Source organism: Anastrepha obliqua, chromosome 5, assembly GCF_027943255.1.
Source record: "Anastrepha obliqua isolate idAnaObli1 chromosome 5, idAnaObli1_1.0, whole genome shotgun sequence".
Taxonomy (NCBI): Eukaryota; Metazoa; Arthropoda; class Insecta; order Diptera; family Tephritidae; genus Anastrepha; species Anastrepha obliqua.
Genome location: NC_072896.1, coordinates 122,525,211 through 122,586,158, shown reverse-complemented (window position 1 = coordinate 122,586,158; position 60,948 = coordinate 122,525,211). Strand labels below are relative to the sequence as shown.

At 36.4% G+C, this 60,948-nt stretch overlaps 2 protein-coding genes and 5 non-coding genes across 7 annotated transcripts; 3 read left to right on the top strand and 4 right to left on the bottom strand.

Annotated features, from left to right (window-relative positions):
- The first annotated feature begins 445 nt into the window (after nt 1-445).
- On the top strand, nt 446-2,980 carry LOC129249153 (uncharacterized). The gene is made up of 4 exons (XM_054888815.1): nt 446-724; nt 1,538-1,782; nt 1,887-2,060; nt 2,705-2,980. Exons 1-4 carry the CDS (start codon nt 527-529, stop codon nt 2,928-2,930), a joined length of 843 nt encoding a protein of 280 aa, XP_054744790.1. The 5' UTR covers nt 446-526; the 3' UTR covers nt 2,931-2,980.
- A 5,503-nt stretch (nt 2,981-8,483) lies between these two features.
- On the bottom strand, nt 8,484-8,554 carry Trnag-gcc (transfer RNA glycine (anticodon GCC)). Its single transcript has one exon. It is a non-coding gene; the product is annotated as a tRNA-Gly (tRNA).
- Nucleotides 8,555-9,868: 1,314 nt separating this feature from the next.
- Nucleotides 9,869-9,939, bottom strand: Trnag-gcc (transfer RNA glycine (anticodon GCC)). The gene has a single exon. It is a non-coding gene; the product is annotated as a tRNA-Gly (tRNA).
- Nucleotides 9,940-11,083: 1,144 nt separating this feature from the next.
- Nucleotides 11,084-11,154, bottom strand: Trnag-gcc (transfer RNA glycine (anticodon GCC)). Its single transcript has one exon. It is a non-coding gene; the product is annotated as a tRNA-Gly (tRNA).
- Nucleotides 11,155-16,011: 4,857 nt separating this feature from the next.
- Nucleotides 16,012-16,082, top strand: Trnag-gcc (transfer RNA glycine (anticodon GCC)). The gene has a single exon. It is a non-coding gene; the product is annotated as a tRNA-Gly (tRNA).
- A 684-nt stretch (nt 16,083-16,766) lies between these two features.
- On the top strand, nt 16,767-16,837 carry Trnag-ccc (transfer RNA glycine (anticodon CCC)). The gene has a single exon. It is a non-coding gene; the product is annotated as a tRNA-Gly (tRNA).
- An 18,966-nt stretch (nt 16,838-35,803) lies between these two features.
- Nucleotides 35,804-37,163, bottom strand: LOC129248961 (uncharacterized). The gene is made up of 4 exons (XM_054888569.1): nt 36,933-37,163; nt 36,599-36,843; nt 36,334-36,510; nt 35,804-36,242 (listed from the first exon to the last, which is right to left on the bottom strand). Exons 1-4 carry the CDS (start codon nt 37,161-37,163, stop codon nt 35,957-35,959), a joined length of 939 nt encoding a protein of 312 aa, XP_054744544.1. The 3' UTR covers nt 35,804-35,956.
- Nucleotides 37,164-60,948: the final 23,785 nt, after the last annotated feature.

The window sequence follows — 60,948 nt, the reverse complement described above, 5'->3', positions numbered from 1 at the left end:
GGTTTTTTTGTAACCGGAGTATTTTTGTAACATTCTCAATATTTTTGCAACAGAAAGTTCATTAAAAAATTGTCGGAATTTATTTGCTTAACAAAGTCAGTATTTGCTAAAATTTATAAATTTACTTTTTAGTGAATCACAAAACACTTTCCCTATTTTTAATTTATGAGCAGAGTACCTACTATTGAAACACAAGGTTTTCATTCCTTTTTAATACTGGGTCTAGTTCAGCCTTCTAAAAATCATTGCCTTTAACGTTACCTCAATTACATGGTTTTTTTATTGGTATACTTTTGCTTTAATTCTTGCATTCAAAATATACTGCACAGTCATTGAAAGGGTTGGGGGAGAGTCTCACTTCCTCCGAGTGATAAGAAATATTTGCATGCCTCAATAAAAACACCTATTGCAAATTTTGCATAGTTAAGTAGTTTGCTCATTGCGCTCTTTATTCAGTTGGGCGACGCTGTTGGCGCACTCTACACGGCATACTCTCCACTATACAGTCGCTTTGAGCACTCAGAAAATGCGGCATTCTTTAGCGCCTATTCCTCAATCTCAATGGCCCGAACTGCGAGATCTCTATGAGGAACAAAAAAGATTATCCAGCTGCTATAACACAATTCAATGTTTCATAGACTGGAAGGAGCAAAATAAGGATGTCGAAATTAATATTTTTTCGCTGGATGGAGAATGGGCACAGGATGGTACCTACGTGGGGATTGTGAGTTGATAAGCCATGTGAATACTTCTAAACAAATACTTACAGGTATTTTGACGAGTAATAGCGCATATTTGAGAGTATAAGGTGTAACAGGTACAGAATTCAGAGAAGGAGCTACTCAATATCTCGATACTCAATTGTTCATTTTACAACAACTGCTCAATTTGATTGAATGTGATGGCAATATTTTAATATGGGCATTGCTTTGTTGTGTTATTGTCATTGTAAAAATGCCGTTAAGTAAGTCAGTACTTTGTGTGCGCGCTCTCGATTGTTTGAAAGCATTGACGCACAGATTCTGAGTGAATCCTTCTTGCAAAGAAGGGAAATGTAGAGGCTCGAAAACTAAATTTTGCCAACGATGCTGCCAATGTGAGCGTCACAAAATATACCAATTCGTTTTCAAACAAGCAGAATGACAGCTTATTAAAATATTTCATGACATGAACTGTTAAATTCATTCAATTTGCTGCCTCTATTGGCAATTTCATTGCTTGTGGAAAGCAATAAAAAGATTAGTGTTGAGATGCTTAGAAATCAAAGTAGTAAGCATAGGTATTAATAAAAAATATATATGTAAGTAACTGCGCTTAGAAGCATTTAACCAAATCGTTTAGCTTTACTTTGCGCTAACATCGATTTTCATTTATAATTTCTTCCCTTTCTTTTGAAATCTAAGATTTAGTTAGATTCATTTGGCTAATAAGAATAAATTCACAAAGACAGAAGTCCCTAGGTTTGGCCGACGTGAGACATGTCCTGTATATCTATTTTTCGAAACTCACTTATAAAAAATGTTTCCCCAATTTCCAGATTAATGCACCGAGAATCAATTACGTATTCATCAATACGCTCAGCGAGAACCCCGCACGTTTACTTGTTGCACTCAATACGCTCAAATGCAATAAACCATATATGATCTTAGGCTATCATGAGCGCCTGATGCCCACTGTGGAACAACACTATGTAGATATGGATTTTAAGAGAGAGAATTTCAAGCCAAGTGGCCTTGCTTGGCATCACATAGAAAGAGAAAAAGCGGAACAATTTGTGGTGGAGTGAGAACTACATACAAATACATTTGAATATGTGCCAGTGTGTGAATGATTTGATTAAATTTGTTGTTTTTTTTTTTGTTATTTTTTGTAATACATATAATCAGTGTACCGCAAGGTTACACATTGCAGCGTTTGGAGACGAAACATGCCGAACTGGTGAATAGCCTTTGGCCACACCGTGAACCTGGTTCGATAGCTTTAGTGGAACTTTTAATCACCTACAATGACAGCGTTGGAGTGTTTGATGGCACAGGAAATTTGGTTGCTTGGTGTTTGATGTGCGTAACAAAAAAAAATAATAATTAAACAAAATAAAAAAAATTAAAGAAAATTTAAAATAAAAAAAAAATAAAAAATAGAAAAAACATTAAAAAATACAAAAATTAAAAAAAAGAAAAAAATAGAAAAAAAATTAAAACAATAGAAAGAAAAACTTTAAGAATAATGCAAAAAATTTGCAAAAAAATAGAAAAAACATTTAAAAACTAAAAAAAATATAAACCAAAAATATAAAAAAATAGAAACCAAAAATGTATAAAAATTTGAAGAAAAAAAAAAAAATAAAACAAACAGAAAAAGAATTATAAAAAAACAATACAAAAATTAAATAGAAAGAAAAACATTAAAAAAAATGCAAAAAACTATCAAAAGAAATATTAAAAAAATAGAAAACCAAATTTTTTAAAATAAAAAAAAAAATAAAAATAGAAAATTAAAACAAAAACGAAAAATATAAAAAATAGAAACCAAAAATGTATAAAAATTTGAAGAAAAAAAAATAAAACAAACAGAAAAGGAATTATAAAAAAAAATAAAAAAATAAAAAATAAATTAAAAGAATTACAAACAAAAATGAAAAACATTAAATTTCAAAATATCCAAAAAATGCCCAGGAGTATTAATGTTTTTATATTTTTTTCAGTTTACCAATGGGCTGCTTGGGACTCTTGCAAGTGTTGGACACTCACAAACGTATGGGTTTTGGTAATCTTGCCATTCGTCATATGTCCAAATTAATTGCCGCAAGGGGCCTTGAAGTTACTGCTCCAGTTGTATTCCAGAATGTGGCGTCACGCTCGCTCTTCAAAAAATTGGGTTTCAAGCCAGTTGGTAATGCTTACTTTGTAGTTGTACCAATAGAGTGTTAAAACTTAAAGTAAAGTTTACAGTGTATGACATAAATAAAAAGTTAATGTGGCTTCACTCACAGAAAAAAAAATTAAAAAAAAAACAAGTAAACAAATTTTTATTTGTGTTAAAATAAAATAATTTTTGTTTTTATATTTTTTATTTTTATTTTTTTATTCTAAGTTGAAGAGTTCCAGTGAGAATTCAGTGCGCCTAACGACAAGTCTAAATTGTGAGTGCCTGCATCACTAAAGTGCAAGCCATTGTTTGTGTAATGTTGAATTATTACATCCATTTATATGTATGTGAATAAAAAGTTTAGTATAAGTTTATTTTTTGCTTGATAAGGCAGTGAAGTGTAAACATTTGCGTTAACGTGGGAAGGCGTTTCACTCTTATCACTAATACATATCGATAAACAATTTTTTAGATAAGCCTCTTCTTTTATGCTGGGTAAAGAAGAAGAAATGCGTGGCTATATCTGTTACAAGTACCTGATTAGATGAAAATATCTTGTTGTTGTTGTTGTTGTTGTTGTTGTAGCAGCTTACTAAATGAAAATATGCATTTACTTTTCCTTAGGAAGGCATAGTAAATTGAAAACTTTGAAGCCGTTTTTCTCCCCATTAGGTTTTTTGAGTTCTGACACTATTGAAGTAAATGAGCAATAAATGATAGGCTTTTATGAGTATAATCACACATCACAAAATAGTCCATGTATTCCACTAATGATACTCAAAAATATAAAAAAATAGAAACCAAAAATGTATAAAAATTTGAAGAAAAAAAAAAAAAAATAAAACAAACAGAAAAAGAATTATAAAAAAACAATACAAAAATTAAATAGAAAGAAAAACATTAAGAAAAATGCAAAAAACTATGAAAAGAAATATTAAAAAAATAGAAAAACAAATTTTTTAAAATAAAAAAAAAATAAAAATAGAAAATTAAAACAAAAACGAAAAATATAAAAAAATAGAAACCAAAAATGTATAAAAATTTGAAGAAAAAAAAAATAAAACAAACAGAAAAGGAATTATAAAAAAAAATAAAAAATTAAAAAATAAATTAAAAGAATTACAAACAAAAATGAAAAACATTAAATTTCAAAATATCCAAAAAATGCCCAGGAGTATTAATGTTTTTATATTTTTTTCAGTTTACCAATGGGCTGCTTGGGACTCTTGCAAGTGTTGGACACTCACAAACGTATGGGTTTTGATAATCTTGCCATTCGTCATATGTCCAAATTAATTGCCGCAAGGGGCCTTGAAGTTACTGCTCCAGTTGTATTCCAGAATGTGGCGTCACGCTCGCTCTTCAAAAAATTGGGTTTCAAGCCAGTTGGTAATGCTTACTTTGTAGTTGTACCAATAGAGTGTTAAAACTTAAAGTAAAGTTTACAGTGTATGACATAAATAAAAAGTTAATGTGGCTTCACTCACAGAAAAAAAAATTAAAAAAAAAAACAAGTAAATAAATTTTTATTTGTGTTAAAATAAAATAATTTTTGTTTTTATATTTTTTATTTTCATTTTTTTATTCTAAGTTGAAGAGTTCCAGTGAGAATTCAGTGCGCCTAACGACAAGTCTAAATTGTGAGTGCCTGCATCACTAAAGTGCAAGCCATTGTTTGTGTAATGTTGAATTATTACATCCATTTATATGTATGTGAATAAAAAGTTTAGTATAGGTTTATTTATTTGCTTGATAAGGCAGTGAAGTGTAAACATTTGCGTTAACGTGGGAAGGCGTTTCACTCTTATCACTAATACATATCGATAAACAATTTTTTAGATAAGCCTCTTCTTTTATGCTGGGTAAAGAAGAAGAAATGCGTGGCTATATCTGTTTCAAGTACCTGATTAGATGAAAATATCTTGTTGTTGTTGTTGTTGTAGCAGCTTACTAAATGAAAATATGCATTTACTTTTCCTTAGAAAGGCATAGTAAATTGAAAACTTTGAAGCCGTTTTTCTCGCCATTTGATTTTTTGAGTTCTGACACTATTGAAATAAATGAGCGATAAATGATAGGCTTTTATGAGTATAATCACACATCACAAAATAGTCCATGTATTCCACTAATGATACTCATATGATTTGGAAATAAAATGCATTTGCTTGTTTGAACAGCGATTTTTATTTTATTTACATTTCTTTTACTATATCCCATAAAGAAAATACAAAAGATGAAACTAATTAACTCAAGTGGCCAATCATTTACTAGAATCTAAAGCAGAAATAAAGGGTGATGAAATTGGAGGTACTTTTTCCAACAGGGTTTTTTCGACAGCATGGAAAGACTTACCCCTCCTTAACGTTTGCAAACCGCATTTGTTGTAATTGTATTACGAAAATCTACGCTCTGGGAAAGTGTTCAGGCCAATTTATGGTTCCCCACAAACGTCCTACTGTACACACTATTCGGAAATCATCGACAACATTGAGAGTAATTTCACATTATTGGATGATACTCGAACAATTAGACCACGTTTCGCCCGTTCACACGATTCGGCTTCGATTTTTACAACATGGCCTACTTTATGGTATTACTTGGGCGATTTTACAGAAATATCTGGGTTTAAAAGCGTATAAAATACAGTTAGTCCAAGATTTGAAGACGGCTAATCTTCCAAAGTGTCATAACTTCAGTAGTTGGACTCTTTAAAAACTCGCCGAAAATACGCATTTTGGAACTCGAATTTTGTTCAGCAAAGAAGCTCCTTTTTGGCTTAGTTGAATAAACAAAATTGCCATATTTGGGCTGAAGAGCTACCCAAAGCCATTCAAGAACAGTCATTACCACCATTGAAAACAACCGTTTAGTGCGGCCCATGGGCTGGAGGAGTCATAGACCCCTATTTATTCAAAAGCGAGGCTGGCGCCAATCTAACAGTGCATGGCGAACTCTATCGCGCCTTGTTAGGCAACTTTTTGAAGCCGGAAATTGAAGCCCATGATCTCCACAACATTTTTGTTTCTCAACAAGACGGCGTTACTTGCCATACAGCACGTGAAACAATGGATGTACTGCGTCGCTGTTTCGGTGAGCAATTTCTCGCTCGTCTCGGACCAGCGAAATGTCCACAAAGATGCCAATAATAATAAATATAATTCGCGATGAAAATTGATTAGTTTAATTACACTGCAAAATACAAAGTGACACAAAATTATTCACTCTATCGGAAGATTTATAATTTTTGTAAACAGTAAACGGCACGACAATCGGTTCTAGATTACCGGAGCTACATGGATTTATATCCGGTTAAGAAGCGTCACTTCATTACCATTCCTCGCCTATGTATGGGAAATGTTTAAGCTGCTACAATAACAACAATCATTCCACTTAATCATGCATATTTAACATGATTTGCCATTTAATCATGCATGGCACAAAAAAATATTATCGAACCGCAACTGTAAATAAGGAGTATTTTTTTGAAGAGGAACAAAAATATTATCGGAATGAATTTTTTTAATTATTATGGTGGTGGAACAAAGTCCGAATAGCCTTTCCACCTTGAGCGAAAGCCATAATGTTACCTTAATCTGGGTCCCAGGTCATCGGAATATTAAAGGTAACAAAAAAGCAGAATTACTGGCAAGAGGGAGATCTGCCATGAATAACGCTCTTGCAGGATCGGTATTCACACCATTAGGTGCAGTCAAGAGTACAATTTCCCTAAAATACCTCCGAATCGCAGATTTTAGATGGAGAGATCAGACGAAACGCAAAATCAGCAGAACGTTATGGCCCACCTACAACCTCAAACAGTCGTCAACATTGATAAAAATGAAACGACAGGACGCCTGGAGACTTATGGCTGTCATAACTGGCAATTGGAAAACAAGCAGCCAAGAATGTTAACCCTGGACAAACCGCAGTTCGAGAGTCTCGAACAACTGTCTGGCTCAGATTTCAACAACCTAATAAGGTTCTTAAACCGCACTGACTGCATATAGTCATGTCGTAAATAACTAGTAAACAAGTTGGTAACGAGGATGTGGCGCGAAAATGGTGCTAGTTGGATTCTAGATGAATCATCACTCTACCCAACCAACCAAACCCAATGCAGGTATCTCCTCGCAGCGTGGACAGGTTTTTGAGCAGACTCCTTTAGATTTCTTTTCATTATTATTTAAATTAGGGAATGAAGATCTACAAAATGTCTGAGTATTCCGCTTTTTTTCTTTTTTCATATTTAAACTGTGCCTTTTAGACCTTAAGCTACCAACCATACGGAGATTGGTGCGAAGAAAACACAGCTGCTGGAGCGACCAGTATTGAAAATTCGGCACGGCTGTGCACATCGTCAATGCGTCAATTCGGCTTATTTTGCGGTTGGATATGGACCTACCTCCGCATAGGATTGTGCTGACGCGCGAATTCTTTTATTTTTCTTTAATCTATACGCCTGCCGTTCGCTTTTGGTCTCCCTATATACAGCCTGTGTCAAAAGAAAATAACCGGTTTTTTTTCTTATAACATCAAGATATATTTCGCTCTGCTTTTTGTTGCGTAATAGTTTCACTCAAGGGCTACGACGCCAGTGCTAACTCAGTTTGGTGTCTTCGAAACTTTTCCGTAAACGCAACCAAACAAATATGAGGGAGAAGTGCACGAAGCGTTTCGAGGCGATATTTTTATGCACACATTCGAAAGGGCCGAAATTATCTTACGCCGCGGCTGCAAAAGTGATTAAAAATCAAAAAAGTTTTTTGTGATGTGGAATCAGCGGTATGAGGTGGACAAAAAAGTTGATAACTTTTCCGAGCACAACTTGAAGCGAGAGATGAGAAAAAAGCAGGATAAAGTGATTTTCCATCTTTAAGTGGGTCCCTTCTTTGCGACTACGCCAAGCTCGCACATTTCCCGTTAAAAAGGGTATAGATGAGAGAATCAATACCATCGAACGACAACTGAGGAAGCGAACGTATCCTACCATCCCACATCATCAAAACCACTGCGCTCAGAAAAACACATTGAAAAACAACAAAACAAAAAAATGGCGTCAAAGTATTGGACTGGCCTTCCCACTCCCCAGACGTCAAACCCATTGAAAATGTGTGGAGAACTGTGAAAATGCATCTTACCGGAAGGCCAGTCCATGATTTAAAGCAACTCGTTTGTCAAGTTCGCAAAATCTAGTCCTGTTTGTCGACGAGCTACGCTGAAAAGCTGGTTCAAAGCATGAAGAATATGTTAGGCTATGCTCGACAACGAAGAGCTCTACACGGCTTATTGAGTAATTGCAACTCATAGTTTTGTATATACTTTCGTGTAAAAAAATTTTTAAATATTTATCTTTTATACTTCTTGAATAATCGCGGTTTTTTCTGACACATACTGTAATATGACGTATTGTTACTTGGACGCGGATTGTATTGAGAAAATATTTGCATGTGGAACGGATTTGTTAACGGTCGTGTCTCAGGCGTTAAATGTTTTCAAGGGGTTAATAAAAGTAATTCAATACAACAAATTTGTAAAAATATTTTATGACAAGCCGCCTATTTTCCTCAAAACTTTATTTTCTCTTTGATAAGAAAATGTGGAGGAAAATATTATTATGCATCGGCCGGGAATCGAACCCGGGCCGCCCGCGTGGCAGGCGAGCATTCTACCACTGAACCACCGATGCTGTTGGCAACTCTGTTTCAATATATGTACAAATTTTAATGTTTTTATAATTTTTTTAACTTTGTCAGACAAATTGAAATGTTTTTTTTATTTTCTATATACAAAAGAAATCAGATGTTGTTGTATTGCCAAATCAGAACCCACTACACACATTTTGTAGTCGGGTATTTATAAACTTTTAACTGCAGGTTATGTGCTGGTCTTAGCGAAATTAGCTTTACAGATTAACCGACTGTTGCTTTATCGTTGCCACGAAAGTCGGTGCTATGTAACCGGAACGACCCGGATTTGTAGCCGGCCAAGGACCGTCACTTCAGCAGCATTCCCCATACGCAAGTGGTATCTTTATGCTGATACAACAACAACAACTATTGCCTTATTTAGGCCTATATAACTTACAGCAGCTTTCATCTTTATACTCGTAGGTTCGAGAAGTTGTTAAAACCCACTTGACATAGAATGGAGGAGAGAGGGCTTGTAAATCATTGCAAACAAGACTGCCATTTCTTCAGATTATTTAGCTATCTTAACAAACTCGATATAATCATTGCTGTAAATAAATATGAAAATCATGGTAACCTAAGGGAGTTGCAATATTAAAAACAAAATTCAGCTGAAAGCCTCCGTTGTTAGCGCTGCGTTTCTTTTTGTCTATTTAACAATTTTATTGTTATTTAAGTTTTTGAAAATACAAAAATAAATGTTTATATCTCGATAATCTACTATATTTGCCGCATCACTTCTATACTTGCTAAAGAATTTCGCTGCTCGTCAAACGAAAATTTTTTACGTGAAAGCTACAACAATTTAGCGATGATCAAGCGGCTTTGTTGTCAGTCCTTTAACTCACAGGCGGCATGCTTAGACCAGTGCTTCGAAGCATAAGTAGGAATATTTTTTTTTTTAACATAGTTTGCATACTTTCAGGCGGTAGGCTTTGAAGAAGAATGGGCTAGCGTAACAGTTTGTCAAAGTAAAAATAATGCAGTGATACCAAATCATATGCAACGTTAGATGAAGGATGAGGAGAATTTGTTTATTTTATTCTCTGATGGTTGGTAGAACGCAAGCAGGCAAATTTTAATAAAACAAACAACTAGCTGCAAAAAAGAAAATATATTTATACTCTTTATTTCGGTACAAAGTTTCATATAAAATCTTTCATAAATGCATTTGTATCAGCAGATGTGATTCACCAGGCCTTTGCATGGAGGACAAAATATTAGTGCCCCGATTTATTTATAATAACAATCACGCAAATAAAGTAGATGATTTGTTGGAAAAATCTATAGCTGATGTGAGAAAAAAACTGATTTGCATCGGCCGGGAATCGAACCCGGGCCGCCCGCGTGGCAGGCGAGCATTCTACCACTGAACCACCGATGCTGTTGGCAACCCTACACCAAACCGAAAATTAATATTTTCAGCTGCGCAACGAATAAAGATTAGTTTATGAAAAAAAGCGTTTTAAATCGAAGCAGATTATATGGAATAAATTAATCTTAAACAAACTTTTTGTACATTTTTTATGCATACTTTGGAAATGGGAAAGTTAATGACATTAGAAGTTTCTATATTGAAGTAAAGGTCAAGAGAAATGTAAAGGTCTGGCTGCATTACTACTAAGCACCAATAGGTCCATGTGATGGCTTTCAGCCAGCCAGGTCAACCTAACTTAACCTCTGTAAATTGAAGTAGAGAAAATAAAAACACAAAAAAAGTCTTTCAAAAGAGGCGCCTAGATGTCAGTAGAGAATAGTCCCTAGACGGTACCTTCTTTTTATGCAATCTTTGGTGATTGTTCTGTGGTCAGGAGTACAATTTAAGAACAACATTTGGCAAAATTCGATATTTTTTCTGAATACAATCGTCCGAATTAGTCGACAATTCAAGGGCTGGTGAACAAATTTCAAGCAACTGGTTCCTTCGAGGATAGAAAAAGTACTGTCGGAACAAAAGCTGGACGTTCTGTCGAGAATATTGCTGCTGTAGCCAAAGTGGTGCTGAACAATCTTCATCATCGATATCCGATATCTGGACGCGGTTATTGTGAAATATAACCTTACAGTGCGCTCAAAAAAATTGAGATCAATGTGTAAAGCAGAATGAATTACTATAAATATACATATTTTTGTATTAAATAATAATATATAGCCATTGGTAAGTAATTTTTTCCTGTTCTTCTAGAAAGTATTCAAGAAAAAGAAGTGTGAGAGTGTGAATTGAGAAAATTTCTGGTTGGTGAAACAGTTTTGGGCCATCTTTACCCAACATAGACCCAGTTTTTGCTGAAAAATTGCATGAGGATAAACAATCGATTTAAATAGGCGAATTAAAAGTATTTATACATATTATATTAATTTTCTTGCTTTGAAATATAAAAATATTTATTTCCTTCCTATGGTTTAACTATAGAGGAAATTCTGCGCCTTGTAACATCTTAATCTTATAAAACACTACTTTTTTTATTTCATAAAACTTTAGGATATATTTTTTGCTTTTTTAGAAGCAATTATAAACAAAATACAATTGCATCGGCCGGGAATCGAACCCGGGCCGCCCGCGTGGCAGGCGAGCATTCTACCACTGAACCACCGATGCTGTTGCTTAAACTTTAGTCAGCAGTTAACTCGATTGTTTTTGTTTGTGTGTTCGTCAATTTTAAAACAGAGCTGACGATCGCAACACTTATTGCTAACAGCGAGCAGAATTTAACAGCTGCTATGTAAGCCCTTAACAGTAATGCAACTGTTGATAACATATCGCCGGTTAAGGTTCACTAGCGGCCCGTTAAAATGGTGGAGCCAATATTTTTGTGTGGAGTGCACGAAAAAAATATCACGACAAAAATTTAAAACTTTTAAATAGCCAAGAATTATGTGTTCGCGTATGGAATTGGAGCGCATAGTAGCATTACTGGGTGATGGTTTGCTGTTTTATTGGCAAAGTTCACATGAATTGAGTTTTTAATACAATATTTAACTTTTTTTTGTCAACTTTTCGTCCCTTTTCTACCTCGTCTATAGCAGTTTGAAGTTTAGATGCCATTTCTTCGGTGGTTTTTTCTATTGCGAGGATTGCTGTGCCGTCAGCAAAAGTGGCGATCATAGCGCTTGGAGGAATGGTACAACATTCGTGTACAGAAGGCAAAACAAAAAAAACGGCTCCAAGGTTGCATTCTTGGTTAATGGTTGTAAAGGGTTAAGGAGTAGCCCTTTAGCACTGCGACCATGTTGATCTATTGTGCACCCTATGCTGTCTATTGACTGTGAAGTATGCTTATGAATTGTACCAGCTCCTTCTGAGGGAGTGATTGAAGGTCTTCATCTGTAAGCATGAACTTGTTTAAAAACCTTTTCCTTCTATGCGTCAACCCCGGACATTCGATAATGAGATGTTCCATAGACTCCTCATCTTCGCAGCAGAATCTGCAGGTGCTGGTGTTAGTTATGCCTAATTTATGTAAGTGTTTGTTGCAGGTGAAGTGACCCGTGAGGGCGCCTGTGAGAGTGCGAATGCTCTTTTTGTTTAACGTGAGGGCCATGTTGGCTCTTTTAGCGTTGAAACTTAGGAACTTTTTGGAGTGTCTAAGACCCTCTACATTGTTCCAATGCTGATTTAATAGAGTTTTGGCCCAGTATTTTATTTTTTGTTTTAGGTTGTTTTTGTTGAATCCGAACATAGGGCTAGGTCCGATGAAGTTTTCATCTGCCCCTTTTTTGGCTTGAGCGTCTGCCTTTTCGTTGCCGTCGTATCCCTCATGTCCCGGTACCCAAATTAATGAAACATTATTTTTGGATGCCAGATTATTGAGTGCCTTGTGGCATTCTAAGAGGGTTTTAGAGTTGTATGTATAGCTATCTAGAGCTTTTAGGACTGATTGGCTGTCCGAGAGTATTTTAATCCTTACTCTCTTGTGGTTCCTGCGTTGCATGATGTTTACTGCTTCCATTATTGCGTATAGTTCCGCTTGGAATATAGTGGTGTCCCTGGTGAGAGTGTATGATTTGTGGATTCTGGGTCCCACTACACCTGCTCCTACACCGTAAGGTGTTTTTGATCCATCAGTGTACCATTTTTGTGAATCATCATTCATCCATTTCGGGTTTGTTTTCCACTCTATCCTCTCTGGAAAGGTAACTGAGTATCCTTTTGTGAAACAGAGGGTTGGGTCAATGTGGTCTGAAACTTGAGCCATGCTTATGGTGTTTTTGATTTTGTTTAGGATATTTAGGTGACCGGTGAGGTTGCCCAATTTGAAATTTACTTTCATGTGTAGCATGAGTGCTTGCGTAGCTGCTTCCTCTTGGATTGCTATATGAAGTGGTGGGAGATTAAGGAGTGCTTCCATGCCAGCTGTTGGGGTAGTTTTCATAGCCCCTGTGATGCATAGGCAAGCAAGCCTTTGTACTTTTCCCAGTTTGGTTATCGCTGTTTGTTGGATAGATTTGCCCCACCATACTAGTGCCCCATACAGTATGATTGGTCTAACCATTTGGGTGTATATCCAGAGGGCCATACTAGGGCTGAGGCCCCAGGATCTCCCTAGTAATTGTTTGGTTGTCCACAAGGATTTCGTGGCTTTTTTTGTTATGTTATTTATATGTGATTCCCAAGTGAGTTTTTTATCTAAGGTTAAACCTAGATATTTGACCTCTTCCTTTAGTTCTATCACTGTTTCATTTAGTTTCAATGCAGGAAACTTTATCTTTCTTTTTCTTGTGAAGGGGATTATTGTGGTTTTGTTAGGGTTGATCGACAGCCCCTCCTTTTTACACCATTCCCATGTTGCATTCAAGGCATTTTGCATTAAGTCCGTTAGTGTCCTTTCATGGTTGCCTTTTATTATAACAGATATATCATCTGCATAACCAATGGTTATGAATCCCTTGTTGTTTAGGTGCTGCACCAAGTCATCAACTAGTAGGGACCATAGCAGTGGAGAGAGAACTCCTCCTTGCGGACATCCCTTTACTGTTGTGACATTGAGTTCAGCTTGGCCTAACGAGGCTTTAATAATCCTCTGATTAAGCATTTGGCTTATCCAGTGTGTTAATATTGGGTTTGCACCTCTTTTTTCGAGTGCTGTTTCCATGGATTTGTAATTTGCGTTGTCGAAGGCTCCCTCTATGTCCATAAAGGAACATAGGGCTATTTCTTTTTGATTTAGGGCCTTTTCTATATTGACAACGAGTGTGTGCAGTGCTGTGACTGTGGATTTCCCTTTTTGGTAAGCAAATTGCAGCTTATGAAGGGGTTTTTTGAAGATTACTTCTTCTCTTAGATGGTATTCGAGTAGTTTTTCCATTGTCTTTAGCATGAACGATGATAGACTGATTGGCCTGTAAGATTTTGGAGAGTCAGGGGGTTTGTTACCTCCCTTAGGAATAAATATTACCTTCACTTTCCTCCATATCTTTGGAATGTATTCCAATATTAGGCTAGCTCTGAAGATTTTCACCATGACTCGGATCAGTTCCACAGTGCCTTTGGATAAAAGTGCTGGGAATATACCATCCGGCCCTGGTGATTTAAAGGGTTTAAAGGAGTTAATTGCCCACTCTACCCTTTCGAAATTTATGATTTTGTTGACAAATGAGACCGTAGATCTCCGTTGATGGTGAGTTACCATGTCTAGACTATTGTCGATTGATGAGTCATGACTTTTACAATCTGGGAAGTGAGTCTTTAGAAGAAGCTCTAGTGTTTCTGCGAATGTGTTGGTAATAGTTCCGTTTGGACCTTTTAGTGTTCCTATGGGACTTGAGTCGCCTTTGGAAAGTGATTTTTGGATTCTAGCTGTTGCTGGAGTATCTTTTAGATCCTCGCAGAAGTTTTTCCAAGAGTTTCGTTTGGATTTCCTTAGTTCTTTGTTATAGTTAGTTAGGGATTTCCTATATTCGTCCCATTTGTTTGTTTTCTTTGCAGTGTTGAATAGTTTTCTCGTTGTTTTCCGAAGTTTGTCAAGTTCGTTGTTCCACCAGGGGACCCTCTTCGTGGAGGATTTGATTTTTAGTGGGCAACAGTCTTGATATGAGGCCATGATTGAGTCAGTCATTTCTGTTACTGCCTCTTCTAGTTCCTCTGTTGATGTTATTTTGCTTACGCTGTTATTAAGCTTAGCTGAAAGACATTCATTGTATCTTTTCCAGTTTGCTGTTTTTGGGCTCCTGTAAAGTGTGGAGAACTTTACCACCCCATTTAGGTCAAAGAGTATGTGTTTGTGGTCAGACATTGAGTCCTCATCCGAGACTCTCCAGTTACTGATCATATTCAAAGATTTGTTAGTGATTAGAGTTAAGTCGAGTACCTCTTGTCGTATTGCGTTTACAAAAGTGGGTTTATTACCCCTGTTTACTATTGTTATATTACTAAGTAATAAAAATTCAAGGAGTGACTCACCTCTGTTGTTTGTATTCGTGCTTCCCCATGCCACATTGTGGGAGTTGGCGTCGCATCCAATGCATTCTTGCGTAACTGCAGCGTTTATTTTCTCTAATTTGGAATACTCATTGCCTTGTTTGATGCAAAAATAGTGTTCAGTGATAAATGATTTTAAAAAGGCACTGCATTGAAGTGGAAGACGTGAGTTCAATTTGTTGATAAGGCCTTCATGCCAAATCTTGTCGAACGCTTGCTCGACGTCCAGGAAGACTGCTGCGCATTTTTTTATTCGCTTCGCACGATTTTTCTATTTCATCTGTTATTCTGTGCACCTGGTCTATGGTGGAGTGCTTGCAATCAAATCCAAACTGGTGTGAAAGTATCAGATTACGAGATTCAATTATTCATTTTAAGCGATTTAAAATAAACTTTTTCAGTGGTTTTGAAATTTGTAGCAACAAGGAGTTTGGCTGGTGTGAAGAAACAATATGTGGACCCTTCTTGGTTGGCAATCATAATCAACTCCGCAACTCTCCACAGGCTTGGAGCATATTAAAAATATAAGGGCTCATGTATCATACTTTTTTTGGAGTTCCGGTAATGAAACAAAAAGTGTAAGTGAACAAAAAAAAATCTCATATCTGCGAATCCACTACTTGTTTTGTTCGCCCGCAACAACAACCAACTCTCATTTATATGTATAAGTATGTATATATGTATATATTATATATAAATGTATTCGATATGCTTTGTTTTATTTTCAACTAATTCGCGGTAGTGCTGCTTATTTTCTTACAAAGAGAGGCAGAGAGCCAGATTGAGCATGAAATTGTGTAGTAGCAAAAGTAATTCTAGTACATGTACAACATTATACATATTTGTTGGTTTATTTATTTGAGATGTTGGTTTATTTATTTGATGAGACTTACAACTACAATTCAGTGCTGGTGATGAAGCTAAGCAAAGCAAATAGAAAAATTTACTGAAATTAAAGATCATGAGAGACAACAACACATATGCACATAGAGAAGAGCACTCGGCGAAAACTTGAATTGGAGCTTTATACAAATAACAGCATCGGTGGTTCAGTGGTAGAATGCTCGCCTGCCACGCGGGCGGCCCGGGTTCGATTCCCGGCCGATGCAAATTTCTTTTTTATAAATAAATATTTAGTCTTTAGTTTATGTAAACACCTTTAATCACTTGCTCTTAGAAGTTGTGTAAATATAATAAAAGATGCATTAAAATTGGATTAAAGAAGTAAGTGTTCATTAATTATTATTTTTAGTCTTTATTTATTTAAATTTTACACGGAAACTTTGGATTCTAGGAAGTCTTACTTAAACATCTGTGGCTCGGTGGGAGAATGGTTGCCTGTTACGAGAGTGACCGCGTTCGACTCCTGGTTGTTGTAAATACGAGTATTTTGTTTGAAAAATTAAACAAGTACACTGATCTATACAAGTAAAGTACCGTAGACCAACCACTTAGTTTAACATCTTACAGATTGATGCGCCGCCGCACGGTGCACAGTGAAAAATGAGGATTAAAAACAAATAATTACTAACTTTTTAATCTCCCGCGAGAAAAAATTTACATTTATGTGATCAACACTCTTAGAGAAGTTTGTTGAAATGAAATTTCGCTTTTAATCGACTAACTACTTATTATAATTTCATGTAAGTATTATATATATTAGCTTCCAGCAAGAGAAGAGAGCTTAGTTGCTCAGTGCCTCGTAATATTTTGAAAGTTTAGCAACTTCAGCTTTTTTCTTCATAGATTGGTGATATAAATTTTTGTAATTTTTTAAAAACACTTTCTAACAAGCATCGATGGTTCAATGGTAGAATGTTCGCCTCCCACGCGTACGACCCGGGTTCGATTCCCGGTCGATGCAATCAAATTTCTTAATTTATGATGTTCATATTTCATTTTAGTAAGTAATTCACATTTATTCAAAGGAAAGGGTTCTGCTATAAATATGAACTGAACTATATTTTTATAACATAAGCCCACATTCCACTATCAGTTGCTTGTAATGCTGAAAGAAATATATGACCAAATAACGTTTGAAAAAAAAGCAAGACTGATCGGCAAAAAACAGCTTTTAAATTATTATTAATCCTCGGCAAAACACTCGCAGGTAGATAAGACAGAATTGTAGCGAACAGCGGGTAACGGTTTGTCAGGTGGTGAACAGCTGATCTGTTCTCGTCGTTGAAATTGCCGAAAAGATCAATGGTGGTCAATGCACTTGCGCAGCTTGGTCTTATCAACTCAAGTATGTATATTTAGATCAAAGTTGCTGGATTCACCGTTTTATTACTTTATTTTATTAAATTACTCTATTTTAGACAATCTTGCAGTTTTTTACACAGTCTCATAGCACAAATTACAGTTCTTCTGAAATTTCAGATTTAAACGAATAAATTAAAATATTTTGCAGTTTTTTTTTAACTTTATTAAACATATTTTTTAGCTTTAAACAATTTTTTTTTTTTACTTTTTAATTCCAATACATTATCTAAATTTTCAAATCTTACGGCAACTCTGTTATTGTAACGCAGCGCTTCTCTCAATACGTTAGTTTACATGTCGTTCATTTGTGTGCATTCCAGTCAGCAAATGGGGAAAGAGTATTTTCCCCAATTCAATTTGAATAAGGCAAGAATAAGCAGGAAATTAGAAATTCCAGCATTCTTTGTTATTTTATGAACAAAAGATTAAAAAAAAATATTTCAGATTCTGCTAAATTTGAACCTCCGTTTTTCATTAAAAAAATTATTTTAAATATTTCGGTTTTTAAAGCCTGTTTTTGTTTAGTTAAGTAACGTAGAGGACAAATGAGGCACTAAGGAAACGAAGCGGAATCTGATGAAATTGATGGAGAAAAGTTTGAAAAAGACACCAAGTTATCTGAGTAGAAGAAAACTGGAGGGTGCTACGCCAAGAGAGGTAGTGTTCCGAGAGCAGACCCTACGGAAGCTAACGAAATGGAAGTTACCACCGATGAAATGAAATCAGAAGAGTCTAAAGAAAGCAGGATAATGAAATGAAAATGGATAAAAATGAGTCTGAAGGATATGGAAAGAATAATGAGATGGCGCCTATCATGGTGCCGTTACTTTGCTCTCAGCAAATTTGACAATGAGTGACGTCGTTTTAGCTCCAGTATGACCAGATTACCACTTTCGTAACTTGATTTAGCATTTTTTTGTTATTAGTCTCGGATTTTCAGTCCTTTCTTCATGACATTTTTCTAGCCTAACCGTAATAATTAAACCGTAAAGTTTATAATTTTCTAAAATGTACATTTCTAAAAAATTAGTTCAATAATTCACTCAGTTTTATTTAGCTTTACTTTTTTCAATATCTGGTCGCATTGCCGCGATTGCAGGTGTTGTTCGTGTTCTTCTGTTTTCAGCAGTCAAATCTCTTTCTCGCTACTGCAGTGTTGCCTAGTTTTGAATATAAAAACGCACTAAAATGTCCATTTAAAGAGAATAAAATACCAAATTTCCATTGAACTACTTAAAGAACTTTGTATGCGTGACATGTAACTAGATTGGGTACTCTTTTTGTAAAAATGCTATGGTTTCTTCAGCATTTTCTGGTATTTTGTTGCTTATTTGTACTATGAATAAACCTCTTGGTGCCCCATGCCCCACTAAGGATTAAGGACCGGAAGAAACGATTACACCTTTATGGTTTTAATTCGCATTCAGTAAATTCAAACGCTCTTTAAAATGTGTAAAAAGGTGTTCAATGTTAAGAAGAGTTGAGAGAAGAATATAAAAAAAGGAACAAAAAATTAAATTTTTACTTTCAAAACATCAAATTTTGTAAGAACCAACAAATCTTCATTAACTCTAAAATCTTCTCAGAGTGACTTTTTTAACATTCTTTTGTTTAATACTACAGTTTTTTTTTAACTTACAGTTTCGGTAAATAAAATCACTAAATTTGTAACGAAGAGCAAATGGTTGGCAACACTGCACAACTTAGCTAATGCGACGTCACGCACTCTCTGATGGGCGCAATCTTGTTTCTATCGTTCTTGAGTTTGAAGTTGCTAAATCTTAATTACAATTTGACAACTCGGATAATGTAGCATTTGTGAAGTGGTTGATGCAGTTGATGAGCCAGAGAATGATATTGATGTCGATAAGGCAGAGGGTAGCAGCCCCATTAAGTAAGTGAGTTAAGATCGCACGGCTGGTGAAGAAAAAAAATCTGTGCCACCTGTCAAACGCATTCCACTAGCTGTTCAAGTCGATGACAGTCTGAAGGCCGAACAGAAAGAAGAACGACCCAGCTGAGGTGGACCGCTAACTACCTGAGTGGTCGCCATTCGTCGGTGATATTTGAGACCAAATCTCTAAACAGAGGAAAATAAAGCAAGGAGTTCCACAGGGTGGTGTCCTTTCCCTCTTGGTTTTTAACTTCTATATCTCGCAACTTCTCCAGCCACCAGTGGGAGTCTTCCTGGTCTCCTACGCTGACGACTGCATGATAATGGCGTCGAGCAATGACACTGAAGGCCTGTGCATCAAAGTAAACTACTACCGCGCCTGCCTTTCTCGCTTCTTTACTGTGAAGAACCGACAACTTTCCCTCATAAAGTCCACGGTTCACCACCTGGGCAAAGGAGGTTAAACTGCAACTTAAGGTTAAAGTCCACGCCACACCAATACCGACGAAGCTACAGACTTGTCGAAACACTGCCATTAGGACAGCGACAGAGGACTGCGGACGAGACCCAGGACAAAACAGACCGACAATTAACGACATTAATCGGGAGACTCTTACCACTTTCTTAACCCCCCGAATACCGTCATCGGAGTCCAACCACCACCCATTGCAGACGAAGAGCTCCAACTACCCGACACTGACCACCTTTTCACATGCCCATCAAGCCCACTCATCTAACACCCCTCTCCCTCTGGACCCAACCTGTCAAAACAGCAAGTTTCCTGGGCCTACTGTTAAATGAGTTAGAGGAAGACGACCAGTGGTTTACACTAAACTGACAGGGCAAAGTTAACTGCTACAATAACAATAACAACAATTACAACGACCCAGCTAACCCACGACGAACTCAGGTGGTGGAAGGAGGTTGTGGGAATGTTCAACGTCAAAGTGGTTCATCTGGAGAGATCGGCTCTATTTGGATCACACGATTTGGTGTCTAATCGGGACGATCAGACTTAATTGTAGGGCAGTGTTGCGATTGAGAAACTTCTGGCAACAATAGCGACTGAATGAGATACCAAAACAAAACTTGAATTCGCCTTGATGGCGACAGTAGCTGGCGATACAGAACGCGCCAGAAGATACGCGCTGCTCAATTTGTTTTTGAATTTTGACAATTCTTTAATCACGTTTTTTAATTCTCCATTGCTAAAGGAAAGGTGGCAAATAAGCTACTGCTTTAGGCGAACAAGAGTTTACGTTTAAACAAATATTTTTTTAAATCTTATTTTTATTTCTCTTGTTGAAGTAACTATTTCATTTCTTATCTTCTGAATGCGAAAAAAGAATGAAAGAGCGCATAAGTCGACTTTCAAGTTTTGTGTAACTTCAAATTATTTGAAAGTTTCTTGTAGACAGTTGTTTTGAGCTGCTGCAGCAGTTTTCTTTATTTCCATGTCTTTTTGTTTTATCAATAAGCTTACACACACACACACATTTCCTTTCTGTAGTTCCAATTGAATTTAAATCGACTTCATTTGTTTCCCTCTCAAAGAAAAAATAAAAGAAACTAACAAAAGGGCAGCCAATGGAGCCAAGTTTGCTTGAAAGAGTATCGAGTATCGCGTATGCCGGCTATTAGCTGAATGCCCTGAGTTTCACCGCTGCTACAGAAGTAATAATAAAACTGTGTAAAGGTTTTTCATTTACGATCTACCCTAGGTATACATTTTCCGGGTGCATTTCTGTCATGGAAAAGTTTCATATACATACGTAAAAAGCAACTGTAGTTCGACGGCGACATAAAACTGTGACACAATTGACTCAAGTATTTTAGACATGGCTTATTTGTAGGATTGAGTAGAATAAGTAAACTGAAAAAATTATTACGAAAATTTAATAATTTTAAGATGTTTACAGTCAAATATTTTCGATTTCTCTTGAAATTAATATAAAAAAAAGTTCTTTTTGAAAAAATATATTAACAAAAATGTATGAGAAAAATTAAAATTTAGTAAGAAAAAAACATTTATTAATTTTTGAGATCTTTTCTTTGGAAAAAATGTATTAAAAAAAATTTCTTCGAAAAATTAAAAAAAAAAAATTTCAAAAAATGGATAAGAAGTAAATTGAAAAAAATTGAGTTATTTTGAGATCTTTAAAGTCAAATATTATCGGTTCTTTTTAATATCACAACAAAAAAATTGTTTTTCTTTTAAATATATTAAAAAAAAAATATTAAAAAAAAAATCAGTTTTTTTTCCAAATTTTTGGGAAAAAGAATAAGAACTAAACTGAAAAAAATTGTACAGAAATTAAATAATATTGAAATTTTTAAAGCCAAATATTTTCGGTTCTTTTTAACATAAATTTATTTTTTTTTGATAAAATATTTAAAAAGAAACTTAAAAAAAAATGTGTTCAAACAAATAACTTTTTGTTTCTAATTTAAGGGAAAAAGAAGAGGAAGAAGTGAACTGAATTTTATAAAAATTGGATAATTTGGAGATCTTTAAGGCCAAATATTTTCGGTTCTTTTTAATATTAAAAAAATTTTTTTTGAGAAAAATAGATTAAAAAAGAATGAGAAGTAAACTGAAAAAAAATTTACAAAAATTTAATAATTTTGAGATCTTTAAAACCAAATATTTTCGGTTCTTTTTAGCACACAATTTTTTGATAAAATATATTAAAAAGAAATGTTCAAAAAATGTTTTCAAACATATAATTTTTTTTTTTAAATTTAAGGGAAAAAGAAAAAGAAGTAAACTGAGAACGATTTTATAAAAATTGAATAATTTAGAGATCCTTAAGCGAAATATTTTCGGTTCCTTTTAATATTAAGAAAAAAATATTGTTAAAAAAATATATTAAAAAAAAAATGGTTGACAAAAATTAAAAAAATGAAAAGGAATAAGAAGTTAAGTGAAATTTATAAAACTTTAATAATTTTGAGATCTTTCAGTTCTTTTTAATAATAATTATTTTTTTTATTTAAAATTCGGGCAACTTTTTTTAAATTTACTTGCTATTCTTTTTCCCAAAACTTCTGAAAAAAAAATTTTAAGTTTTTCGAAACTTTTTTTTAATTTTTAATATTTTAATATTTAACAAATTGGAGCTCAGGTTGCACAGACTACATGACTCCGTACTTTAATTGGGAGAGAAGGTTTCGCACTACAATTGAAGAGGAATGATGGGACAAAGGCATGAAGCCTGACCATAGGACTTTTCACATCAATACAGACGGCTCTAAAATTTTAAACGGAGTGGGAGCGGGCCTTTACTACTCAAAACTAGGGATAAGGCAGCCTGTCAAGCTGCCAGACCGCAGCAGTATTTTCCAAGCGGAAGCCTTTGCTGTGGGGAAAGCCGCAGAGCTAGCCTACACTAGAACAAGAAAGAACTCAATAATTAATATATACGTGGACAGTCAAACAGCAATAAAAGCAATAAGCTCATAGTCCAAAAATCTTCGACGGAGCAGGGAGGCCATAGAAAGGCTAGCCGGAAACAGTAGGCTGCATATCTACTGGGAACCTGGTCACAAAGGCGTTATGAGGAACGAAATAGTAGATGAGATAGCAAAAAATGCTGTTAGACTACTAGACTTGAACAAGAGAACGACGTACCAAAACCGCTAAATACAACATTCAATGAAATGGACGACTACATGAAAAGGCGAGTGGAAGCCAGGTGGATTAATCTAACCGCATGCAAAACAGCAAAAGTCATGTATAGAACAAAGTGCAAAACAACTGGCTCAATTCGTACCTATACTCTCACGAAAGGACTGCAGAGCTATTATAGGTATGCTAACAAGTCATAATCTATTGGCCGCACATGCTCACAAAATAGGGATTGCTAGCACAGACAAATGCAGGAAATGCAGAGAGGATGTTGAGGAAACTTTAGAACACCTTCTGTGCGTTTGCCCTATTGTTTGAGGGTCTGAAGGATGTCTCAAAAGCGAATCTCTCAGCTCTGCTTAAATTCGTATTCATAGAGGTTGGTCTCCATCTGGTATCGCTAATTTTTATAATTCCATGATAAAGGTCTCGATTTCTTGCTGTCTCCAATAAAGTTTCTACATTGCCGATTCCAGTCCAATGCCTTATATTTCTCAGCCAGGATAGTTGTTTTCTGTCTATGCCTTGTTTGCCTCCTATTTTTCCATGCAGGATTAGTTGAAGTACGTGATATTTGTCGTTTCTCATAATATGACCCAAATACGCAGCTTTTCTTCTTTTTATGGTGGTTAGTAATTGTCGATCATGCTGAATTTTATGCAATACTTCAGCATTTGTTACTCTATCTGTCCAGGGTATTCTTAGAATTCGTCTATATATCCACATTTCAAATGCTTCTATTTTATTCATTTCAGTGGTTTTAATGGTACATATCTCCATAGCATACGTAACACGTAACATTTAACGAATCGAAATTTTAATTTAATATTGAAGTCATGATTATTCAGAACCTTTTTGTACTTATGGAATGCAGCCCTAGAAATTTCAATTCGAGCTTTTATTTCTTTTGAAGAATTCCAATTTTCGTTAATCCAGCAACCTAAGTGTTTGAAATTTTTTAATCTTTCTATGAAATTTTTTAATCTTTCATTAATTGTTAAGCTTGAGTCAACATAGGTGTTTTTTCTGCTGACAATCATTTATTTAGTTTTATTAATATTGATTTTTAAACCGAAGTTTTTACCGCAACGCGTTACAACATTCACTAGCTCCTGTAGTCCACTTAGACTGTCTGATAAGAGAGTTTTGTCGTCAGCATATCTGATGTGGTTAATGTTTGTCCCATTTACTTTAATGCCAGTTTCTAATCCTTGGAGTGCTTCTTGAAAGATTATTTCGGAGTAGATGTTAAATAGTAATAGTGAGAGAATACATCCTTCTCTAACCCCTCTTAGTATAGGTATAGCGTCTGTAGTTTCGTTGTTTATGTTAACTTCTGCAGTTTGCTGCCAATAAAGATTGCGTATACATTGAATTTCTTTTGTATCGATATCATTGTTTTGAAGAATCTCAATGAGCTTATCGTGTTGAACAGTGTCAAACGTTTTTTCATAATCTATGAAATACATAAACACATCTTTTTGGACGTCTCTGCAATTTTCAACTACTACTTGAATACAAAATAGGGCTTCACGTGTGCCCATGCCTTCTTTAAATCCGAATTGTGTTTCCCCCATTGCTGATTCGCACTTCTTGTAAATTCTTTTGTGAATAATTTTCAAAAATTTTTTTAATGAATGACTCATCAAGCTTATAAATATATAAAAAAATTTTTTTCAAAAAAATTAAAATGTCTTTTTTTCACAATTTTTGAAAAAAAATAAGAAGAAAATTTAAAAAAAATTTTATCCAAAATTAATCATTTTTAGATCTTGTTTGTAAGAAATTTAAAAAGAAATGTTCCTTTGTCATATGTGAAAATACACAGCAAGTTTTTATTTTTTATATTTTCAATAATAACTGAAGCTAATACGTCCGCGGTATGTATTCGAATTCCGCCAAGAAACTTTCAAGGGTTTCTAAGCATAGTTAGAGCTATTAACAAATGAAATAAAAACATAATTTATTCACATCTTCTGTGTTTCACATGCTCTTTTTTTACATGTCCACATGTTAAAAAAAATATTTTTTCTCAAAAATTTTTAACAAAAATTTTAATTTTGTGCCAATTTCAAATCGTTTTAAAACATATTTTCTCAAAAAAAAAAATAAATCCTAAAAAGATGCTAAAAATACATGAAATCGTTCTATATGAAAATTTTTGCCAAAAGTTCGGCCTAAACCTGACAAAGCTGCAAGCGCTGCACTTTCCTCAGAATATTGTAATTTCAAATGCCCTCTATGAACTTTTGCAAATACTTACTGCAGTTGCAAATATAACTTTTGTCTCCTGCAGTGTGGCATGCACCGATCAAAGCAAAGATACATGCATGAATATATCAAAGCGCTTTGGCGAGTCGATGGAAAAATGTTTTCCCTTCCATTTGCATAAAATAAAAGCGGCTTAGATGCTCGAGTGTATTGGAAAGGAAGTTCAAAAAAAGTTTGGAAAGAATAGAATAAGAAAAAGAAGGAGAATAGATTGTAGAAGAAAAATATTTAAAGTAGCTGTGACAAGTGTAATGCTGATAAGAAATGCAGGCGGGCATGGAGGAATGGGAGGTAGGGTTTAAAGAGAAAAACGAAACTTTTATTTATATTGAGTAAAACTAATATGAATAAAAGTGGCTCTTATCATTTTAAAAATTTCGAATTATGACTACAGAAAAAAAAAATTAGATTTAACAGCCGTCGGCATATTTACTTTTTGGAGCAATAAATGCTTTTATTTTCCTTATTCAACAAATTATACTACGCAACAAATTGGAAACGAACTGACATTTTTATTTTTTTATTTTTTTCTTACGCAGATCTGCGAATCACGAAAATCAATGAAATTTTAATGGTGAAATTATTTTTGTAAAATTTAAAAAAATTAAAATTAATTTATTGTTATAATAATTTAAATATTTAAGTCATTGCTTTGCAATTACCCCCATCCATAGCGATGTTTTGGTAATGTTAATGTTTGTACGGGTTAGGCTAAGGCCTTAATGCACTGCGACCAGATTGATCTATTGTACGCCCCTAATTACTTAATTATAATTATTTGGTACACCAGGAAATCTAACCAGCTCCTTAAGAGGGAATAATTCTAGGTCTTCCTCCTCCAGTAGGTGTGAGCCCAGGATTCTGTGTTTCCTGAGGCTTAATGCCTCACAGTTGCTGATTAAGTGTTCCATAGACTCCTCTTCATCACAGCAGAACCTGCATTGCGAGGGTTTAGTAATTCAAATGCGATTTTCAATCAAAAAAATATATTTTCAATTGGTAATTAAATAATTTTTACTATAAAAAATCCTTGACTTCAAAAGAAGCAGAATTATACATTTTTTAAAATAAGTCTGCAAGCCAAAAATAAGGAAATTTTCAAAATTTTGATACTTTCTACTCTTAAAATGTCAATAATCTTTACATATCTGCATTTAAAGTGCAGAGATCGCGCCGCTCGGAGGATGGTTCCATGTGTAGAAGTCCACGCAAGTGGGGAAAGTTACTGATCGCCATTCACTTGGGAGTGGCCAGGACGATTCTTCTACATATGGTTCAAGCAGCTCACAACGTCCGGGATTAGCCCACGTAAAGGAGCGCAAATTCGGTGTCGGATTTGTTGTGGGAGAGAGACTTCGTCGCCAAGTACTGTCGTTCACTCCGGTGGACGAGCGTCTCGCAATAATCCGCATCAAAGCACGTTTTTTTAACATATCGCTAATTTGCGCCCACGCCCCGACGGAAGAGAAGGACGATGCGACCAAAGATTCCTTCTATGAGCGCTTGGAGCGTTCGTATGAGCACTGCCCCCGCCACGACATAAAAATCGTGATTGGCGACTTCAACGCCAGGGTGGGCAAGGAAGGAATTTTTGGTCCCACAGCCGGAAAATTCAGCCTGCACAACGAAACATCCGGTAACGGACAGAGGCTGATCGACTTCGCCGGGGCCCGAAACATGGTAGTCTGCAGCACCAGATTCCAGCATAAAAAGATACACCAAGCTACCTGGCTGTCTCCTGATCGAAAAACGCGAAACCAGATCGATCATGTTGTGATAGATGGAAGACACGCTTCTAGTGTATTAGATGTACGTACGATCCGAGGACCCAACATTGACTCGGATCATTACCTTGTTGCAGCCAAACTGCGCACACGCCTCTGTGCAGCAAAAAACGTACATCTACCTACGCAAAGAATGTTCGACATCGAAAAGCTGCAATCACAACAGACAGCCAGAAGATTCGCCACTCGACTCTCACTCCTGCTCTCAGAGAGCACTTTCCAACAAACCGGCATGCACGAGCAATGGAGCAACATTTCTCGTTCCCTACGTACCGCCGCCGAAGAAGAAATCGGATTCCGGCGAGCCCGAAAAAACAATTGGTACGACGAGGAATGTCATGCTGCCGCAGAAAGAAAGTATGCCGCCTATAGAGCTACGCTGCGATCGGGCGCAACGCGAGCCATGTGGGATCGCTACAGAGAGCTGAAAAAGGAAGAGAGACGTATTATCCGACAGAAGAAACGAGAGGCCGAAATACGTGAGTGCGAAGAGCTTGAGATGCTGGCCAACAGGAACAACGCCCGAAAATTCTACCAGAAAGTTCGGCGGCTTACAGAAGGTTTTAAGACCGGGGCGTTTTCCTGTAAGAACAAAGACGGCGATCTGGTGACTGACGTACAGAGCAAATTTAAATTATGGAGGGAACACTTCTCGAACCTGTTAAACAGTGACAGCTGCGCATGTCGTAGAGAATGTGAAGATCCCGATACCCCAATCGATGACGACGGAATTGTAGTTCCGTTACCCGACCATGACGAGGTGAGAATAGCAATATCACGGCTAAAGAACAACAAAGCCGCGGGCGCCGACGGACTGCCGGCTGAGCTATTCAAACATGGAGGCGAGGAGCTGGTAAGGTGCATGCATCAGCTCCTATGCAAAATATGGTCGGATGAAAGCATGCCTGCCGATTGGAATTTAAGTGTGCTCTGCCCAATCCATAAGAAGGGCGATCCTGCAATTTGTGCCAATTACCGCGGGATAAGTCTTCTAAATATCGCCTATAAGGTTCTAGCGAGCGTATTGTGTGAAAGGCTGAAGCCCACCGTCAACCAACTGATTGGACCTTATCAGTGTGGCTTCAGACCTGGAAAGTCTACCATCGACCAAATATTCTCAATACGCCAAATCTTGGAAAAGACCCATGAAAGGAGAATCGACACACACCACCTTTTCGTCGACTTCAAAGCTGCATTCGACAGTACGGAAAGGAGTTACCTGTATGCCGCGATGTCTGAATTTGGTATCCCCGCAAAACTAATACGGCTATGTAAGATGACGTTGCTCAACACCAGCAGCGCCGTCAGAATTGGGAAGGACCTCTCCGAGCCGTTTGATACCAAACGAGGTTTCAGACAGGGTGACTCGCTGTCGTGTGACTTCTTTAACCTGATGTTGGAGAGCATCGTACGAGCCGCAGAACTTAATCGCTCAGGCACAATTTTTTATAAGAGCGTACAATTGTTGGCGTATGCCGATGATATTGACATCATCGGCCTTAACAACCGCGCTGTTAGTTCTGCCTTCTCCAAACTGGATAAAGAGGCAAAGCGAATGGGTTTGGTGGTGAACGAGGACAAAACGAAGTACCTCCTGTCTTCAAACAAACAGTCGGCGCACTCGCGTATCGGCTCCCACGTCACTGTAGACAGTTATAATTTCGAGGTTGTAAAAGACTTCGTTTATTTAGGAACCAGCATTAACACCGATAACAATGTCAGCCTTGAAATCCAACGCAGAATCTCTCTTGCCAACAAGTGCTACTTCGGACTAAGTAGGCAACTGAGCAGTAAAGTCCTCTCTCGACGAACAAAACTAACACTCTACAAGACTCTCATCATGCCCGTCCTGACGTATGGCGCAGAAGCTTGGACGATGACAACATCCGATGAAGCGACGCTTGGAGTGTTCGAGAGAAAGATTCTGCGTAAGATTTTTGGACCTTTGCACGTTGGCAACGGCGAATATCGCAGACGATGGAACGATGAGCTGTATGAGCTTTACGACGACATAGACATAGCGCAGCGAATAAAGATCCAGCGGCTACGTTGGCTGGGTCATGTCGTCCGAATGGATACAAACGCTCCGGCTTTGAAAGTATTCGATGCGGTACCAGCTGGTGGTAGTAGAGGAAGAGGAAGGCCTCCTCTGCGTTGGAAAGATCAGGTGGAGAAGGACTTGGCTTCACTTGGTGTGTCCAATTGGCGCCGGTTAGCACGAGAAAGAAACGACTGGCGCGCTTTGTTAAACTCGGCCAAAATCGCGTAAGCGGTTATCGCGCCAATTAAGAAGAGAAGAAGAAGATCGCGCCGCTTTAGATGGAAATGCGTAGATCTAAAAGAGCCCACTCAGCAGCCCAACCAACAGTTAAATCCTATTAAGCTTTAAAAACTTACTGTTAAGCTTAAATTCACTCATAAACGCTTCTGTAAATAAAGCCATGAATTTATAAAAATTAAACAAAAAAAAAAAATACATCTCTTTCGATGCAGTACCTGAAAAACAGCCGGCCAAAGTATTCATAAGTGCAAACACTGTAAAACAACTCTTGGTTGAGTGTTTGTTAAACAAATAAATAAATGAACAAATAAATAAATGAATAAAAAAATAAATAATAAAAATAAACAAATAAATAAAATAAAAGATATGAATGATATGAATGATATTTCTCTTGTCTCTTATCTTAACTTCAAAGGGCTCACTCAGAGAGACCACACAGACTGAACATTTATCAGCTCTTATAATCTATGCAATTATGTAGTACATTACCGTTAGATATACAATATTTATGTAAGGGTTACTTAGATAAGGAACACTTGACTTTGTGGCTATATTTACATAGCTTAAATACAAATTTAAAATTACAGAAGGCAAAAAAATGAAGAAAAAAATTTTAATGCCTGGGGTCTCATGGAATTTTTCCGATAGGTTATGAGAAATAAGAAGTCACGTATTTTACCAAATATTTGTAGCAGTAATTTTTTTATTTCATGCCATCTCAAGGTTTACAGTTTTTATTTCATTTGAAACTCTGAGGTATGACGGCGAAACCCGTATCTGAAGTCATCGAAATTATTTTAGGTATTTATAAATTTTGGTTTGAAATGTGGCTGCCATAAATTTTAGCTAAAAATCCGACTAATAATTTTTATTTTATCAGCAAAACGGTAAAATGTTACTGTTGTTATAAAAAAAAATAATCAAAAAATTTAAAATTTGAAAATAATACAAAAATTGAGTCATTTGCAGGCTTGAGTATAATAACTGAATTGATAGAATTTTCCAGAACTTTTTTAAGTAACTTTTTAACATTTTAAAATAATCTATAGTTTTTAAATAATTTATTGGGGAACATTTTTTTTTGTTCAAAATTTTTTCTTCATATGTGAATTGAATGTTTTTAATAGGTTTTGTTTTATAAGCGAAACAGTCAAAATGTTGCAATTTTTATGGGGAAAAATACTCATTTACAGAGGCGAGCAGAACTTGATAAGCAAACTGATAAAATAAAAAAACTTAGTAATTTAAGGAATCGCTAGTAAAGGGTATTTCAAAAGGAACACATAGATGCCAGTGGGGAATACTTCCTAGCCGGTACCTTTTTATGTCACCTTTGACACTTCACAAGTAAGCGGATGCACAATTTTTCACGTGAGAAAAACGCATTAAGAGTATTGAAACTTATTAAAGAAATAGTCGAGATGACTTCACCAGCCCCAAAAGCTTTAGTCTTATCAGTATGATCTCTTCCATGCTGAAAAGTCTCGAACGGCTAGTAGAGTTGCATATGCGTCAGAGGTCGTTGAAGGTTCACCCACTCTCTCCATTTCAGCATGCCTATCGAAGCGGAAAATCCTGCAAGTCGGCACTGCAAAACCTTGTTGCTAGGATAGAGCAGGTCATCGACAGGAGGGACTACGCTATGGGCATATTTTTGGATATAGAGGGAGCTTTTAATAATGCCACTTTCAACAGTATCTGCAACTCTGCCAGTAGACGTGGTATACACCGGGTGCTGGTGAATTGGATTCGTTCAATGCTAGCCCAAAGAATCTTCACTGTGCGGGCGGAGGATGATCCTCTGGTGTCGTCCGGGGTAAATAGAGGCTGCCCTCAAAGGTGATGGGCTGTCTCCATTGCTCCGGTGCATGGTGATCGATCCTCTACTTACCATCTTAAATGATGCTTCAGTATACACCTAAGCATTTTCGGCCGACGTTGTCTGTTTGACAACGGATCCTCCGCTTAGAAAAGTGCAGAAAACTCTGAATATGATTGACACTTGGTGCTGTGCGAATGGGCTATCGGCAAACCCCACCAAAATTGGTATTGTCTTCTTTACCAGAAGGAGGAAACTTGATGGACTCGTTCTGCCGCCTAAGCTGAAAGGAGTCACAATCCAGCTATCCAAAGAAATCAAAAATCTTGGAGTAATCCTCGATAGTAAACTTCTTTTGAAGTCACACGTTGAAACAAAGACATCCAAAGCACTGACAGCTTTCTGGCAATGCGAAGGTGTCTTTGGGAAAAAAATAAAATAAATAATTGGCGCCTACACTTCTGTTAGGTGTTTGGCCGAGCTCCTCCTCCTATTTGTGGTGTGCGTCTTGATGTTGTTCCACAAATGGAGGGACCTACAGTTTCAAGCCGACTCCGAACGGCAGATATTTTTATGAGGAGCTTTTTCATGGCAGAAATACACTCGGAGGTTTGCCATTGCCTGCCGAGGGGCGACCGCTATTAGAAAAATGTTTTTATTAATTTTGCTCTCACCGAGATTGGAATCAACGACCTCTCTGTGAATTCCGAATGGTAATCACGCACCAACCCATGGGGCTACGGCGGCCGTCTTTGGGAAAACGTGGGTCTTTTTTCCTAGCAAGGTCCTATGGATCTAACCGGTTATGATAAGGCCTATTATCACCTATGTATCAGGAGCACCTTATCGAGACTACAACGCACTGTGGCCATCTGTTGCACCGGAGCTTTTCCGACTACTTCAGGTCCGGCATTAGGTGGTGTGTGCTGTTCAAGAAGCGATGAACTTTGTTGTGGAAAATAGATGGAGAGGCAGATCTATATGTGTCTGCAGCGACAGCCAAGCTGCTCTCATGGCCTTAGACAGCTCCCCAACCACTCCAAGGGTAGTCGAGTCCTGTAAATCCAGGCTGAACTATGTCGGAAGACATAATAGCCTGATGCTAACATGGGTCGCGGGGCACGTGGGTATCGTGGGTAACAAGACCTCTGAATCCTTAGCTAGGATGGGATAGGGCCAAAGAAGTTGGTCTCAGAGCCCGTTTTGCCACTCCCTTCTGCAGCCATCAAAGCTGCGGTTAGCAAACGGGTTACTTCAATCCACAATCGAGCTTGGCAGGCTGAGAGAGGCTGCAGATGGACTAAACTGATCTTACCTGTCATGTCCGATCGAGTGTCACAAATCCTCTTGTGGTTAAGCAGAAGGGAGTGTAGGAAGTTGGTTGGACTGATGACGGGCCACTTTCTGTGGGCGAAGCACATGGAAAAGGTAGACATCTCAGACAATGTACTTTGTCCAGCATGTGGAGAAGAGGATGAGACTGCGGAACACTTTCTATGCGTCTGCCCCGCTTTCGCTTGAATCAGGCTTGAGTGCTTTGGTACTGATGTGTTAAGAAGCGATCACCCTGGCTCCTTGGCACCACAAGATCTACTCGGATTTCTTCGAAGATGGGCTAGATTTAAAGAAAATTAAAAGGGAGTTTAAGTGTAGTAAAATGGACTTAATTAGTTGTCCCGACAAAAAAAAAAGAAAAACAAAAAGGTATATCGATCTTCGAAAAGAAGATATCGATCCTCGAAAAGAACAAACTTCGTGATTTTTTTGCTGGAAATAATCGCCCGAATGAGTCGACAATTCAAAGGTTGGTGAAACAATTTGAAGAAACTCGTACTGCCGCTACAGAAAAAGAACTGTCAGACCAAAAACTGAATGTTTTTTTGAGAATATTGCTGCTGTAGAGCAAAGTGTTGCTTAAAAAGTATACTAAGAAGTAAACTAACAAAATTAAAAAAAAACTTAGTAATTTTGAGATTTATTCAAGTGGGAAATTTTTGAAGTGAAACAGATTTCATTTTTTTAACATTGAAGCAATTGGATAAACTTTTTAGGATAAAATATAATTAAAAAAATATTTTCCAAAAAAAAAAAATTTCCAAAAATAAATTTTTCAAAAACAAATTTTTGGCATAAACATAATTAAAAAGAATTAAAAAAAAATGGAAACATTTTTTTCTATTATGTTTAGACTTAAAAAAAGAAATAATTTTGAGATTTATTCAATGCTGAAAACTTTTTGAAGTGAAAAAATTTTCCAAAAAACAATTTGGAATAAACATAATTAAAAAGAATTAAGAAAAAATTAGAAAATTGGAAATTTTTTTCTTTTAATTATGGTTATTCCAAAAATTTTTTTTGGAAAATTTTTTTTCTTCAAAATTTTTGGGAAATTGTTTTTTTTTTTGCATACGGGAAGATAATGTTTTTCAGATGTTGGTTGTTATTTTTTTGAGATATTATCAATTTTTCGAGTTATATTCAAATATTCAATATCAAGTCCCGTATTTTGAATAGAACTAGTGAAACCTGTGTGTGTCCTTGAAAGGCAATATTTTGAAAAAAAAAATTTTTTTTGAAGTGAAATATAAATTATTTTTTTAACATTTTGTTTTAGTTTTTTAGGAAAAAATATAATTTTTCTTTTGTTTTTTGTTCCCCTTTACTTTATACATCTGTCCATTGACATTAAGTACGTTGTTTAACAATTTGGCCAGGATTTACATACATCGCTTAATGACCAGTGCCAAAGCGATAAAAATTAAAATAAACGAAATAATATACAATTAAATAATATTCAATACAAGTTTTACTCTACATAATTACAATTGTACAACAATATAATAGCAATTTAACCCCTTTGTACATTTATTATTTTCTAGCATTAATTAAGTCGCTTGGTCGAGTTCTCTTTAAGCGCCTTTCAGTGTTTTTCCCCTTTCCAGAAGTTTGTTGATTTCTGCATTATTGTGTTCCTGTATTTTTTCAAAGTGGCTTCTTGCTATTTTTTGGTCTCTTCGTCTACTGTTGCTATATTAAAAGTCCTGTCAGACATGGTCAAAATTCGAAGAATCTTCGATTGTTGTCGTGGAATTTTTACTATATGAGACTTTTTAGCCGTTCCACACACCTGTAGTCCATATAGCCAGATTGGTTTAATCATGGCTTTGTACATTAATAGCTTGTTCTGTATAGTAAGTCTGGATTTTGTGCTGACTAATCAATGAAGCTGTCGAGGTTTTTCTTTTATTTGTTTGATATTTTGTTTTATGCGGCGATTCCAATTTAGTTTCGAATCCAAATGTATTCCAAGGTATATAGTAGTTGGTTTAATTGTAATTGCTGTGCCATTTATTTTAATTGGAATTTCAATAAATTTTGTTTTGGTAGTAAATATGTATAACCTGCACGGTTTTGTCTTCATTTATTTTTAGGCACCAATTATAGAACCATTCCTTAACTGCGTTTGTGTATCGCTGCAGTTTTTCAGTAGCGATAGTTAAGCTTTTGTCCGATACCAATAGTATTGTATCGAAAATATAATTTAAAAAAAAAATTTTTTTTGCAAATTTTTATTTGGAAAATGTTTTTTGGAAATTTTTTTTTGGAAAATTGTTTTTGGAAATCTTTTTTTGTAAAATTTGTTTTCTTCAGAAGTTTTCGGAAATTTTTTTTTTGAAGAGGATGTTTTTCAGATTTTGTTTGCTAGTGTTTGAGATATCATCGATTTCTCGAGTTATATTCAAATATTCAATATTAACTCCCGTATTTTGAATAAAAATTGTGAAACTTGTGTGTGTCATTGAAAGACCCTTTATGTATTTGTATGTATAATACAGGCCCTTTCAAATCGATCAAAGCGTCGCTGTGCTCATTAATAATAAGATATACGGCAGTTTTCCACTGATTTCCTAACCGAGAACTTTTGTGAAATTATTTCAAACAGTTAAACTTTGATGCTTACACTAAATTGCAAGTAGTTATTTAAATATCTGTATTAGGCGTTTTAAGCCTCCTAATTCGCAAAACAAAAAGTAGGAGACTTGTTTATTGAAATACATACACAATTTTTAAATTTTTCTTCTCAGTGTTACTTTTTCCGGAAAATTTTTTAACGGCTGTTTGTTTTATGGAGCATCACAAGTAGTTTTTCTTCACTAATTTTGATTTATTTTTGTTCTTTTGAACAGTGATTTTTTGGTACTTAGTGTGCGTTATTTTTACTGTATTTATGTATTTTCATGTATGTCTGAATGTTACGTCAGCTCGCTTGGGATCACTCCGTATTCGGGTGCTATATCGAAGTGTTGAGACATATTTATTGTCGTAGGCACAGCTTTTCTAGCGTTTGAATTGGATTTAAAAAATAATGTTAAAAAAAAAAATATTAAAAAAAAAATGTAACAAACAAAAAATTAAAAAGAAAATTAAAAAAATATATATATTTAATAAAAAAAAAAAAATTAAAAATAATTATAATTGTCAGCTCAAGGTAGCTACCTGCAAGGTGGATAGCGAAAGCTAACATCCGACTTTCGCACTCATTCAGTGAAGTTATCGGATCTAATTACCTGAATTTCACCCCACTTACAAGAGGACTTGAAGAGTTTAATCAGCTTCCTAGAAGTCTTGATCTTGACTTTGTGATGGCAAGGTCTCTGTTAACTTATTAACTATCTATTTAATTTAGGTCTTAAGTTCTTGTTAAGTAACGTTGTAAATCAACTCAGGACAGCTTGCCACCAATGACTCAAATAAATAAAAAAATAGAGTATAAAAAAAATAAATAAATATAAAAAAAATATAATAAAAAATAAAACACAACGTCTCATTTATAAAAAATAAATTTCTTATGGAACATTGGAAAATTGTTTTTTATTTTATGCCTTCCTCCGCCATAATAATTCGCAGTTTTTTGTGCTTTTAATGTATATTTCTCATTTGTCTCTTTTTGAACTAAAACTTAATTGTCTAATATTGCTTTTCTAAGAACGTAGATGTTACTTTACTTATTTTACCCTTTCCATGATATTCCCCTTACTTGTCAGCCATGTTTCATAGCCTGTTCAGGCAAACGTTCCACAAGCTCGCCGCCCTTCTTTATGCTTACGAAATCCGCTTTTATAAACCAATAGTTGAACTCAACTGTTTGAAAACCCAACTTTGTAAAGAGTCTTCTCGATGCATTATTTGTGTCCTCAATATGAGCGGTAGCATCACAATTTTTTGCGGTCAGCATGCGACATATTTGCTTCACTAAATCCTCAGCGAGGCCGCGTCGCCGATACTCACTTTTCACATACAAACAGGCTATGGTGCCGAATTCGCTGCTGTTGTACAAAACGAAAACGAAAACAATAAAAAAAAATTGAAAGTGAAATTAAAATATTTGGGGCACTGAATTGTATATTTAATACTTACTACAAGACCCAAGCGCACAGTGCACCGCTTTCGGGATGATAGGCACCTAAGGAGGCGTTGTATTTTATATTGCGTTCCACGATGTAGCGCGAGCCGGGTGCTTTGTACGCCCAAAAGTCATCTACTTCTGTGGCGTCTGTCAACGCGAGTGGTTTAATAATGAAGTCCGAGCGAGCTCTAAGTAGAATTAAGTGTTTTAAGTGGTGAATTAGAGTGAAGAAAATAAGGGAATTACAAAATAAAAATAATTTTTTTGTGTTGTTACCTCACTTCAAATTTTAGACAATCTTCCTTGCGCAGATGATACAGCCTTGCTGGGTAGCATTGCGCTAGCGGCGGTTCATAGCCTAATTGTGCGATATACTTTTTAACAGCTAAGGATGTTTTTTCACGAAAAATAAGTTCAGTATACGGAATGGACTTCAAGTGGCTCAACGCTGACTCATAACGCGCGATATGCTCCAGAGCGCAGGCGTCTACTCTGACGACGTGTGATATAAACGTTTTATCCTAAAAGCGTAGTTTTTTTTTTGATAATATTAAGTGATTTCATTTAAAAATTCTAAGCTCTAAGCGATAATCCAATATATTCAACTCACTTCCAAAATATAGATTCCATGCTCCCGCCACTTTTCATCAATACTCCATATACGAAATTCCCTTTCACACAATTCTGGGTCTTTGCGTGACCAGTTGATATAATTTTCCAAAGCGTAGTAGCTATAGGCATTTTGTGGCCAATTCTGGCGGTAAACATCGCGCAGTGCAGTCCACTGCTCGGGAGGTATCCGCACAAGCTTTTCACAGCTGCTCGCCGCACTCGTTGCCATGCTTAAGGTCTGACGGTAAAATTTCGACTGGCAGGTGTTGCAATTGTAAATGTTTATTTTGTACTTAATTTTTGGTAAACTAATACAGATACAAAGTTGTTGAAGTAATCGTGTTTTTTCTCATTATCGCGCTGCATTACGGCCGCTGCTGCTTAGAGTGGTTGTGCGCGGCGTATTGGTCGAATAAGTCGATGCACTTGAGTTCGATTGAAACTAAGTTGGATGAAAAATTGCCCTTATCAATGGGAGGGACAGGCGTGTATCGGTCATCAAACTAAACAGTGTGGACTACGACTCCTATGGGTTGAATTGATAATAATTTGGAAGCTTTTTTGAAGTGAAGTATGGACGAACATGCTTACCTAACCTAACCATGGGCGAACATTTTTGTTTTTATGCTAAAAGTTCAGCCGGCACCAAGTGACGCCTCCCCATTTTCAGACTATGCCACATATTTGTATATATAATTTATTTCTTACCATGATGAGAGGGATTAAAAAAATTATTAGTAGCCAGACTAAAAGCCTCTTGATTATTATAAGCACCACCAGTATTAGGCAGTGGAAATTTTATTAAATTTGTCACTTTGACTTGTGTAAGTGTTCCGAGTGCTACTCTGCTGGAGCACCTAAGCAAGGAGCGTACTTAAGAGAGAGATTCAATGCAAATATGCATACAAGGCCTTTCAAGTTCAAGTTTCTTTTGCAGCGGTGCTATTTTTGACTGCAGTCAATGTTACAATTTAGAAGTCTAAAGCCTGCTATTTGCTAAAACGACTTCTATTTCTGCTATGAAAATTCCTAAATTTGCTAAATTGCGGGTATTTCTGGTCGCTTTGTCAAGCAGCGTTCGAAATAAAGAGGTTTGTAGAGAAGTTGGAATCGAATATTTAGCTGAAAGATATATATCCACTTCATCCGTCTTGCTGTTAAATGTTTATTCCATAATATGAATATTCTTGAATATTCGCGCCAGAGCTCTTCGTGCTTCGGAGTTTTTATATGCATGTCGGTCCCTCAAAATCATTTTATACTCGAAAGACACCTATTTGAAGCAACTTTTGTCACTTTTTTTTCAAATCTCTTTTGCAATTTCCTTAAACTGCAAATAATATGATTCGAAATGAATAAAAAAAATTTAATTTTTTCCGATCGTTTCTTCTACCCTAATTTTTCTTGAAAATTCCTGCCTTTTTGCGAGCTGCTTGAGCCACCTTAGAGAGTTGATCAATCGTCAAAACAGCTGACTTTAGGCCCATTGTTGTGCTGTTGATACTTGTCCACAAAATACTCGTATCTTGCTAAACTTTGAGTGAAATCACGAAATTTTTCAAAAAATTATGCGCATTATTTTAATGAAATCTATGCCAATTTTTAATATTAATACTGTTATTTTCACATTTTCAAAAAAAAAAAACTGGAAACAAGCATCGGGTTCCATCGGCTTCCATAAATTGAGTTCGCAAATACAGGCTTTAGCTGATCATGAGGTGCGTATAAAACTTTAATTATAAGTATCTCAGCAATAGTACCTCACAAAAATCATTGACGTTGGCACTCCGCGTATTTTCCTTAAGCAAACAATAATAATAACGGTATTAGCAAGAGACACTCTGCATAGCCATCGCTTGTTAGGTTTGAACAAAAGCGCCTGCAGTTCTCTTACAAAAATTTTAACAGTTTCTAAAATGCACAAAAGAGGAACACCAAAGCTTAAACATTAATTGACAAAAATAAAAGCACCAAAAAAAAAAACAATAGCACCTCCACAGATATAGCAAAATATGTTGATCTTTGGTCACATTAAAAAAACACAAAAAATATTTTTAATTCCTTAATCTAAACAAATTAGCTGAAGTCAAGCAAAATTATCAGAAGTTGAAGGCATCATTGAATATTTTTGGCAATCACTCAGTTCTTTCCATAAACATTCACTCAGATTAAGAAAAAAAAATGAAAATAGGGTTGGAAATAGGAAAAAAAGGTTGAATTTGATAGCTGATAATTTATGCATTATAGTAGTTAAAATAAAGGGCTTTCCAATAACAGGTGGTATGAATGAATGGACTGCGCTATTGAGAGATGATTAAAGATTTTGTGTGGCCAGAATTGGATGGTATTGATCTGAACAACGTTTATTTTCAACAAGATGGCACTACCTGCCACACAAGCAACGAAACCATTGATATTTTGCGGGGAAAAGTTTCCGGACCGTGTTATCTCTCGAAGAGGTGATCACAATTGTCCACCGAGATCTTGTGATTTAACACCTTGTGACTTTTTTCTTTTTTTCTTTAGGGGCCACGTGAAAGAAAAGGTCTACACCCACGGCCCAGGGTCGATTCAAGACCTCAAAGATGGAATTCGTGAGGCTATCGAGGGCAGCCACTTTGCGGTTATGGAAAATTTCATGAAAAGGATATTGTCCTGTAAGCGTGATCGTGATGGTCATTAGCCTGATGTTATTTTCCACTATTAATAGCACTCCTTCCTCTTTATAATGAAATAAACATACGATAATTTATTTTTCTTTGAATATCAAAATGACTCCTCTTATTGGAAAATTATTCTAAAATATTTTTTGTGATGCAGAAATTTGACGTCTTTATGCTGGTGTAAAAGAATTTGTTTCATTTTCTTTTTTTTTAATTTCAAGCATAATTTCAGCACCAATTACTTCAGTGTGGATCGGCAACGTCAATAAAGCGGATGGTTTTATTATAAAGAAAAATGAATACTTTCTCAAACGAAGCTCAATATTGAATGGGTGTCTCTTCTAGATATCACGAAAGGGTACTGATATGCAACTTGACGTTGGTGGTGCTGTTAACCTTTACTCGAGACTGGGTAGGCCATCATCGCATGGAACAAATAAAGCAAGGGGAACACCGCCCGGAGACGGACTATGGCGTCCGACTAGAGATCCGACAACCTCCTACCCGAAACTAATTGTCGCGAAAACGCAACAACAGCCTCGGATTGTTAATCGAACTCAATCATGCAGACCAACGCAAAAGGGTGTGGTACGGTATACTAGACAGGGCTAGTTTACTGCGACGGCAGCCCTTGGTTGGGAAAATCCAGAGTCATTCCGGTAACGTTGAACCGGCTGCCATGGGAATGGAGCTCCCTGTGAAGGAGCATAATAAACTGTTCAGCAAGCAGTTCCTGTTAGGGTGGTCCCACCCATGCAGACACCTGCTTGAGTCTGAGCCACCTCCCAGGTATGTCAGGTGACACCTCCTTAACTACGCGGACGAGATCCACCACAAAACAGACCGACAATTACTGGTTCGGACAGTGTTCCGCCCACCTTCTTAAGCTCCCGACCCCCGAATGCTGTCATCGGAGTCCAACCACCACCCATTGCAGACGAAGAGCTTCAACTACCCCGAGAGTCCCACGTAACCTTGGCCCAATTACGTTCTGAATATTGTAGCAGGTTAAATTCCCTACCCGGAATGAACCTCGACATACTAAATATATGCCCGGCATGTAAAGGCACCCCGCTCGACACTAACCACCTTTTCACATGCCCCATCAAGCCCACTCATCTAACACCCCTCTCCCTCTGGACCCAACCTGTCGAAACAGCAAGTTTCCTGGGCCTACCGCTAGACGAAGACGACCGGTGATTACACTACACTGACAGGTCAAAGTTACTGCAACAACAACAACCAACGCAAAAGTTAAAGTTTTTGTGGAAACAGTAGCCCACCCAGGACTGTCGTGCTAAGAAAGAAGAAGTCTCTTATACTTCTATGCTGCCAATGCAAACTAAGTAACTGTAGATATGTTGGAAAAATCATAGTTTTTTTAATATTTTCTAATTTTTGATGATTGGGTGCAATATCTTTTGAAGATATTGAGAGTCTTCAAAAGAGTTGTTTTTGGAATTGCATAATCCAGACGTATGGGATCCAGCATGCGACATCTTTATATCGAAAGGTTTCTAAAAATTATTAAATTCAGTGAAACGGCCATGTTATGGTTTAACACTTTTTTCACCTACAGACCGAAATATCATAACTTGATGCCGTTCTCATTTTTCGACATAGTCTCTCCTGCTGTTCTAGTTTGTTGATTCCTTCCTAATAAAAGAATTTTTCCAAGTCTGAAAAATAGTCATTCCTTTCAGCAATCACCTCCTCGTTTGAATAAAACCTTTTTCACGCTTGCCTTTTCTTTAAATAGCGGAAAAAATAGTAGCCCGTAAGATCCGAGGGAGCCAAGTCTGATAAATAGAGGCAAGGTGAAACGAGTTGGAACTCTATTTCCGTTAATTTTGCGACCACAATTGCTAAGGTGTGAGCTGCTGCTTTCTCCTGATGAAAAAGGGAAATCACAATATACCCCGATCTTGCTGAAACTTGGTGTGTATTCTTCCAGAAGGTGCTGCTAATAGTAGTAGGTAATAGTAGGTAGTGTCATCTCTCTGACTTTGCACGGACTTTTCAAACGACCCTCGTCTCTGGGGTATCTAAATAACGAAATAGACCAATATGGGTAATGTAGTGTTCAAGAGTGTATCTTACAATTTCTTATATTCCTCTCAGGTTACTGTTTCCTGACTTTTGTGACATTAAAAAATATTTGCATACAGTGCTGAATTTCTAGTTTCTGATTTTGTTATCGATTTTGTAAATCAACGTGTTGACTTCCTCTAAAGCGTTTCGCGGTTGTTTCTCTTTAAATGTTTTGGCTTAATTCTGTCAAGTCCAGAGATTTTTTTAAGCACCGAGGTATGGAATAATATCGCGTGTTTTTTGCTGCATGAGAACTCTCCATATCGGTAACTCTGTTTTGACAGCTGAAAACGGCAAAATGTGTTGATATTTCTATTCAGTTAGGCTTGTCAAGTCATCACGAATCGTTGAATGCTAGAACAACACTTCCAAATTGCAGAAATTTACTTAAAAAAAATCTGTTCGCGCAGTTCATAGTGTACTGGCGGCATTTCTTTCGATATGAAAAAAGAGCTGCCGTTTCGGTGAATGGCAAGCGCTATCGAGCCATGTTGCCTGAATTTTTGTTTCCAAAATATTTCTATTTTGCATTATCATTTTAAGTTCTCAAGCCCTTAAAAAACTCTCGATATAAAGTACGTGTTCCTTATCTCTGCCTTCATATAAACATAATTCAGTTTCTTATTTTCTAACGGCTAAGACCCCTAATGTCACGATCGTATATTGCCACTTCCACGGCTTTATTAAGCCATAAAATACAACAGGTGTTTCAATTTTTCATGAACAAAATGTTTGGTAAAAAGTTCCCTTTCATTGATACTTTCGTTATCAACTATTTTATTTATCACCTGCGTCGTTTTTTATATTGTTTGTGCTTGTCGGCTGCACGTTTTATGATATTCATATTCACTTCCTGTTTTTCAAGTTTGTTTGTTAAGATGATTTATGAACCTCTCATATTGAGTTAATGTTTTTTCGTTGTTCTTGTTGTGTTTGCATGGAGAATTCTGGTGGAGTGACAGTCCTGGGCCAGATATAAATTCGGGTGGTTCTGGTAACGCATGATTCAATAATAAAAGGTTTGCTCAGTAAACAGTTTTCTCATTACCTCTTGACAAATCGGCTCCCTTAGGAATGCACTGGGTTGCTGGCTCTAGAAATTTTGAGCAAAAGTGGAGGAAAAGTAACATTTGTAGAAAAAACATTTCATTCATTCTCAAAATCTAACTGCTCGCAGTTTGTTTCTAAAGGGTGGTTAAATCTCAGAGCCGATGTTGAATGTGAACCACACTTATTCGTTAAGTTTTTTTTGCATTTCATTTAACATTTTTCAATTTCATACTAACTCAATTTGAACCATGGAAAGATACACAGTCGAGCAACGCGTTAAAGTTACTCAGGCTTATTATGAAAACGGGCGTTCAAATCAAAATGCATATCGCGCACTTAGTGATTTTTTCGGTCAATTTAATCGTCCAAATGTGCGTACAATCGGAAAAATTGTGCAAAAGTTTGAGCAAACCAGGTCTGTAGGAGATGTGAAAACACCAGTGCATGCTCGTACAGCTCGTACCTCAGAAAATATTGCTGATGTTCGTGATAATGTGGTTGAAGAGCCGTCCACCTCAACTCGCCGTCGTGCCCAACAATTCCAACTCTCACGCTCGTCGTTGATGAACATTATGCATAAAGACTTGCATTTTCAGATACACGCTTACAAGGTGCAATTGACACAAGAACTAAAGCCTCTTGACCATTTCAAGCGTCGTCAATGGTCAGAACGGTGGTAGGAAATGGCAACAGTGAATGACCAATTTTCGAAGAAAATCATGTCGAGTGATGAGGCACATTTTCACCTCAGTAGATTCGTCAATAAGCAGAATTGCCGCATTTGGGCGAATGATAATCTAAGAGTGATTGCCGAAAAACCAATGCACTCACAAAGAGTGACTGTTTGGTGCGGTTTATGGGCCAGCGGCATCATTGGGTCATATTTTTTCCAACCTGTCGAAACAGCAAGTTTCCTGGGCCTACCGCTAGACGAAGACGACCGGTGATTACACTACACTGACAGGTCAAAGTTACTGCAACAACAACAACCAACGCAAAAGTTAAAGTTTTTGTGGAAACAGTAGCCCACCCAGGACTGTCGTGCTAAGAAAGAAGAAGTCTCTTATACTTCTATGCTGCCAATGCAAACTAAGTAACTGTAGATATGTTGGAAAAATCATAGTTTTTTTAATATTTTCTAATTTTTGATGATTGGGTGCAATATCTTTTGAAGATATTGAGAGTCTTCAAAAGAGTTGTTTTTGGAATTGCATAATCCAGACGTATGGGATCCAGCATGCGACATCTTTATATCGAAAGGTTTCTAAAAATTATTAAATTCAGTGAAACGGCCATGTTATGGTTTAACACTTTTTTCACCTACAGACCGAAATATCATAACTTGATGCCGTTCTCATTTTTCGACATAGTCTCTCCTGCTGTTCTAGTTTGTTGATTCCTTCCTAATAAAATAATTTTTCCAAGTCTGAAAAATAGTCATTCCTTTCAGCAATCACCTCCTCGTTTGAATAAAACCTTTTTCACGCTTGCCTTTTCTTTAAATAGCGGAACAAATAGTAGCCCGTAAGATCCGAGGGAGCCAAGTCTGATAAATAGAGGCAAGGTGAAACGAGTTGGAACTCTATTTCCGTTAATTTTGCGACCACAATTGCTAAGGTGTGAGCTGCTGCTTTCTCCTGATGAAAAAGGGAAATCACAATATACCCCGATCTTGCTGAAACTTGGTGTGTATTCTTCCAGAAGGTGCTGCTAATAGTAGTAGGTAATAGTAGGTAGTGTCATCTCTCTGACTTTGCACGGACTTTTCAAACGACCCTCGTCTCTGGGGTATCTAAATAACGAAATAAGCAGAATTGCCGCATTTGGGCGAATGATAATCTAAGAGTGATTGCCGAAAAACCAATGCACTCACAAAGAGTGACTGTTTGGTGCGGTTTATGGGCCGGCGGCATCATTGGGTCATATTTTTTCCAAAATGAGGCCGGTCAGGCAGTTATTGTGAATAGTGTTCACTATCGTGAGATGATAACGAACTTTTTATGGCCCGAATTGGAAGATATGGATGAGGACGATATGTGGTTTCAGCAGGACGGTGCCACTTGTGACACAGCTAACGAAACAATGGCTCTTTTGCGCGAAAAATTTGATGGCAGAATAATCTCACGTCACGGCGGTGTCAATGGGCTGCCAAGATCATGTGATTCGACACCGTTGGACTTCTTTCTTTGGGGTTATTTGAAAGAAAAGGTGTATGTCGATAAGCCAGCAACAATTCAAGAGCTAAAGGATGAGATAATTCGGCACATTAATAGCATAGAACCTTAACTATGCCTCAGCGTCATCGAAAATTTGGACCATCGGAAGGAAGTGTGCCGCCGAGGCAGCGGCGGCCATTTGACCGATATTTTGTTCCATACGTAATTGAGCCATACCAACAATATTATCATAATAAAAAGAAGTGGCAATAATTTCCTAAAAACTATGCATTTTATTCAAAATCAGCACCGGCCCTTGAAACTTAACCACCCTTTATTTAAGTAAACATTTTTGGCTACTATTTTTACCAAAAGGGATCTAATTTTTTCTTCTCGAATATAACCCTTTGCAAGGAGGTATCAAAAATCGAATGTCACTAGTGAGCAAACCTTTAATGTAGAATCAACTATCGTGGGAACGACATGGCTTCTGATTTAGTTCTCTCATACAACTCCCAGATAGCAAACGATTTTCCCACTTGATTTTATTTGTTTTGAATTTAATAAGAGAAATCTCAAAGAAGCACCTAAAATTAATCACACCACGTATTCTGAGTGCCAAATATTACTGACATACGATGCAACTTGATGAATTTACATGCATATTTGCCCATCACTCACATTCATTTAATGCTTTCAGCAAAAGTAAATAACTTTCATCTACTAAATTTAACATATTTTATGAAATTGCCGCCTTTTTTACAATATTTTCTGCGTAAAAATTTTATCACAATTTGTTTTTGGAATGGCATTTTTATAAATGTAATTAAATTCCACGACTGCAAAAGAAATATGTAGGTCATTTGCAAATATGTAATACACTTTTTTTATATTTATTGAAAATTTTATTTTATTTATACCCACACCTACACACACTTCTCCTACAATTCAGTTCTTTTTGGTTTTATGCAAACCACTTTTAGTTATGTGTGTCACCGTTAGACAATTCACTGAACCAATGTTGCGAAAAATGTGTGTTTACAACAAATTGAATCAAATATGAGAAAGTGAAGCAACATAAATAACTACCAAAGTGCAAAGCTGAAGTGCACAAAATCAAATAAATTGCGGGAGAAGAATTGCTATTTTCCGCTCGTGCAGAATTTGTATGTAAGTAAGGTTAGTGCGGTGCCGAATTTAAACAGAAAACCAACAAAAAGTGCACAAGGATCAAATATATGATATGGATATATGGTACTTTAGTACAGTGGCTCACAATATTTTTCAAAATTTAAATTGTTATGAATATTATAATTATAAATATTATAATGATATTATATTATTCTCTCAGTGAATAAGAAACTTCGACAGCAGACTTGTGGTGTTCTGTGCTCGAAGTTGCCGGTTTTGCTATTTCAAAGGCATTTACTGTACATTAATTTCCTTCAGTGCACTAGAGTCGTGAGTGTTAAATTTTTTGGCTTTCGGTTATGAAGTGCAGCTGCAACTCCTTTTAAATATAGGACAATAAAAGAGAGGTTGAAGATTAAAACACACGGGACAGGGTTAGGCCACACCTAACTTTAAGAATTTTTTACGGCGAAAATATTGAAAAATAAAAACATGTTTGTAACTCTTTACTATCTGTAATTTGAAGAGTAATACATTAGTTTATAAGATTAAGTAAAAAAAGTTAGTATTTTAATAAAAATGTTAATAATAATGCTTACATTACAGTTCCGTGACAAGAGGACTTTCTAAGGAGAAGTACTCCGCCGCCGGGGAACTTTCTTTTACTTTCTTTTTGTTGAAATAATATTTATACAATTTTAAATTTAATAAATTTATTCTTATTTAAAAAAAATGTATTAAAAAAATATTTAAGAAACGAAAACAAAAACGTTTTCAGTTAAAAAAATTTTCATTATTAATTTTTTTTTTTAATTTTATTTACGAATAATTTGATAACTTTATAAATATTTTTATTTAAAAAAATTGTGGAAGTTTTAATAAAAAATTTTTTTAACTGAAAACATAAATACCTTCTATTAATTTTTTATTTTTTTCTTAATACAATTTGTTTCAATAATTTAAAAATGGAAAAAGATCCTTTATTTGAAAAACTCAATAAATGTAAAAAATTGTTTCCACGTAAGTTTTTAACTACTATGAGAAATTTGTAAAAAAACGTGAAATTTTTGGTAAAAAAAAGTTTAGCCAAAAGACAAATTTTATATGAAAATATTTTTCATTGAGTGTTTAGAAATATTTGTAAAAAAATATTTTATTTAAAAAAAAAATTTTATTTGAAACAAAATTTTGAGAAATTTTTAAAAAACGTAAAATTTTTGGTAAAAAAAGTTTAGCTAAAAAAGAGATTTAATATCAAAATATTTTCCATTGAAAATATAGAAATATTTAGAAATATTTTCAAATAAATCATTTATTTAAAAAAAATCTTTTATGTGAAAAAATCGTTTATTTGAAAAACTAAAAAATTTTTAGATTTTAGTTGCAAATAATTAGTTTTAGTTTAAATAACAAAATGGAAATTTTTAGTAAAGAAAACTGTTTGAGTAAAAAAAATTTTTTATTAAAATTGTTTCATTTGAAAATATAAAAGTGTTTAACTTTTTATTAAGTATTCAAATATTTATTAGAAAAGTAGTTTTACAAAAGAAATAAATAAATTAAAACTATTGAAAAAAGCATAGTTTTAATTTGCATGAAGTTCTAGGGATAAAATTTTTAATAAAATTTTCTTTTTATTTAAAGTATAAAAGGTCTAGGCTTTTCTTCTTCCCTTTAGCAATGCTGACACCACTGCCATAGAGGTTGAAGCAGTCCACGGCCCGATTTGGATCGTGTCGGCTTACATGCCTTACGACGCAGCGGAGGCGCCTCCTCCTGAAGCAGTGAGAAGGCTCGTCAATACGGCGCATCTGATCCAGAATCGCGTCATTATCGGAGCAGACGCTAATGCACATAATACTGTTTGGGGCAGTACAAACCACAACACACGAGGTGAGCAACTTTTTGATTATATTCTAGCGAATAAGCTTGATATATGTAATAGAGGTGATGTTCCTACGTTTCTTAACTCGTCTAGAAGAGAGGTACTCGATATTACTCTTGCTAGCGAATCATGTACACAACTGGTGCAGGACTGGAGCGTTGATAAACAGCACTCTTTTTCCGACCACCAATATATAACATTCACTTTAAAAGCCGAAACGGCAAAACCCATGAAGTACCTTAACAAAAAACGTATGAATTGGATCAAATATAAAGAACATCTTGCCAATGGACTTCCTGATATCAGGCAGTTTGAAATGGCAAATAAAAACGATATCGAAAACGCTGTCAACATGATAACGAAGACGTGTCAAAGCGCAGCACGACAATCTTGTCCCCTGACAAAAACAGGAGGTAAGCATAAACCTTTTTGGTGGACTCCAGAAATCTCAGAACTTCGCAATCGAACTCGGAAACTCTTTAACCAATCTAAAATAACAGACGAATGGGAAGAATATCGACACTGTCTCAAAGACTTTAAGAAAGCTGTCAGAAGTGCAAAACGCACATCCTGGCGATCATACACTCAAGAATTAGAGAACACCTCAGAAGTAAGCAGACTACGCAAGATTCTTGCATCAAACCCAGTCTCTCCCAGTTTTATCATGACTCAAGATGGAACTTGGACTACTTGAACTGACCACACTCTTAGAATACTTCTAGAATCTCACTTTCCAGGCTGTGTTGCCAACTTACCTGCACTTCCCAGCACTCTTCAGAGTAATTATGGGAATAGATCAGATCTTATCAGCTCTAATAGCATCTCTACAGCAATACTAAGCTTTACAAAATTTAAATCACCAGGTCCTGATAACATCATTCCAGCAGAACTTCAAGAAGGACTGATTATTAATTACTCCATCCGAAAGATGATCGAACAAATGCTCCAAAATAGAATAATCACTTCAGAGCTTGGGTTAAGCCGCATGAGAATGTACGCCGTCAAAGGCACTCCTCAAGGCGGAGTACTTTCACCCCTTCTCTGGAATCTCGCTGTAAACAGTTTGCTTCGAAATTTCGAAAAAGCAGGCTGCAAGGTTGTAGCCTATGCAGATGATATTGCACTCTGCGTGTCAGGCAAACACCTGAATACCCTCACTGAGCTCATGCAACGCTCAATCAATATTCTGTCAAAATGGTGCACCGAATGCGGACTAAATGCGAATCCAGCAAAGACAGATCTTGTTCTCTTCAATAGGAAACAACAATCTCCTCCACTGCAAACAATAACCTTAAAAGGGGAATCATTACTCCTATCTGATTCAGCTAAATATCTAGGAGTTATTCTAGATAGGAAGTTGAGTTGGAAATTGAACATCGAAAACAGATGTAAAAAAGCTTTCATAGCTCTTTATACTTGTAAGAAAGCTATAGGCAAAACCTGGGGTTTTTCACCTCGGATCATTTATTGGATATATACCTCGATCATCTAACCGATACTCTTCTACGGTGTGGTTGTATGGTGGACAGCACTCGAAAAACGGTGTAGAGTAGCCACAATTGATCGAGTTCAAAGAACAGCCTGCCTCCTGATAACAGGATGCTTAAGTACAACACCTACTAAGGCTCTAAATACCTTGCTTCACTTGTTCCCTATCGATCTGGCTGGCAAAGCGATTGCAGCGAAAGCAGCGACACGCATGAATGCTATATCGAAATGGAATAAGTATCTTGGCCATTCGGCCATACTGAACAGGAACACTGTTATCTCTTCCGACATAGACTATCATGTAAGTCTTCCATCACCACCCTTGCTATTCTCCTGTTCACTCCCAACTAGGGAAGAATGGAAGACAAATCTAACCGAAATCAATGGCCTTCTGACTATATATACAGATGGTTCAAAACAAGTGGGATTTGGAATCTTTTCCAATTCCCCTCACATCAATCTATCATTTAGTTTACCCGACTACTGTAGCGTATTCCAAGCGGAATCTGGTATGCTGCGAAAACTCTCTTAGAAAATAGAATATCACTAGAGGATATCCGCTTTTTCACCGACAGTCAAGCGGCCGTTCGAGCACTCAGCTCCTCTTATACCCACTCAGATGTGGTTCGATCCTGTCTCTTATCTCTTAACGAGATAAGTGTTCAGAATTCTGTCCAAGTTATCTGGATACCGGGTCACAGTGGATTCGAAGGTAACTACAAAGCTGATGAGCTCGCAAGAGCTGGAGCTGCGCAATCAAATGTTAGTAACTTACCCACAATCCACATTCCGCTCTCAACATGTAAATTACTCATTGATCGAGAATTTCACAGCATTGCTGATCGGAGGTGGCGAGTGGAAACTACTTGCGTTACGACCAGACAAATCTGGCCATCCTACAATCTGAAACAGACAAAAACCCTTATAAGTCTTTCGAAACACGAACTAAGGCATATAATATCTCTTATTACCGGCCACTGCCTGTTGGGCACTCACGCACGTCGGCTCGGGGTTCCTCAAAACGACCTGTGCAGATACTGCGAGGACGAAAATGAGGAAGTATCGAGCAGACATTTGCTGTGCAGTTGTCCCGGTCTAGCCAGAAGTCGCCTCGCTCTTCTTGGCTCTCCAACAATTGACAATCTTTCAGTACTCTCGAACCTGAAAATCGAATCTCTCATCAAATTCTCGAAACGAATTAATATCTTTGACCAAAATCCACAATAAAAATCTCGGTTAGGTGGGGAAATCATATAACATAATGAGCTCTAGGGCAACACAACGGACCCAACTTGCGGTCTATGTGGCACTCCGATGCGGGGTCACCCTTAAACCAACCAACCAACCATAAAAGGCCTAACTAAACAAATGTTTAACATTTTTAAATTTAATTTTTTTGTCTATTTAAATCCAAGCTTATTTATTGGTTTTACTTTTTTATGAAACATTTTTATTGTCCTAATTTTTTTGATTAAAAAAAAAATACTTTACTAAAAATATAAAAAAATTATGTAAATATGAATACAAATATTCTCTCTCGGGGCTAATTTGTCAAATTTATAACAAAAATTATAAATGCAGTTTGAGGGAGGAAAAAAATTTGTTGTGTTCTCCCCACAAATTTCGAAGTAGTGTTTCAATTTTTCTTTGTTTGAAAGTGTTTCTGACCTCATAAATATGTTAAATTTCCAGTGTCAGGCTGTTTACTTTTGTGAGTCACTATCGACACTAGTGAATGGGAATTTCAAAATAAATATTATAAAAGGCTGCACTGCCAAGTTGATCGACTGCGATTCAATGCTATGTTTCCTTGCAAGAAAATGCTCATCACACGTCTTTTCACGTATCGGCAGACAAAAAATCGCAAGCTCTTCATACCCACTTCATAATTTCATGCTGCCTCTCGCGATAAATTACACTTTCTACACTTGCAACTGCTTTTAAACTCCTCCAAAGTTATTGTTGGAGCAAACAGTATGTAAATAAAGCTGATTAAAGCGAAATTCGGCGAAAAGCAGAAAAAAAAACAAAATGAAAGCTACTCCAGTAAAGATGCTTGCCTGTAGATACATATACATTTATGTATGTGTGTGTGCGTATTTTATTTCATTGTGGTAACGAATGCGCTTCCCAATTCCTTTTGAAATGCCACTGCAGCCCAAAGCGCTCGATGCTGGAGGTTAAAATTTTACTGGAAATTGCAACATGCTAATGAGGAGGAGGCTGCCGAAAGGAATGTGGCACAAAGAGCAAAGGGCATTACAAATATATTAATGTTGTTTTCTTTCTTTGCAGGTGAAGTGGAAAAGCTTCTTGTGTACGCAAATAAAAACGACACGCGTGTGCAAGAAATTCGATTTAAATAATTTACATACATATTTTAAGAGATAAGCCATGATACCTGGTTGCGACGACATGCCAGCTACGTAGTTGTCTGAAGGTTGTGGAAATATTTCGATTTTATACAGGGTTTGCCGAAAAGTCGTCCGAGATGCTTAAGGACATTACTATTTATGTAATTTCTGATTCATTTGCTTAACTGAAAAAAAAACTTAGAAAAAAAATTGTGTGGTTTATAGGTCCATTTTTTTAAATACCTCTGCAAGGCAGATTCTTTTCGGTCACTCCTCCAACCGAAGATTCTCTTTGCCATCATTTACCAATCTGAGTATCGTATCAGCTTGTTGTGGTTGTTGTTGTTGTAGTAGCAATAACATTCCCCATCAATGTTTGGGAAATGCTGCTGGAGTGAGAGTTCTTGACCGGATACACATCTTGGTTGTTCCGGTAAAGTAGAACCGACTGTTGTGGGATCGGTCTTCTATCTTCGCGCCTGAAATTCAAAGTTGAAAGATAAGAACGTAAAGAAAACCATAATTTGTATTATGAACTTATCTCTGTTATACTTTTTTTGCCCGAATTTGCTTTCAATGGCTTGCACAATTTTGTTGTGGCCACTAATTTTTTCCATTGCTATCTATTTTACCCTCCATTGGACACCTTTTTTAAAACCTTCGATTGTGACCCGGCTCTGGCCTTTTTTCCTCCTGTTTGAAGATCCTTTTTAAAGGGTTATATGCACAAATCGTTACGAAGTTAAATTTTAGGAAGTTACTTGGAAGCTCAAGTCGTTAGCTATAATAGAAATATGTTAAATTCACGTCCAAAGTCGAAGAACTCTGGCCAAACCCGAGTGTCCAACGGAATGTTAATATAATATTATGCAATTATTGCCCGGCAGTAACTGTCATTGTAGTACTAAGCAGAATTTGGCTTCGAAAAAAGGGACGGCTGCGAACGGCCAATGCTAGAAACTTTTGTGGCTGAGAAATTTTTGCGTTCTTGAACTAGGCACCCTTCGCCCGAGCTTCACGTGACTTTGAACTATTACTTATGCTTGTTAGCCGCATAGGAGTTGTGTGGGTTCCGCATAATTTATACCTCAGTATTAGTTAGCGATCAACTGAAGACTTAACGCATTTAGGTTCCTAGGTAGGTAAATAGAAAGTAGGTAGGTCGAAATGGCAGTCGGTATTTGAAACAGCTCATTAAGGCCAATGCCAGCCCATTGGGATACCAATGTAGCAGTTTATCTCCTCCACTCTTCACTAAACCATTTTTTTATATCCTTAATGCCATGAGTATCATTCAAAAGCGTTGAGTCAAAGTATCTAAATCTATTCGTATGCCCAAAGTGACAAAGAAGACATCAGAAAGATTTTTTCTACTCTCATTCTTGCAGCTTCTCCTATAGGCAAAATGAGGTGCATTCAATCTTTGGAGGGGACAGCGGCCTGTGATGAAAGCAAATAACATAGAGATGTTTTTCCTTGACCGATTCAGTAGCGCCTTTGAGTGTAAAATTCTTTTTGTAGCATTAAATGTCGGATTATCAACCCATCTCGTGTTTCCTTAAGTGACAATTCTATTTGAACCACACAGTTTGTAGTTTGAGATGGGTATAGCTGCAATATCCATATCAGTGGATAGTGGCCTCTGTAGCTAATTAGTCTGCCTTACAATTCTTGGTATGTCACTAAGCTCTGGCACCCATATCAAATGGATGCGAAAATATACCACCATCTCGTTAAGAGCTGTGACATTTGAGAGTAATGATGGCATAGTGACAATCCCCAAAAGAGATTGAATCGCCATTTGGCTATCGGAATAAATAAATACTTCTTCAACCAGACAGCAACCTCATTAATGGACAGATTTTCAGCCTGAAGTACGCTATAGCGATAAAAGACGATGCGAAACATTTACTTTTGGCTTCTTACAGTAGACACCAAAGCCAGCTTTATCGTGGAGCTTAGAGCCATCAATAAAGCACCCTAAGCAGTTTTTCCACCCAAGTATATTGTCTAGCCACTCACGTCTAGCAGAATTCTGGTATTAAATAACCTTTTAAAATATGATTCATACAGCCGACCAGTGTTAGCTGAGTTCTTTTTACCTACATAGTCTAGGGTAGCCTTTATCCACACATAAAGGAGCACAGGTCTGATAATGGTCTGATACAGCTTGTTTTTTTTTTAGTCAGGAGGTGTAAATCAAAATGTTTGGAATGTGGGGCATGCTCCCACCTCCTTGGCTGATTTCCACCTTGGAACCGCGTTAGCATTTCTTGAAGGTGGAGCCGTGTTTATGCCCATTGACACAACAGGTTCCGCACCTGTGGGCGTATGGAGATTTTACGCCATCGATAGTATTCACTCCTCCCACTGTCGTCGAAAGCGGTTGTGGGGGGAATGAAATATGGAGAATATGCAATAGTCTGATACTCACAAACTATTGTCTTGTCTTCAGTTTGGTACTGTTGTGAGTGTTTGACTCAAGCGTCTGGGTCTGTCGTCGGTTTGTCTAAAAAAGTTTATCTCCACCGTCCACCTGCTAGTGAAGGTAGAAAAAAAATTTCTAATAAAAGACTAGACTTTATGTTTGTAAGGTTGTTTTGTAATTTGTATTTTTCTTCTTTTTCTCGAATTATGACTTAGCTGGATTGAGTACATTACGTAAGAAATAATCTAGCTGACCTTGCTACCTAATTAATTTAATATTTTAATAGTATTGAATACTTTATCTATCTTTCTGCACCTACTGCTGCTGCCGCTGTTGTTGCCGTACGACTGTAGCCGCGAACGTTTTTGCTGCGTCCCATTTAGTGATGGTCGAGCGCATATCCTGGACAAATCTTGCGTGGGATTGCGGGTGTTCGCCAGCATCACTCGTTCTTCACTGAAACGTCTGCAGTGAAAGGCCACATGTTCTGCGCTCTCGACTGTATTCGAGCAACTCGGGCTAAAAGGGCTGTCGGATAGCTGAAAACGGTGTAGATATTCAAGGAGGCAGCCGTGTCCGGAGAGTATCTGAGTTAGGAAGTAGTCAATATAGCCATGCTTCCTATTCATCCAGCCTTCAAGGTTTGGTATGAGTTTGTATCTGATACAGCTGTATCTTCGGATAAAGACCCAACCCGCGTCCTATGGCCCTTTTTCAAGAAAATAAAGCTAAAGTGGTTCTCCGTACTCTGTCCTTTACATTCATGTTTCGATTTAGTTTCTTGTTGAGAGTTACACGTAAATATTTGGCGCTATCTCCTACTACTAGCCTTACGCCATTTAATGGTGGTTTCATAAATTGTGGAATTTTGTATTTCCTCGAGAACAGCACTAATTCAGCTTTCTGAGGGTTTACACCGAAACCGCGATTTAGAGCTCATCTAGACAGCTTATTAATGTGGCAACAACTAAGTTCCTAACGCGCAAACAACTTTTACAACGAGACACATCACTTTGACTTCAGCAACGGAAGTCACCCTGATATATATTAGATGGTGCCATTGCATCACCGCTGCCTGAAGTAGCGTCAAGGTCTAAAAGTAGTAACACTTTCAGCTTATAAATTATGTCAACGGATCTGAAGTTTGAGAGCAAATGAAATAATAAAAAAGAATGAAGAAACCAAAAACAAGAAACCCTTTATTCGAAAATAACAGGACCTTGCATTGATACTTGAAAGAAAAAAAACCAAAAAATGTATACTGGAATGCATGAAAACCGCTACCACAACACCATTTTTCATATGTCATTAAATAAGGGAAGTTTCTGCTGAAAATAAAGGAAACATAAATTTTCTTCATGCCGAGTTGCCTTATTCGGTTCATGTAATTATTTTTAATTATAAAGGGTAGTTAAGTTTTAAGGGCCGGTGTTGATTTTGAATAAAGTACAATTTTTTAGGAAATTATTGTCATTTTTCTTTATTACGATAAAATTGGTGTAGCTCAATTACGTATGGAACAAAATATCGGCCAAATGGCTGCCGCGGCCTCGGCGGCACACCTCCATCCGATGGTAAAAATTTTCGATGACGCTGAGGCATATTTGAGGTTCTATGCCGTTAATGTGCCGAGTTATCTCATCCTCTAGGTCTTGAATTGTTGCTGGCTTACGTCGAAAAGCCCTTTCTTTCAAATAACCCCAAAGAAAGAAGTCCAACGGTGTCGTTGACGTTTAGGTGTGGTTCACATTCAACATCGGCCCTTGAAATTTAACCACCCTGTATTTCAAATAAATGAATAAATCAATAATAAAATAAATTTGCTGCACGTAAATTCTACCAATTAAAATGTAATTAATTTCTCCCTTCTGTTTGTATACTTACGGCTCTGGTTGCGCCTGAAAGTATGTTATACGTATTCCTATACGGCAATCAATGTTAACATTTTCTGTTAGGCAAGAAAAATCGATTTAGCTCCATTCTGCAAGTGAGTTAACACGCTTTGCTACAAAAACAATTTTGTGAGAGTTTGTACACTTGAATTAATGCCATCCTGGACTTGTAACCTCTAGAACTTCTAATTAAAAAAGAAGTAATGAAGGCGGCGTGCAGGCTCCAGTTCAACAGATTCTGGGGAAACGAAGAGAACACTGGCCTCTATCAGATATGCCTCCAGTTTTCGGAAAGATACACACTGTTCTCGATACCAGCGAACAATCGGGTGCCTTGCGCTAGTTTCGGTAGTAAGTAAGACCTTTTGATCCCAGATAGAGTTTAATGGTTCCAGAAAATCTATTAACGAGATTTCAGCACACTTTTTACACCGACGGATCCAAAACCAGTGATGGAAGCGGATGTGGATGGTATTTAGACGAAGACACTTAGTACTCCTACTCTACAGGACAGACGGAGACGGAGCCGCAGATGTTATTCTTAAAGAAGTCTATGCCATCCTGAATGTGGCATACTGAGTAATTGAGAATAAGTGGCGGGGTAGTAGTATTGGAATTTGTAGTGACAGTCGAGCAGCACTGAGAGCCCTTGCTAATCCACGCTGCTCTTCGAAGTTAGTCGGTGAATGTAAGACAAAATATTGCAGTATTGTCAAACACAACAAAGTTTGCCTTGTTTGGGTGGCGGGACATTGTGAAAACGAGTTGGCTGATAAACTGGCCAATGAAGGCTCTGCAAGCAACAGCATACCACTAGGCGCCGGACCCTTTCTAGGTGTCAATTCTGCATCGATTTAACTATGAATTGACGACTTCATGAGGTCTACCCATAGAAGACGTTGGTCTGAGTTGGACTCCTGCAGAGTAGCCAAGTGCCTTGTGAAAGAACCAAACAGGAAATTAGCGACCTTTCTCTTAAAACTTAGTAGGAAGCACCTGAGAGTTCATTTTCACTTGATGGGCTTCATTACAGAATAGCTGTAAATTTAGGAGGTTATTTGGTGATTTAACGCCCTTTAATTAGCAGACCAACTTCAAAAAGAATTAATAACTTCCTTTTTGTCCAAACTAAATTCAGTGCTAAAGCATTTCTTTTTCATATTATTTACTTTACTTTTCTTGCCATTCTTGCACTTGCCTTATAGCGTAAATTTTTCATTATAAATATAAAAGTCCCAAATTCAGAACCACCAGCGCATTTCAATCTGTTGCTGAACTCTCGCCGCTATTCACTTGGCAAAATCCAGTCCAAATTAGCAACTTAATTGTGCGATTCATGACGGCATCTGCAATGCAAATGAAAACAACACAACAACAGTGACATCAAACACAACAATACCAAAAACCAAATCAGTTTTGTTTACTTTGTTCGTGCGACTGAAATGGCGTAGCGCGTCTGCTGACTTTGGCACTTTCGGTGCCAGGCTGCTAGGCTGCCAAATGGCAGCTCGCTTACGCCGATGAAGGCAAATTTAGGCATCTGTGTATGTATGTGTGTGCACATCGCATGGTAGGTCGCCAAATGAAAGGCAGCAAGTCAAAGAACGTGAGCCGCACGATCCAGTGCCTGGCCAAAGTAACTGCGCTCTGACTCACATACCCACGCACACACACACACAGCACTGCTTGCTAATGAATTTGAATTTGAGTGAGTAACCGCCAAATAGCCACAGCCGCAGACGCCAATGAAGCCAACACACATCACCCTTCATCTCCTTCAAAGCATAGCGGCAGCCGATAACAATAACAACAACAAGCCTGGCCGGTCACACTCTCAATCAGGGCACATTTTACAAGTCGGCGCGCACAAATGACAGCGAATAATGCAGCTACAAAATGCAAATACAAACACTAATGGGCGCATCCGTGTGCCCCATGTACATGCACACGCACACACACATATATGCGAATGCGCTCCGAAGCATGCACGCATGGCATTAACAGCGTCACGCCAGCCCACGCTCCGCTGATCAGTGGAAGCAAAAACGTGTTGGCGCACACAATGAGTTACTGCGACCGGCGACTACACGCAGCGGCAGTTGCGCTTTTTGAACATTTCCACATACAGCTAGTGTGGGCAATGCCACGGAAGCACTTCCATATGCGCTTGTTAGTGTATGCACATACAGTCACGTATGTGTGTGTGTAGGTGTTAGTCAACAGTGGCACTTCAGTAACAAATGGGACGCACGACTGTGGTCAGCAGATTTTTCGCAGCACCCCACAGAGGAGGCAGAGAGAGAGAGAGCGCGCTAATGCAGTGGCGGAAAAGGAGTAACAACTTTTGTTGCTCCCTCCCACAGGGGCGTCAAGTAAGTAACTTGATTTTCGTTGAAAAGTTGCAAGTTAATGAGTGACTTTACGGAAGATTAACGTGCAGCGAATTTTTATGAGATGCCATTGTTGCGTGGGTAGGTGAATAAAAGCGTAAATTTGAGGACCGAAGTTCTTTAAGAAAGCTCGTCAGCAAACACATAAACAAGTTTCGAATTAAAGATACTGCAGTTGGAAGGATATTTGAGAACTTTAAATTAAAAAACTCTTTTATGGAAAATTTAATTTTTAAGACTTTTTATTGCACCAATTTGAGATGATAATTTTTGTATAAAATGTAACTCACTCTCCTACAACAATCATATGAATTCAAGTTTCAAACTTAAAGAAAATTAAAAAAAAAAATAAATAAAAAAATTTACAATGAAACTTCATACCTTTTAATCAGAATTTTCAAGAGAATTTTCAATGTACAAAAATCATATAAATTCAAGTTTCAAACTTAGTGAAAATTAAAAAAAAAATATATAAAAAAAATTTCATCGAAACTTCACACTTTTTAATCAGAGTTTTTAACAGAATTTTTATTTTACAAAAATTATATGCATATGTAAATTCAAGTTTCAAACTTAATGAAATTAAAAAAAATCAAAAAATTTCCAACAAAGCCTCACATTTTTTAATCACAATTTACAAAGATTATATAAATTCAAGTTTCAAACTTAGTGAAAACTAAAAAAAATATATATAAAAAAAATTTCATCGAAACTTCACACTTTTTAATCAGAGTTTTTAACAGAATTTTTATTTTACAAAAATTATATGCATATGTAAATTCAAGTTTCAAACTTAATGAAATTTTCAAGAAGCCTCACACTTTTTAATCAGAATTTTCAAGAGAATTTTCAATGTACAAAAATCACATAAATTCCAGCTTCAAACTTAGTGAACATTAGAAAAAATAAAATAAAGAAATTTTTAACGATGCCTCACAATTTTCAATTTACAAAAATTATAAAAATTCGTGTGTGAATATGAAAAATTAAATTAGTGAATATAAAAAATTTCAACGAGACTTCACACTTTTTAATCAGAATTTTTAAAAATTTTCAATTTAAAAAAATCATATAAAATCAAGTTTCAAACTTAGTGAAAATTAAAAAAAATATATATAAAAAAAATTTCATCGAAACTTCACACTTTTTAATCAGAGTTTTTAACAGAATTTTTATTTTACAAAAATTATATGCATATGTAAATTCAAGTTTCAAACTTAATGAAATTAAAAAAAATCAAAAAATTTCCAACAAAGCCTCACATTTTTAAATCACAATTTACAAAGATCATAAAAATTCAAGTTTCAAACTTAGTTAAAATTAAAAAAAAAAAATAAAAAATTTTCAAAGAAGCCTCACACTTTTTAATCAGAATTTTCAATGTACAAAAATCACATAAATTCAAGCTTCAAACTTAGTGAACATTAGAAAAAATAAAATAAATAAATTTTCAACGAAGCCTCACAATTTTCAATTTACAAAAATTATAAAAATTCGTGTGTGAATATGAAAAATTAAATTAGTGAATATAAAAAATTTCAACGAGACTTCACACTTTTTAATCAGAATTTTTAAAAATTTTCAATTTAAGAAAATCATATAAAATCAAGTTTCAAACTTAGTGAAGATTAAAAAACAAAAATCAAAAAATGTTCAACGAAACTTCACACTTTTTAATCAGAATGTTTAGCGAAATTTCTAGAATGCTGTTTTACGGCCCATTGAAATTTGTTATAATAAAGTGCAAGTTTCATGTAGATCAAACACGCGTTGAGTTTTGAAAACTGTTTTTCCTAGTGGTCTTGTGCATTTTCTCCATTTAGTAAAAACGTCACATTTTTTAATTAAATAAGCAGCTATTAAATTATCAAAACTTCACAGTAAATGCCTGTGCAATATTTATTCAATGTTGTTGTAGCAGTTTATGGAACCCTACTATTGCGGGGTAGTCACCGATGTCATCGTATAACTCATCTTATGATAGGCCAAGGAAATGTACTGTGTGCACAGGTTAGGTCTAGAAGAAGAGGAGTGTTAGGTGAGTGGGTTTAAAAGGGCATGTGAACAGGTGGTTAGTATCGTACGGGGTACCTTCACATGTCGGATATGTATTGAATATGTCGGCGATGATTCTGGATAAGTAGGTGTCTAGACCGTAATTGAGTCGAAGTTACGCGGTTCTCACCAGGCAGCTGGAGCGCTTCGTCTGCAACTGGTGGTAGTTGGACTCTGATAACGAGATTCGAGTGTCGGGAGTTTAGGAAGGTGTTGAAAGTCACTCAATGAATGTCGTTTAAGGGCCTGCTTTAGAGGCTTCAAAAAATCGATTTTTTTTTGCATAAATGTCTTCCCAAACTATCCAAAAATGTGTCCTCAAAATTTCAGAAGCAACTAAAAAACCTTAAGAAAGTTATGATTAACCCACTTTTAAAACAATCTAAAGTGCACGAAAAAATGCACAAAAAAATGCACGAAAAAATCGATTT

Bases quoted from the DNA above. Each gene is read 5' to 3' on its own strand.
- LOC129249153 (XM_054888815.1), top strand. From the start codon at position 527: ATGCGGCATTCTTTAGCGCCTATTCCTCAATCTCAATGGCCCGAACTG. The intron at 1,783-1,886 runs GTGAGAACTACA...ACATATAATCAG, and splicing joins GCGGAACAATTTGTGGTGGA to TGTACCGCAAGGTTACACAT. The intron at 2,061-2,704 runs GTGCGTAACAAA...TATTTTTTTCAG, and splicing joins TTGGTTGCTTGGTGTTTGAT to TTTACCAATGGGCTGCTTGG.
- LOC129248961 (XM_054888569.1), bottom strand. From the start codon at position 37,163: ATGGCAACGAGTGCGGCGAGCAGCTGTGAAAAGCTTGTGCGGATACCT. The intron at 36,511-36,598 runs GTAACAACACAA...AATTCTACTTAG, and splicing joins TGTCTAAAATTTGAAGTGAG to AGCTCGCTCGGACTTCATTA. The intron at 36,243-36,333 runs GTAAGTATTAAA...TTTGTACAACAG, and splicing joins CTGTGCGCTTGGGTCTTGTA to CAGCGAATTCGGCACCATAG.